The 72,089-nt window shown below is 38.1% G+C and overlaps 1 pseudogene; it reads right to left on the bottom strand.

Annotated features, from left to right (window-relative positions):
- Window positions 1-15,162: 15,162 nt before the first annotated feature.
- LOC125833046 (putative wall-associated receptor kinase-like 16) lies at window positions 15,163-36,714 on the bottom strand (annotated as a pseudogene).
- Between the last annotated feature and the right edge of the window lie 35,375 nt (window positions 36,715-72,089).

The raw sequence follows: 72,089 nt of genomic DNA, 5'->3' as shown, positions 1-72,089 counted from the left end.
TGTCGTGCCGCCTGACTCGAGGCCTCTATTCTGGGCATAATTCAGACAACCCTCACTGATGTTGTGACACCCTTGAGTGCTACCATTGATGCCCTTGCGGCTAGAGTAGTGGTGTGCGAGCTTGGCCAAGGGGCCACTGAGGAGGTGATAGATCTAAAGGCCGCTATTGTTGCGCTGAGGAGATATGTGGACGAGTTGAAGTCCACCAACATATCCATGATTTTCAGGATGGTGGAGATCTCTGATGTGTCAGTTGAGTGAGATATGCCTCCGGCTACCATCGGAGATGATGTTAGAGTTGAGGCGGCAGTATATCCCGAGTCTGAGGAGGAGACAAATTAGGTGATGCTTCGGGTTGACGAGGAGGTTTCATATGAGGGCCTTAGAGACCCTGAGGAGGCCATGATTGATGCAGCTGTACAAACTTCTTTGACAGATACACCCTTGGATGACCCTAGTGGACCCACTACTTCTGTTAATATGACTCCAGGCACTGATGCCCAAGTTCATAGTGATGCTACACCAGGCACTGATGCCTAGACAGATGGAGCAACTGCGTAGACAGGATTTCTCTTTACGTCCCTCTCTGTCTTCTTTTATTGACTTTTTGGATATTTTATTTCTTGCATTTGAGGTCAAATAGCTTTTGTTTGTGGTGGGGTGAGGCCCACCTTTTGTGACTATTGTTCTATCTATATATTTGGGTTTTTGAGCAATATATTGTGCTTTGATACTTCTTTTGTGGATGTTTGAGCTTGTGGCTCCTTGTTTTAATTGCAAATGATTTTTGACCCTTCCAAAAATTTTTGTTCTGTGTTTGAATGTGGCTGTTCTCTTGTAAATTTGAGTATTGGTCTTGATCAATACCGAGGACTTCAATAATGCTCATAATCAAACAAAAGTGAATGTGCGGCTACGATAAGACCAAATGAAGTTGAATAGGTAATATGTGAACTTTTTTCATCTCGTTGTGACTAGCCGGTTATCAAATTGAGTCTCTTGTGATGATCATTAGACACTAGCAAAAGTGTGGAGTGTTGTCTGATATTTGGTGCCAATGCCTTGTGTGATGAGCTTACCGTGAACCATGTGTGAGGACAACTAGAAATTGCCCCGTTGGTTTGGTTGACTAAGTGATGCAATCTGTTGAAATGATCATAGGCAACTCTGAAGAGTGTGAAACAATTTAACATTATACTTCTTTTGTGGCCAACCTTATGGGTGTGTGATCTTTGCTTGAACACCATTTGAGCCTTATTCTTTTCTTGGAAGAAACCTGATGTAAATGGTGACCTTTCTTTATGTTTATGGAGCCTTGGTACCATAGAGAAAGAAGTAGATAACTGCATTTAAGCCGGTTGACTATGTAGTTGTCCGGGCAAAGAAGGTCAAGTGTGATAGTGAGGCTATTAAAGCTGTCCTGGAATGTCCTGATGATATTGCTGATGATTGCCAACACATGATCCGAACAACTACATTAAAAAATATGAAGAAGTGGTTGGCCCCTCTCATATCAGACGATACCCGCAAATGGCTTGAGGTTGGAGCACCTACCGAGAAGAAGGCTCTAAACATAGTTGCTAGGTTCTGGTTTGGCTTCATCAGCAGTACTATTATGTCATCCCAGAATGAGTCGATTCTCCGCCATGCCAAAGCAACCTGTCTTGGTTGCGTCATTGATGAGACGAGGCTGAATCTGGGGATGATTATTGCACAAGAGATGGTCATGAGGGCCAAGTAGCGCCAGACATGCCTCCCTTTTTCGGTGTTAATCATCGAGCTGTACAGACGGGCTCTAGTTCCTGGAGATGAGAAGAAATATGTGGAAGTGATTCCCACATCATCTACTAATAATCGGAGAATCAAGGCGGAGTCTTTAAAAGATGACGCGGAGAAGAACAAGGTAGCCCCGGTGGACTATTCCCCGGTTGTGGGTACAGACACATTACCTGCAGAGGTACCTTTACCTACTCCAGCCCATGGGCCTTCAGGTACTCCTAGTGTTGTTCCTTTCGATACCCCAATTTCTATGTTGCTACAGTGCCTCCCAGATCTACGGTTGTTGTTTCCCGGCCCCTGCTCACTTAGGCTGCATTACTTCAGATGGGGAAGCTAGCCCATTCTACTGATCGTCGTGCCGCCTGACTCGAGGCCTCTATTCTAGGTATGATTCAGAAAACCCTCACTGATGTTGTGACACCCTTGAGTGCTACCATTGATGCCTTTGGGGCTAGAATAGCGGTGTGCGAACGTGGCCAAGGGGCCACTGAGGAGGTGACGGCTCTAAGGGCTGCTATTGCTGCGCTGAAGAGATATGTGGACCAGCTGAAGTCCACCAACATCTCCATGACTTTCGGGACGGTGGAGATCCCTGATGTGTCAGTTGAGCGAGATATGCCTCCGACTACCACCAGAGATGATGTTCGAGTTGAGGAGGCAACATATCCCGAGTCTGAGGCGGAGACAGATTAGGTGATGCTTGGGGTTGCTGAGGAGGTTTCATATGAGGGCCTTAGAGACCTTGAGGAGGCCATGATTGATGCAGCTGTGCATACTTCTTTGGCAGATACGCCCTTGGATGACCCTAGAGGACCCACTACATCTGTTGATGTGACTCCGGGCACAGATTCCCAAGTTCAGAGTGATGCTACACCGGACATTGATGCCTAGACATATGGAGCAACTATGTAGATAGGATTTCTCTTTATGTCCCTCTCTTTCTTCTTTTATTGACTTTTTGGATATTTTATTTCTTGCATTTGAGGTCAAATAGCTTTTTTTTGTGGTGGGGTGAGGCCCACCTTTTGTGACTATTGTTTTATGTATATATTTGGGTTTTTGAGCAATTTATTGTGCTTTAATACTGCTTTTGTGGATGTTTGAGCTTGTGGCTCCTTATTTTAATTGCAAATGATTTTTGACCCTTCCAAAAAATTTTGTGCCACCTCTTGATTGCGTTTGAATGTGGCTGTTCTCTTGTAAATTTGAGTACCGGTCTTGATCAATACCGATGGCTTGAATAATGCTCATAATCAAACAAAAGTGAATGTGCGGCTACGATAAGGCCAAATGAAGTTGAATAGGTAATATGTGAACTTTTTTCATCTCATTGTGACTAGCCGGTTATCAAATTGAGTCTCTTGTGATGATCATTGCACACTAGCGAAAGTATGGAGTGTTGTTTGATATTTGGTGCCAATTTCTTGTGTGATGATCTTACCGTGAACCATGTGTGATGACACCTAGAAATTGCCCCGTTGGTTTGGTTGACTAAGTGATGCAATCTGTTGAAATGATCTTACGCAACTTTGAAGCGTGTGAAATAATTTAACATTATACCTCTTTTGTGGCCAACCTTGTGAGTGTGTGATCCTTGCTTGAACACCATTTGAGCCTTATCCTTTTCTTAGAAGAAACCTGATGTAAATGGTGACCTTTCTTTATGCTTATGGAGCCTTGGTACCATTGAGAAAGAATCAGATAACTGCATTCAAGCCGGTTGACTATGTAGTTGTCCATGGAAAGAAGGTCAAGTGTGATAGTGAGGCTATTAATGCTGCCATGGAATGTCCTGATGATATTGATGACGATTGCCAACACATGATCCGGACAACTACATTAAAAAATAAGAAGTGGTTGGCCCCTCTCATATCAGATGATACCCCCAAATGGCTTGAGGTTGGAGCAACTATCGAGAAAAAGGATCTAAACATAGCTTCCAGGTTCTGATTTGGCTTCATCAGCAGTACCATTATGCCATCCTAGAATGAGTCGATTCTCCGCCATGCCAAAGCAGCCTGTCTTGGTTGCATCATTGATGAGACGAGGCTGAATCTGTGGATGATTATTTCACAAGAGATGGTCATAAGGGCCAAGTAGCACCATACTTCCCTCCCTTTTTCGGTGTTGATCACCAAGCTGTACAGACGGGCTTGGGTTCCTAGAGATGAGAAGAAAGATGTGGAAGTGATTCCCACATCTTCTACTAATAATCGGAGAATCGAGGCGGAGTATTTAAAAGATGAGGCGGAGAAGAAGAAGACAGCCCCGATGGACTGTTCCCCGTTTGTGAATACACACATTACCTGCAGAGGCACCTTTGCCTACTATAGCCCATGGGCCTTCAGGTACTCCTAGTGTTGTTCCTTTCGATACCCCGATTTCTCTGCTGCTACAGTGCTTCCGAGATCTACTGTGGTTGTTTCTCGGCCCCTGCTCACTCAGGCTGCATTACTTCAGATGGGGAAGCTAGCCCATTCTACTGATCGTCTTGCCGCCAGAGTCGAGACCTCCATTCTGGGCATGATTCAGACAACCCTCACTGATGTTGTTACACCCTTGAGTGCTACCATTGATGCCCTTGTGGCTAGAATAACGGTGTGCGAGCGTGGCCAAGGGGCCACTGAGGAGGTGACGACTCTAAAGGCCGCTATTGCTGCGCTGAGGAAATATGTGGACCAGCTGAAGTCCATCGACATGTCCATGATTTTTGGGACGGTGGAGATCCCTGATGTGTCAGTTAAGCGAGATATGCCTCCGGCTACCACCAAAGATGATGTTTGAGTTGAGGAGGTAGCATATCCCGAGTCTGAGGCAGAGACAGATTAGGTGATGCTTGGGGTTGCTGAGGAGGTTTCATATGAGGGCCTTAGAGACCCTGAGGAGGGCATGATTGATGCAGCTGTGCAGACTTCTTTGGCAGATACGCCCTTGGATTACCCTAGTGGACCCACTATTTCTGTTGATGTGACTCCGAGCACTGATGCCCAAGTTCAGAGTAATGCTACACCGGGCACTGATCACACTAGCATGCCTCTATACCTTTGGCAGGGTATATTCGGTCCTCTCGATGGGGCGTATACATCGGACTCCATATTTAGCTCATGTGGTTTTATGTCGGTTATTAGTAACCTCCTTACAGTTCAGTCAAATTCTATTTCATTGACCATGTTTTCAGTATAGTTCAGTATTCAGTCTCAGCATGTTATAAACTTGGTCATTGCATTCAGTTGAGAATTTGGGGATCATGGGTTCTTAAGGAATTCCTTTGAAAATTGTCTTAAAAACATTAATTCCACATCAATTCATCAATAGAATGATTTAAAAAATCGTTTGACAAGTAACCCTTGTTTAGATTGAAAATTGGGAATTTTGGTCTTTGAATCACTTTTGAAAATCTTTGATAGAACTCCTTGAATGAGAGGTTATTCAAGAATCAAGAGTCACCATACCTAATTATTGAAGACCCATGAAATTGAAGAAGAAATCAGTTGAAAACCCATCATCTAGCTTGAGCTTCATCAAGGTCTTCAATGGAGTTTTTGAGAGAATCTATTTTGAGAGGGAAGGGTCAATTTGAAGAATGGGGTGTAATTCTAGGTTTTTGGGGTTTTAACCAACTTAAAATACCCTAAAATAGGTAGAATAACCGTTTATAATAATTCCCCAAAGTACCCAAACTACCCCTCACTTAGTTGGACCTTTTAAATAAGTCAAACTTGAGTTTTATTTTTGCAGATTTCGTCGGGAAACAAGTTTGCGACGCGGAGGTGTTCCCACAAGTTTTCTGGAAATTAAATTTGAGACAGTAGAGTCTGCGTCATGTCTACGACTCGGACCAAACATTTGGCCCTTGGTGGAGCTAGTCCGCGACGGGGACATGCTCCCTCCAAGCACAACTTCAAGCTGCCTTGGCAGCTTGCTTGGCCAAAGTTGGGGTTCTCCTCGGGGACCCTTAGGGTGGCCCCCGGGGAGTCGTATCCGAACGGTTTGACCCTTAAAACATTTATTAAGACACTAGGGTCTACTCCACTTATTTTAGACTCCAAACAACACATAAAAACATGAACAACATACTAGAACACACTAACACGTAAAAGACTAGTTTCCGAACATCTTGGTCATCCCTTGACGTTTGAATTCCAAACTCTTTAAAACTGACTTAAAAGGCTATTCATCATTATTTTGAAAAGTTATTAATGCATAAAACCCATGTGAGGCTCTACTTTATCCTACTTTATTTTGAGGGTCGTTACACATAGATTATGCTTCTAGGCAACTTAAGGTCCATGAGAAGAACTACCTGACTCATGACCTCGAGCTTGCAGTCGTAGTATTTGTTATAATGATTTGGAGACACTACTTGTATGATGTTCATGTTGATGTGTTCACAGATCATAAGAGCCACTATATGTATCACCCACAAAGAATTGAATCTTTGTCAGAGGAGATGACTTGAATTCCTCAAAGACTATGACATGAATGTGCTCTACAATTCGGGTTATACCAATGTAGTAGCTGACACCCTCAGTAAACTATCAATGGGTAGTGTAGCACATGTTGAGGAAAAGTAGAAAAAATTAGCCAAAGATGTTCACCAACTTGCTCGCTTACGATTTTACCTTATGGACATGTCAGATGGTGGTATGATAGTTCAGAATGGGTCAGAATCTTCATTGGTAGCAGAGGTGAAGGAAAAATAGGATAGTGATCCTATATTACTTCAGTTGAAAGGTGCAGTTCATTAGTAGAGAGTAGAGGTTTTCTCCAAGGGGGAGATGGTGTACTTCATTTTATGTGTTCCTAATGTGGGTGTGTTGAGGAAGTAGATCCTTACAGAATCTCATAATTTGAGATATTCCATTCATCCAGTTGCCACTAAGATGTACCGTGATATATGAGATGTCTTTTGGTGAAACGACATGAAGAGAGACATCACAGGTTTTTCGGCTAAGTGTCCTAACTGTCAAGAAATTAAGGTAGAACATCAGAAACCAGAAGGTATGAGTCAAGAGATTAATATTTCTACATGGAAGTGGAACTGATAAACATGGACTTAATTACAAGTTTACCTCGTACTCATAGACAACATGACTCCATTTGGGTAATAGTGGACAAAGTCACTAATTCAACTCACTTCTTGGCCGTCAAGACTACAAATTTAGTGGAGGATTATGGTTGACCCTACATTAGAGAGATAGTTTGATTGCATGGGGTTCCCTTGTTTATCATCTCAGATAGAATAGAGGTCCTCAGTTTGCATCTCATTTCTAGAAATCGTTTCAGAAAGGTCTTGGTAGTCGGTAAAATCTTAGGACAACATTTTATCCGCAGAAGGATGGTTAGGCAGAGCGTACCATTCAAACCTTAGAGGAAATCTTGAGAGCTTGCGTGGTCGATTTCCAGGGTAGTTGGGATGAAGACCTACCTATCATAAAGTTCATCTACAATAACAACTTCCACTCTATTATTTAGATAGCCCCTTATGAGACACTGTATGGGCGTAGACACAAATCTTTTGTTGGTTGGTTTGAAGTAGGTGAAACAGCCTATATTGGGCCAGATTCGATTCATGAGGCTATGGAGAAAGTGCAACTCATCAGGGAGACTCAAGACAATTTATAGTCATCAGAAGTCCTATGCAGATGTAAGAAGAAGGGACTTAGAGTTCAAAATCGATTATAGGGTTGTCATGAAGATGTCACCTATGAAGGGGGTGATGAGATTTGGCAAGAAAGGGGAGCTCGGTCCCAAGCATGTAGGTCATTATAGAATTCTGAAAAGGGCCGGTAAGGTGGCTTATGAGTTAGAGTTGCCAGCAGAACTAACAACGATTCATCCAGTCTTTCACATTTCCTTGTTAGAGAAGTGTGTGGGTGATCCGACATCGATAGTACCTTTAGAGAGTGTGGCGGTGAAGGATAGCCTCATCTATGAGGAGATTCCAGTTGAGATTGTTGTCTGTCAGGTTCATAGTTTGAGAAATAAGGAAGTCGCTTCTGTGAATGTTTTGTGGAGGAGTCAGTTCGTAGATGAAGCTACTAGAGAAGCAAAAGCAGCCATGATGTCCAAGAACCTTCACCTCTTTCCTTCCGATTCAGTTCCTGCTTGAGGTAATAGTTCCTCTCCAGCCTTTCGGCTTACTCTTGAGTAATTCAGTCTCAGTATCTTGTTCCCTCAGTTATCATTGTATTCAAGCCTTTTGGCATGTTCATGGAACTCAATTTAGTGAGATATTAGTTTCTAGTATTTAGTTGGTAGGGATTTAAACTCTTTTATCTAAACTTGGCTTATTTAGTCTTCATTCAAGGATAAATGATCCCAAGGGGAATATATTGTAACACCTCAAAAATCTAACGAGGACTGTACATGAGGAAAAAAGAGGTGAACCATGGAGGTGTCCACGGGCACTGTACATGACCACGACCAGTCACCCCATCGTGGTTCATACTTGGCAAAATGTGGAGGACCATATACCCTTTCATGGGCAGTCGAAATCCACATGAGCCATCAGGTTGCCCATCAAAGTGACTACGAGCCACCCAAGGCATTTGTGAGGAACAACAGACCACTAAATAGTCTGTGGAACCCACACGGGCAGCTAAGTGGCCCATAGAAGTCACCCAAAAACCACCCTAGTTCCTCTGAGGAACCACAGTCATCTATATGGCCTGTGGTGCTTCACACGATCTGTGAATTGGACCATGGAGGGAACATGTTAGCCTTCAAGTTTTGGGTCAACTTTAAATGGTCATATCTTTTAGCACAAAATGAATTATGTAACCCATTACCTATCAAATTAACAAGACTTGAGTTCTCTTTCCTATGCCATCGAGTTTGCTAAAATCCAAGCTCAGAGTAAAAGGTTATGCTCATTTTAGTAGAGCCCTATTGGGTAGGGCCACAAACCATGACCTAGTTGATGGTAAGTGGTTCAAATGACGGCCCATCAGTCCTATCGTGAAGGGTCTTCATAAACTTTTAAGTCAAGGTCATTTTGGGACTGATGGGCCGTCATTTGAACCACTACCCGTCAATTGGGTCATGGTTTGTAGCCCTACACAAAAGGGCTCTATTAAAATAAGCATAACTTTTTACTCAGAGCTTGGATTTTAGCGAAGTCGGTGGCATTGGAAAGATAACTCAATTGTTATTAATTTAATAGGTCATGGGCCACCTAATTCATTTTGTGCTAAAATATATGAGTGTTTAAAGTTGACCCAAAACTTGAAGGCTAACATCTTCCCTCCACGGTCCACTTCACAGACCGTGTGAAGCACCACGGGCCGTATAAATGACTGTGGTTCCTCAAAAGAACTATGGTGATTCTGGGGTGACTTCTACTGTACACTTAACGACCCATGTGGTATTCCACAGACCATTTAGTGGTCTGTGGTTCCTCACAATGGCCTTGGATGGCTCCTAGTCACTTTGACGGGCAACCTGGCGGCTCATGTAGAGTTCGACGACCCATGAAGGGTCTGTGTTCCTTCACATTTTTGCCAAGTCTGAACCACGATGGGGATGATGGGTCGTGGTCCTGTACACGGCTTATCTGATAACTTCCTCTATAGTTAGGCCTTTTGTAAGTGGATCCGACACATTATCCTTTGACTTTACATAGTCAATCATGATAATTCCTCTAGAGAGTAGTCATCAAATAGAGTTGTGTCTTCATCATATGTGATGAGACTCTCCGTTATACATAACACTTCCAGCTCTTCCTATTGCAGCTTGAATATTACAATGTCTGCATATATGGGCCATTGATTTAGGCCAAAATGGAAAATCTTCTAAGAAACTCTTGAGCCATTCAACTTCTTCACCTTTTTTGTTTAAGGTGATGAATTCAAACTCCATTGTAGAGCGAGCTATACAGGTTTGTTTGGATGATTTCCAAGATATTGCTTCTCCACCAATAGTGAAAACATATCCACTCGTTGATTTAGTTTCTGTTGACCTAGTAATCCAATTTGCATCACTATATCCTTCAACAACTGCTGGATATTTGTTGTAATGCAAAGTATAGATTTAACTGTCATCTAAGTACCACAAAACTATATTCATTGCCATCAAATGATTCTGATTGGGATTACTTGTGTATCGACTCAGTTTACTTGCCATCACTATTGTGGTCATGTACAGTTCATGACGTATATCAAACTTCTCAATACTCTGGCATACTCCAATTGAGTTTAACTTTCACCTTTATTCTTAGAAAGATCAAGGTTTACATCAATTGGTGTCTTTGCCCTTTTGAAATTCGAGTAACTGAACTTTTTCAATACGTTTTGAATATAACGAGATTGAGACAATGCTAGACCTTGACCAGTTTTATGAATCCTAATTTCGAATATCAAATTGGCAACTCCTAGATCTTTCATATCAAACTTAGTAGCAAACATACTCTTCGTAGGTTTTACATTAGCAATGTCCTTGCTCATTATCAGCATGTCATCCACATATAGGCATACAATGACCTCTTGATTTGGAACCTCTTTAATGTAAACACATTTATCACATTCATTGGTCTTAAATCCATTTGCCAACATGGTTTGATCAAACTTTGCATGTCATTATTTCAGTGCTTGTTTTATTCCATATATTGACTTAACAAGTTTGCACACTTTATTTTCCTACCAGGAACTACGAAGCACTCAAGTTATTCCATGTAAATCTCTTCCTCCAACTCTCCATTTAAGAAGATGGTTTTCACATCCATTTGATGGATTTCAAGACCATATACTACAACTAGGTCAATTAGCATCCAAATTGATGTATTCCTAATCACTAGCGAGTATGTGTCAAAATAATCAAAAGACCTTCTTTCTATCTAAAGCCTTTGACAACAAGTCTTGCTTTGCATATTTCAATAGTTCCATTATCTTTCATCTTCCTTTTGAAAAACCATTTCGAACCTAAAGGTTAGTTTCCTAGAGGAAGATCAACTAACTCCCAAGTATGATTGCTTAAGATTAACTTAATCTCACTATTGATAGCCTCCTTCCAAAAGGTTTGAGCTTGTAGACAACATACCTTCCTTGAATGTTTGAGGCTCACTTTTAAGAAAGAAAGTTGCAAAATCAGATCCAAATGAAGTAGTTTTCCTTTGACGTTTACTGTGCCTTGGACTCTCTTCATTAGGTACATTATCTTTAGGTTCTTCTCGAGGTCATTTAGACCTTCCACTAGATAACTCAAGTCTAGTTTTATATGGATAGATATGTTTAAAACATTCAACATTATCTGATTCAATTACCGTATTGTCATGAATATCCAAATGCTAGAACTTATGAACTAAAAATCGACACACCTTACTGTTTGTGGCATATCCTATGAATACACAATCCACATTCTTATGTCCTATTTTTACCCTCTTAGGTACAAGAACTTGGACTTTGGCTAGACACCCCCACACTTTGAAATATCTCAAGTTGGTTTTTCCGCCTTTCCATTTCTCATATGGAATAACATGTGTCTTGCTGTGAGGCACTATATCTAGTATTCAGTTTGCTGTAAGGATAACTTCCCCCCACAACTATTGTGGTAAACCTGAACTTATAAGTAAGGCATTCATCATTTCCTTTAAAGTTTGATTTTTCCTTTCCGCAATTCCATTAGATTGAGGAGAGTAAGGAGCAGTAGTTTGATGGTTGATTCCATTTTCCCAACATATTTGTGCAAATGGAGATTAATATTCTCCACCTCTATCAATTCTGATCATTTTGATCTTTTTATCCAACTGATTTTCAACTTCAGTTTTATATTGCCTAAATGCATCTATTGCTTCATCTTTACCATTTAACAAATAGACATAACATTATCTAGTGCAATCATCAATAAAAGTTATGAAATACTTTTTCCTACCAAGTGATGGTGTTGAATTCATGTCACAAATGTTAGTGTGAATCAGTTCTAAGGGGTATAAATTTCTCTTAACATATTTATAAGGATGGTTAGCATACTTAGATTCAACGTAGACTTGACAATTTGATTTATTGCACTCAAAGTTAGGCAAAACATTTAAGTTAATCAGTTTTTGCAGGGTTTTGTTATTGGTATGTCCCTAACGTTCATGCCATAAATTTTTTGACTCAAGCAAGTAAGAAGAAGCGGAATCCTTATTCATATAGACTACAAATACATTGAGTTTGAAGAGGCCCTTAGTAAGGTAACCTTTTCCTACATACATCTTATTCTTTCTTACTACAACTTTATCTTAAACAAATAAACATTTGTATCCGTTCTTGGTATAAACTGTTATAGACACTAAGTTCTTTCGCAGTTCCGGAACATACAAGACCCTATTCAAAGTCACCACCTTGCCTGAGATCATCTTTAAGTAGATCTTGCATGTTCCTTTAACCTTTGCAGTAGCATAGTTCACCATAAACAACTTCTCGTCTACTGGGGCAGGAGTATATGATGCAAATATTCTTTGTTGGCACACACATGACACGAGGCACCAAAATCTATTAACCATTATCTTGGGTATACAACCAAGTTGCATTCTGAAAGCATTGCAAATAGATCGTCCATCTTTTCTTTGGATTCAGCCAAATTTGCTTGATCGTTCTTCTTGTCTTTCTTAGGACCCTGCCGTTCAGTAGCCCTATAACCACGTTTTCCACAATTGAAGTAGTTTCCATTGAACTTCTTCTTAGGAAGATTTCTCTTCGGTCCAGATGCTTTCTTTCTTTTCCTTGATTTTATGGGATCTTCTTCAACAATATTTACTCCAGATATTGCTGAATTATCACGTGACCTCTTTTCTGCGGTCTTGTTATCCTCTTTGATTCTTAGCCTTACCATGAGATCTTCAACATTCATCTCATTGCATTTATGTTTCAAGTAGTTTTTGAATTCCTTCCACAATGGAGGTAACTTCTCAATAATGGCCGCCACTTGAAAAACATCATTCACAATCAATCTTAAATTAATGATTATGTGAGTATTAAGAATAAACTTAATATTTTAAATATAGGTATTATATAAACTTATACCTTCGGCAAGGACGCCATGGATTATGACCTGCAGCTCTTGAAATTATGTGATAACAGTCTTAGTGTCTACAATCTTATCGTCGAAAAACTTTGCCACGATGAACTTCTTTATTATGGCATCCTCTGTTTCGTACTTGTTTTCCAAAGCTTCCCACAGTCCTTTTGAGATCTTCAAATTACTATATACATTGTACATATCATCTTGTTGGCCACTCAGAATATAGTTTTTACACAAAAAAATCTGAATGCTTCCATGCTTATATTACCAAGATTCATTCTTCTTCAGGAGTTTCATCTGACAAAAAAAGATCGTTCTCACTAATGAACCTCTGTAGACTCAACGTAGTCAAATAAAAGAAAATCTTCTGTTGCCATCTCTTGAAGTCGACTCCAGAAAACTTTTGCATGTTTTTCAGCCAGTGCAAGGGCAGCACGCTTACAATAAAGAAGAAATCTTTGTACAACATGTTTCTAATTTAAGATGAAGTTTTTATGTTCTTCTAATCGTTAATCGAACAAATTTTAAAATTCAAATAGAGTAGTAAACCAGAAGGGTTTTAATCTCGAGAAACCTCAAATACAGAAACAAATATTAAAATTTTTAAGTTTTTTATCTCCTGTATTAATGTTAGTAAGAAGAGAAACAAAAAGATGAAATTGATAGAAAATAAATAATCTGAGTCCATAGAACCCACTGTGTATCCTTAATAAATTTAATCTCCTCTAGTACCTGAGGTTGTAGATTAATTCCTCCCAAGGTAAAACAGATTAACTATTAAAGAAGTTAGTGGTACCTTAAACTTTAATAATTTCAGAGAACTCAAAAAACAACAACGAGAGAGCACACAGACTCAGTCAATCGACAATTTGATTTGTAAGAAATTGTATGCAGAAGAGAGAAATTGTTTAGTGTTTGAAAAATGAGAGATATCTCTCTATTTATAGCCAACTGCAGCAAGAAATGCGTTCATTCGGACAAGGGTGTGAATTCATCTATTCAGACATGTCTTTCCTGAACCTTTGTGTCTTTTGGGAGAACAAGTGTTTGTTCAGAAGGAACAAGTCCCTTTTGAGAGACTTTGCTGTTACGCAAATTTTTAAACAATTCCGTTACACAAAATTAATTAATTATCATTCTGAATTAACTTTAAAGAAAAAAGAAATTACTAAATGATATTGATTAAATAAATTTGCTTAAAAAATTATCAATCAATCACATCTTTTGTCAAAGCCAACACCAAAGCCGAAGCCGAGGCCGAGCGATGATGACGGCGTGAGGGGGCACCTTCTTCTTAACTCTTTAAGAGCTAAAGGAAGTGTTTCCTAATATAAGGACAACCTTTTTCCTTTCTTCTACCAATATGGGAGAAATAACTTCTCATTTTCAAAGACTTTTTATTTTTCTTCCAAATTGGTTCCCCACATTTCCCAATTTCTCATTTATTCTTATTTCCTATTCACATCTTTATAAAATCCAACATAAAGTATTGACCGTGACTATAAAAATTCCATCTAGGGGCATTTACATCTTCATTTAGATCTATGTCATATAGCTCTTCAATTTTCCCCATGAGATATTTTTTTCACCATCGCGAGTCATAGATCGTCAATGATTAAGTTAAATCTAAATACAACACAGGGAAATTAAGAAACATCGAAACATCGAAACACATGTAAAACACATAAATGACATAACATGTAGCCATAAGAATATTTCGATAATTAGTTTGAGGGGAAGTGTAGAAACCCTTTCCATAGGTATCCCCTTTGTATCCTATGTAGAAGGAGGCTGAAGAGTGAGTGATTCAAATTAATGTCTTTACAAGATCTTATAAGTAGAGTAAAATTTTCCTTAATAAATATCATATTTTATTTTATTAATGTGGTAAATGGTTATCCTATTCCCGATGCTCTTTGATTTCAACCGGCGCATTTATCATTCTTGAATCCATATACGTAATAATTTTGGATTTTATTGAGAGTAGAACATGGTGACAGTTGAGCTGGTGAAGCATGGTGAATCCGTGCATGATCCCATATATATAACCAGTGTGTTAGATAACTAGTTCTTTTGTTGTTAGATAGATAAAGAAATCTAGTTTTACCAACTTTTTGAACTAAATTAAGTATAAACCAATTTATCTAAAATATACTGAAATAGTCTAAAAAAAAACATCTCACATAAAATGAGAAAAAAATACATTAAAAAAGGTAACATAAGATTGAATTTGACTCAAATGTAAATAAAAATTCACTGAGGAAAGTACGAATTAGAAGGAAGAAAATTACATAAAAAATTCAAAGAGGTTAATCAAATAGCCCATCTATTTTGAATGAATGGGCTATTTGTGTTAGAAGTACTGCCCAAACTATATTGTCCTTAAAAGTTGCTGCTATTTGTATTGGAATTTGAACTATATTGTCCAAAGATATTGTCGATGCCTGTATTATAGTTAATTAAAATTGTATAGAGATCTGATAATTCATCTTTGTTCTCTTCATGTCCATTAGCCCAAGAGTTATTTTTTGTTAGCTTTCTCAAATTTCCATGTTCCATTGCTACTTCTTTAATCTAGGCCTATCATCACCATGCAAACTAAGGCAACTCTTCACTAGTTTAGCCCCTTTTTTGGAGTTGCTCAAGTCTTCCTCTCTTACCACTATGCGCTTAAGAATTTGAAACAGTTGATTCTTTCTCATGGATAAAATAAAATACTTTGCCAAATTCTTGTCCATGTCATTTCTGTCCCTCAAATAGGTTTCATACCTATCAAAAGTTTTGCAAGAACTACTCCAAAACTACAAACATTACTTTTCTCTGTCAATTGACTTGTGCAATAATATTTAGGATCTAGGTATCCTTGTGTCCCTTGAATCATTGTAGCAAGATGTGTTTGATCAATAGGTATTTGTAACATCCGACAATTTAAAATGAATATGAAGAAGCTTGAAATTGGAAGTAGTCATATTTGGAAAAAAATTCAGAATCTGGAAATTCGGCCAAGTGTGGAAATCAGTGAGTTTTTGGCCAACTTTGAGCAGTCATAACTCCTAGCTCAGGATGATCCAGGAGTTGATCCAGTTATGTTTGGAAAGCCCTTGGAACGATCTTTCCAACGCCACCAAGTTTGCTCGATTCCGAGTTTGTATAAGCGAGTTATGCCCTTTGAAAGTTGGGCAGTTGGCAGGGAGTCCGTCCGGAAATTTAAGGGCATTTTGGTCTTTTCACAAATCATTTCTTTTGAGGTTATATTGTTGTGTTAGTCTGATTGTGGATCATTTTTGTTCCATTTTAAAAGAGTAAGAGTTAGGGTTCTTGAGTGAAGAAGAGAAGAAGAGAGAAAGAAGAGAGAAGAAGAAGAAGAAGTGGGAGCTAGGGTTGTGGATGCAAGACGTTTTCTTCATCAAATTTCTTGGGGAATCTTAGTAAAGGTATGGGAGTTCTTTATCTAGGGCAAGCTATCACCCTAGAGCCAATTTCAAATGGTTTTCAACTTTTCCAAAGTTTGTGAAAAAGCCTAATTTCTACTCAAACTCATGGGTTCTTGCATGAAACGATTTCAAATGATAAGTTATGATATTATTGATGTTTATTTGATGTTTTAAGATGAAAAACTCCATGAATCCTTGTATTCTACAAAACCCCAAAATGTGTTTATGAAGTGGGTCTATTTCTATAAATTCAAAGTTGATGGAATTATGTGTAAAGTGAATTGTATTGATATCTCTTGTGTTGTTTAATGTTTATTCATGATTAATTGTTGATAATGGGTGAATTAAGGGTGGTAAGCCTTATGAGTGAAGTATTGGTGATTGCTTGGATTTTTGGTGATTTTGGCTATGACTTTGAATTATGGTAAGAAAGCTTGAACTTTCTTTATTGAATTAATTGTTGTTGGTAGGTTGAATCCACCTTTGGTGGAAGTGTATATCTTGTTCTTGTGTGGTATTATTGTGAATTGTAGCCATGAAGGCATTGGGGAAGTTGTTGCATAATGTTGGAATATTGTATTATTGTGAATTGAGGCCATGAAGGGCATTATATGAGTGTTATTGTATTGTTATATTATTATATATGAATGAGGCTATATGTAAAGTCCTATGTGAAGCTATATGTGAAGGTATGATGTGAATGAGTTTTATGTGAAGCTATATGTGAAGGTATGATGTGAATGAGTTTTATGTGAAGCTATATGTGAAGGTATGATGTGAATGAGTTTTATGTGATCTTGTGATGATCCTATGTAAAGTGGATAGCATTGTGAGTTAAAGTATGATTTCTCATGATGTATATATGAAATGATGTTGGATTATGAAGTATCCTTAAATGAAAATGTTGTGACTTGGTTGGTAGACTAAAGTGTCCCTCCTTGTTACTTAAAGTCTTGAATGCATGAATGTGTGAAATGGGCAGAACTAAGAAATGGTGCCCTTTCTATAAATGCTAAAAGAGGAATTCTAGGCCAAGACTTGAATCGGCAAAACTAAGAAATGGTGCCCTTTCATAAGTCTAGCTTTCCTAAGTAAATGTAAAACCATGAAATCGGTAGACCTAATGGTGGTAGCCCTTCTCATGTGTGAAATGATGAACCTTGGATCGGCAGGCTTAAGGCACCCTTAATGAAAAATCGGTAGGCCTAAGGCACCCTTCCAGGGGGATTTAATGAGCTAGCCTTATGAACCTTGATTGGCCATGACTAAGAAATGGGGCCTTTCTTGGGAAGAGGTACTATGAGTTGGTTGAACTAGAAAATGAACCTTCTCTAAGTACATATGTGATTGAATACTCTATGGGAAACAAGGCTAGCACCGAGTGGATGTGGTTAGGAAGGTGGCCTAGTTGAGTATGAGATTAGACACAATGAACTTCCTTGGACATCCCCTAAACCATGTGCCTACATGGGTTGCTTACTAGTTCTACCTTTGGCAAGTAGAACAACCTCCACGGAGTAGGATAGACTCTGGATTCCATACCTAGCTAGTATGGTCTATGTCGGTTATGCCTATTCCCATCATGTGGGATGTGCACTCTAGTTATTGGATAGGTTCTACAACGTGTAGGTAGTAGTATGGGATGCTATCTACACATGGCACGAGTAGGCTTTGAAGATACTAAAGTGAGTTCCCTAAGTCTAACGACTATTATGTGAAAGTCCCCTTATGTGCTTGAATGTCTCCAAAAATGGTTTCTTAGAGAATGTTGGTCTATTGATGTTATGTTGTAAAGGAAATGTCCTTATCTAAGGTAATCTTGAGGAACACTTAAGCGTGCTTGAAGAGGTTGTATGGGCGGTCACTTCTTGTCTTACTCAAGTGTGTCTTAAGGTTATATTAGGTAGAGGTCCTATGGTAATGAAATGGCATGTGTTCCTTTAAAGTTAAGCATGGGTTGTATATGAATATATGTTGAGTATGTATACGGTTGACTATGGTTTTATATGTGAACATTGACTTAGTATGTTATATTGTAATGGTAAATTTCCTTATCTATGGTAACCCTTAGGAACACTTAGGTGTATATGAAGAGATTGTATGGGCGGTCACTTCATGTTTCACTTAAGTGTGACTTTGGGTAACTTGAGATAGAGGTCAAGAAATGATGAAAAGGCTTACTTGTCAATTATGTTCATGTGTTGTACATTGGTACTAGTTGTGCATGATGGCTTATGATATAAAGCATGATAAGTGGTAAGTTCACATTTGGTGGCCTTAGGATGATGCTTTAGTGTGGATGGTGGTATGGGACGCTATCCATACATTGCACAAAGTGTTGTCGAAGGGTTATTTGAGGTGGATGGTTTAAGGTGAAGGAATGGGTTATGTGTGGCGTATGTGCTAAAATGGTTAATGACTTGTATGTTGGTTATGGTTGGATATTGTGACTCTTATACTTGTATTTTTTTCATGAAGTTTTACCAAACGGCATAAAAGCATGTTTCTCCAATAAACATCCCTTTTAGCATGTTTTTGCATGGCTTCCATACTTAGTACTTAATTGTGCTAATCCCTTTCTTTCCCTTTTTGACTAAAGTGTAGGGATTTGGAGATGGTGATATGTCATGGCTATTTGATAGGTTTCTAAGTGTTGAAGATGAAGACTTGGTGAGTCCTCATATATTCGAGGACAATACCCCATATGTTCTTTTATGTCTTTTTAGTATTGTTTAAGTTGTGTATGGGATTGGTCCCGAATTTTGTACTCTAAAGTATTAGATGGTTTTGAGACATCATGTATAAAGTCTAGAAAGTCTTCCTCTTGCTATTGTTTTTTTTTAATGAAATGTTTTCTTGGTAAAAAAAGTTTTTAATTCCTTATGGCTTCGAGGTCTATGCGATGAATGAATGCTAAGAGACTTGTATTAGACCTCTTCGAGGTCGAGTACGCCGGTTACGACTAGGGGGTGATCCCGGGTCGTGACAGTATTAACCTTGAAGCTCCAAACTCTGCCATTGTCGTGGTGTAAACATAATATAAAAAAAATATTGAAAGACATGACATCTTTGTGAATTATAGGAATTTAAGCAGAAGAATGAAAGTAAGCAAGTGCACATGTTGTCTCACTAGCAACTCTTAGCCGATTTTGCTAAGGTAACCAAGGTGCTCTATATTAATTTTGGATATGCTCATAAAGAGTTCTGTGAGAAATGTATTCATAGACAAGTAAAGGAACTTTGGATTCCAATCGATATCAAAAGAGTTTCAACACGTTTCTATTGTTAGCTCGAGTAAGAATAAATACCTCATTGATGAACTGTCCAATATGTTCCTTGTCCATAAGCGTAGATTTCTTAATACAAACTATGCGGTTATCAGGTAGAATACCTTCGTAAAAAATTCCATTTCAACTACGACTAAGGATTCTTTCACTAGCACACTTCTTTGAAGCCTTCTTATCTCCACGACTGTAAAAAAATTTGTTGCTTCCACACTACCCTCATTAGAAGAAATTCCTTGTTTCAATAGCAAACCACCATTTTGTTGGAAGAATTTCTCGCGAAGTTTAATTACTTTTCTTTTCATGATACTAAATAGAGCCATGTTGTCCCAACCACTAGAGATACAAAACGAACACTCGTAGTTGTGTTTATTGAACAAATTTTGTGGGAATTGAAAATCTAATAAATCGAATGAACATGATTGTAATTTTATTTTTCACTTCAAGAAATGTATTCAAGATTTATTATTAGCATGTATAAGCCATGACTTTTTAATATAAAGTATGCATGAAATTTATCCATATGTGAGAAGAGAAAAATTCAAGTTTAAATTATAAGAAACTTACCAATAAAAATATCGATCCATGGGAACTCAGAGTTTGAGTTTGGTGCAATACTGCCACGGCCATTCTCTCTGCGATCACCAATATCCTTTTGGACAGGAACAATTATAACTCCCTGGTGTGTTTGTGCAATTTTGTTCACATGTATTGGTATTTTGATATGAAAATTCATCAATATCTTGCATTCAAAACAGAGAAATTAATACTACAATATAATAAAAATAACTTTTAGCGGTATTAAATATGAACATTAACAAAGAGTGTTAAAATCTTTACCGATATTAGTTAATTGTTATTTGATCCAACATCACTGAAGGCTTTAGGGGACATGTACAAAGAGTGCTAATTGCCTATAAAAGAACATATTAATTAAGCTATTTTCAGTAATAAATTGTCGCTAAAGATCATTTTTGGTATAGTACCTGATGCTTTTCATGTTACATTTAATATATGTCTAATGTATGAAAATGAAATAATCCCCCCGTCCCATATTTGTTGATCGTTTTCCTTTCTACACGTATATTAATATATTATAAATAAGTAATTTTACTAATTCACCCCTTAAAAAACTTTTTGGAATTTTGCAAATAAATATGAACACTTTCAAAAAGAATTAATTGCAAGGGTAATATAAAATTTAGGAATGTGGACAACTAACATGGGAAAACTAGTTTTAGTAAGATGATCAACCAATATAGGACGAAGGGAGTAGTGTTAAGCATGTCATGTTAAAAGTTTGAATTAAAATATTTTTTTTTGAAATGAAGAGAGAGAAGTGCTATATACCTCCTGGACTTGTAACTCTTTATTCAGCGAACACCTTAAATATATCAAGGTTAAATACTCCCCTCCCTTGAACTTGATTTTTAATATACGACTGCACCCTTACCGTCCAAAGACATCAATCGTGTATACACACGCTATCCACCATCGAAGCATGGCCTACTTGATGTCCATGTAGATAAATATTTACCTGACCCTTTTTAATATCAAAATCCAAATAGATATTTACTCGACCCTATATCTATAAAAGCCCTTATTCAATGAAGTCAAATCATCTGTATATTTCGAACGTTTCTTGTTGAAGCTTGGGTAAAGATTTGGGTGAAGATTTTCAATTTCTCTTCTCGAAGCTTTGTGTGAATTCTTCTAACTTTTCTCTTTTCCTAAAATATCTGCGTAATAAAGTCAAACCTCAAAGCTTTTGGTGAAGTAGTGAAGCTTTTGCTCTGATCATAACTGTAATAGTGAGTTTTCTTCGATGAAGGATGAAATTCTTTCCAAGTAATTGATTATATTCTAAGAAATCTATTTTTTGTTCTTTCTCTTGTTTATATAGTATTTTTTTTGTTTTCTAGATAGGGTTTTATCATGTATTTCTTTTACGATTCTGTTTAAGGTTTTGCTTTGGGGTATAGTTATCACACTAATGATTATGTTTCACTTATTGACTGTATTATTTTGAAATTATTCATCTTATTAATGCATTAATATTAAGGTTTATTGTAATTGTTTTGAAAAAATTATGATTTTTAATAAAATCCTTATTTTGTGGTTTTAATTATACAATAATTTTTTGCTTGTTGATGGGATTCTTATAAATTGCAGTAAATGAAGCATCAAAGTAGTCTTAACCGTCTATAGTAGCTTGCTAACCCGACAAAACTGTGAACTATAGTGAGAGAAGTAGCCCTAGCCCAACTATGAATTGCCTCAATCTTCGTCGAATCCACCATAATGCAATTCTTGGACACTACGTTCCCAAAGAACTCTACCGACTCACGACAATACTCACATTTAGTGAATTTGGTATAAAGATGTTCCTCTCTTAAGGTCTGGAGTACAATCCTTATATTTTGATCATGCTACTCCGTACTCCATAAGTTGACCAAGATGTCGTTGATAAAAACAGTTTGAAATGAGTCTAAATAAGGTCCGAACATGTTGTTCATCAACTCCATAAATGTTGTTGGGGAATCAGTCAACCCAAAAGACATGATTAAGAACTCGTAGTTAGCAAACCGAGTCATAAAGGCAGTTTTAGGGATGTCCTCCACCCTAATCCTCAACTAGTGGTAGCCCAATCCCAAGTCAATATTAGAAAACACCACTGCACCTTGAAGCTAGTCAAATAAATCATCAACCCATGGCAAAAGATACTTGTTCTTGATGTTCACCTTATTCAACTGCTTGTTGTTAATGCACAATCGCAAGGTGCCATCCTTCTTCTTCACCAATAGGACAAGAGAACCACAAAGAGATATACTTGGTCGGATGAACCCCTTTCCCAAGAGGTCCTAGAGCTACTCCTTATGCTTCCTCAACTATGTTGTGGCCATTCGACAAGGTGTAATAGAAACTGGCTATGTACCCAGCTCAACATCAATTCCAAAATCAATATCATGGTCAGGATGAAGACCAGGTAGATCGGAAGGAATACCATAAGAAAAATCTCTAACTAGTGGAACAGACTAAAGGGGAAGAGTATCGACATTAGTATCACAGACATAATCAATATCATGGATAGAAAGGAGATCTGTAACACCCTGGAAACTAGTAGGCTAAACTAGAGCTTGATGTGAGGGATTGAGTCAAACATATAACTTCCTGTACTTAAAATGAAGGGTTTTGGGTTAGAACGTCAAGGTACGACTCCTCAAGGACCAACCAAGGGTCCTTGAAGAGGATCCTAGAATCTGCCCCAAAAACACTCCAGCTACAAAGGGAATCACGCCCCGTGGTTGAGGGGTCGTGGGTCAGGATCCTAGAATAGTGTCTCACAACCCAAGAGTACCCCCTAGATGTGATACGACGTACAAAACTCCGAAAAGCCTCATATCATATTATAACATATGATAATATAAAATGGTACGAAAAATTAAAATCGTTTATCCATACAATCGAAGTCTTTTATAAAAGCAAACGGAAATCTAACATGTCTCGATTAGCCATCTAATACAATCTTTGAATCAACAATAGGGTCACAACCCTTCAATATAATTTGAAACATTAAATGACTAAGAAAGAAACTACTAATGACTCATACGTCCTCGAATGTTGAGGAATTACCACAAGCTAGGAGAATAGTCGATCCAAGCTTGAATCCAAAAGAAGATCACCTTAAGAACCGGAACCTACACTTTGTGAAAAATGTAGAAAATATGGGTTAGTACAAAAATGCACTAAGTATGATAGCCATGCACAAAATCCTTGAAAACATGCTAAAAGCGACATTTTTGTTGAAAAGTATGCATTTACCAAGTTTGTGAATCATCATGTACTTTTTGTGTAAAACACAAGTCATAAGAATGTTCATCAACTACGACCCAGGGGTACCCCCTAGACGTAACATGACATACAAGACTCCAAAAAGACTCATACAAGACTCATAGCTTATCATGACCATAAGATAATAGAAAAGTACGGAAAATTTAAACACTTTTAACCATATAATCGAAGTCATTTTCATAAAAATAAGCGGAAGTATTTACTACTCTTTGTCTCAAACCATCTAATACAACTTTAGAATAAAACTCTTGGGATACAACCCATACAACAGTCTCAACATGAAAATAAAAGACATAAAAAAACTAGTGGATTTTGTCCTCGAAGCTATGAGGACTCACCAAAATCCTCAACTCCTTGCAACTTCTAGAAACCTATCTCTATGAGTAGAACTCAATCTCCAAACCCTACATTTGATTAGAATGTAGGCAAAGTATGCATTAGTACAAAATGTACTAAATATGTTAGCTACCATAATCATAAGAGCATAAGACAAGGGTTAGTCAATATAAGACAGAATCCAAAATCATATGAAATACTTCATGAAACATAAACTATAAGCATAAGAGACAATATCATAATAATAGGCAAAGTCTCCAACATAAGCATCATATAAGCATTATTTGACTCTTAGTCATCTATACCGTAATAGAGCTACTCTCAAGTAACCTAAAAACATACATGCGCAATGCATGAATAGCATCCCATAATACCACCTAAGCCAAGTATCCCTTTTTGGTCATCTTAATGATAGTCTATATACATGGTCAAGTCTTAAGCTTCTCTACCTTAAGGGCACCATACTCCTAAGTAACCTCAAAGTACACCAATGCATTGACGGCATTCCATACTACCCTTCACACTAAGCATAATCTTGAAGTCATCCTAGTCATATTTACCCTCCTTTTGTCTCATTATTAGCTTACTTCATATAGACAAGGGAGTCTCTCACCTTTAGTCACTACTAACAAGGAAGACAACTATAACACAATCCTATCTCAAGATACATCACTCACACGAACACATTCTTGAATGACCTTAAGTCATACTTGTGCAATGCATGGATAGCATCCCATAATACTATTCATGCTAAGTACCACTTTTAGGTCCACATACTAATGCTTCTTGGTTTGGAACCTAGTTCCTCTCTTAAGCTTTAGAACACTATGAGGTACTCTCTTAAGCACATCTTAGTTCATTATTAGGTTGAACCCTATGAAATACTTCTTTTAGAATGTCTAGGTTCATTATTAACATGGACTCTATGAGATACTACCCTTAAGCATGTCTAAGTCCATTTAAACTCTTGAACACTATGAGGTACTTCATTAAGTAAGTCTTAGCTTAATTATGCTTTAGAACACTATGAGATGCTTCTTCAAGCATGTCTTAGTTCATTGGATATGGAGATTGCTACTAGAAACCTTAACTCAACTATGTGAAGGCTTCCATCTCATGAGACCTAACTTTAGGAAAACCCACACTCTACTACGTAAGAGTTCCCCCTTTAACTTGGATAGTCCTCACATCAACTAGGTGTGGTTCTCCTCTCTACTTGGAGCTCGGACCCTATCTTTTGTGACACTCTATCTCATTGTCAATATCCACTTGGAGCCAAGCATACACCCCCAAGATTTACTATTAAGCCTTGCTTAATAATCAAGTCTCATGGAAGGATGTCCTTGACTATCAATCCATGTTCAAGTAATTCTATCACTTTATACTTTCAAGCATTTATAAGGTAGGTTCGGTGAGTATAGGCCTTTCACCACAATTCTACTTATTAGACTTCTAATCCTCACCTTAGCTTTACTCTGAAAGCCCTAGTGATTCTACATTCTTGACTACAAGCCTTACTCTCAAAGCTCAAAACCATCAATTACCCCTAGATTCTAAGGCATTCTAATCACATTCTTTATTATTAAGTGATTCTAGTCATGATTCATCATAAGGTTCAACTTCTATGTTCTACAAGTCAAGATCCATCATACATAATAAGGTCTAGTTCAATTCATCATTGTATGTTCCTAACCTTGAAAAATTACTACACATGACATTGATTTTAGAAGATCAATTATAATTCTTCAATTTCACCTTTCATGGCATAAACCCACAACATATCAAATTCATCACATAAACTAGGGTTAACCATAGAAATCACATAAATTCATCATAATATCATAATTCAATGCTAATTCATTCATAATTAGGTGTCCACTAGATTAGAATCATACCTAAACACTACCCACAATGTAGGAAGACACTCTAACTAGAATTGGGTTTTGACATCACAATTGGTGGAAAACCTAGGGGGCTCTATGGGTGGAAGAACCCATAGATAATTAAGCTAACATACCTTGATTCAAAGCCTAGAAAAAGCTTGAAAAGATGGAGGAATTTCGACCTAGGTTGCTGCCCTTCTTCTTTTTCTTCTTCTTCACTTCTAGAGAGAATTATTTGGGTTCTTTGAAGAATGAATTAATTGACTTAGTTTAGGGGTCTATTAGGCTTATATAGGTGGTTTAATAACTAACTAACCGACCTCCCTTATCCCCTAACTAATTACTAATTAACCCCCAAACCCCAAACTTAAAACTAAAAACTAAAATTTCTGCCCCATTTGTGAGACCCCCCACCCACAGAACGTGGGTGGGTCCACGAACCGTACTGCAGCTTCGTATGTTAGGTACCGTGGCTAAAATTTGCAGGCCAACTCTACCTTGACCCAAGACCCCAACCCACGGGCACTGGGTCCATCTACGTCCAGTAGATGACTTTGTAGGTGGCCTGTTTTTTTGACAGCTTTTGGGGTTATTTTGAGGTCCTCCTCAAGGACCCCTTGGGTGGTCCTTGCGGGGTCGTACCTTGATGCCCTAACCCTAAAACCCTCATTCTAAGTACGGGAATAATTTTTATGATTTAAACCCTCTCATCAAAATTTAAAACTCTTACGAAAAGCTCTAGAACTCTCTAGTTTAGTTCACTAGTTTTCAGGGCGTAACAATATCTCCCCCTTGGGATCATTCGTCCTCGATTAACAATTCTAAACACTTCTTAAGGTCACCACTCTAAACTAGCACCCCATCATGCATGCAACATATCTAAATGCACACAACCAAGCAAGAAAACTTCAATTCAAAACTAAACATATTCAATGCAACACAAGGGAATAGGAACTACATCTACCAACCCAAATGCATGAAATTCTATAAATACTCATTTTCAAGGAAGAATTCAAATCTCCTAACTAAAACATGCTCAATACACACTCATGGAGCTTAAATGCAATTTACTCTCAAAAAGCATTTATTCAAGGAGGAATCTTTCAACTCCAAACTAAGGCATGCTAATTAATTCATCTCATGAAGTATATATGCAATTCTACTCAAATGCACTACAACATGAGGCAAAACCATGCATATAGGTCATTTCTATCAAGGCCTAAGCATTTTCATGAACATGCACATAAGGAAATCATGGCAACACAACCAGACATGACTCCAACACATAACACAATGAAGAAGAACTAATCATCTCAAGCTAGAATAGGAATAAAAGGAAAAGGATGAGGACATCGGGACATCTCATTCGCACTTGGCCTCTCAAGTAGCACTCTTAACCAAATTCCCTACTAAAGAACACTCCTTACCACTTCATGGAACAACTTCCTTGTTCTTCTATTTCTTAACTTGCCGGTCTAAGATCCCCACCAGTATTTCTAACTTAGAGAGGTTCTCATTAAGCACTCTAGCTCACAAGACACCTTAATCACACCATTCAAGATCTCATATGAGCCTACAACACCGGGACTAAACTTCCCAAACTCAGTACACCTCTCAAGGCGAGAATATCAAGCCAACCTAAATCATGAATATCAAGAACATTCAATGACCTTGCTATCTGAGCACACCATCTCCCCCTTGGGAGTAAGCCTATACGAACTCTTCTAAGAATCACTTCTTTCAATTCTAAGGTCGGAACAAGTCATCACTAAGATTTTACATCCATCACACAAGATGATTCTAAACCATGGTAAATTACACTTTTACCCTTCTTAGAGTAGTCTACTCACTCAACCCATCTAGGAATTACTTAAACACCCTATTCAACCAATCTATCAACATACCTTATAACTCATCATGACTAAGTCGGGTTCTATCATCTACTAAACGTTTCCATAATGCAACCTATTCATACTAAAGACAACATCACAATCTATCATCTCAAATCTATCAAGTCACAAAGCCATAATTGGCATCACAACTAACCTTTACTCCCTCGCTCTTTGTAGCATAAGCCCTTCGAGTAGCCATATCCTAAAGACCATTAGATAAGGAATATGAGAGAGACCTTATAAAGTTAAACTCTATGGCACAACTTAGAGAATGAAGAAGTGAGATTTCCTAAGCATTCAATAGCCTCCTATTCATAAATGTGGTGAGCTTCACATTTATGAACAAGACTCTACTAGACGTGGTTTGAGACACCCTAAGAGCATCCCAAAACCTTGTGCTCTGATACCATGTTTGTTACGACCCAGGGGTACCCCCTAGACGTAACACGACGTACAAGACTCTGAAAAGCCTCATACAAGCCTCATAGCATATCATGAACATAAGATAATAGAAAAGTAAGGAAAATTTACAAACTTTTAACCATACAATCGAAGTCATATTCGTAAAAACAAGTGGAAGTCTTTACTAGTCTTTGTCTCAAACCATCTAATACAACTTAAGAATAAAACTCTTAGGATACAGCCCATACAATAGCCTCAACATGAAAATAAAAGACATAAAGGAACTAGTGGATTTTGTCCTCAAAGATATGAGGACTCACCAACATCTTCAACTCCTTGCAGCTTCTATAAGCCTATCTCCAAGAGTAAAACTCAATCTCCAAACCCTACATTTGATTAGAATGTAGGCAAAGTATGTGTTAGTACAAAATGTACTAAATATGTTATCTAGCATAATCTTAAGAGCATAAGACAAGGGTTAGTCATAATAAGACATAATCCAAAATCATGTGAAATACTTCATGAAACATAAACTATAAGCATAAGAGACAATATCATAATAATAAGCAAAGTCTCCAACATAAGCATCATATAAGCATTATTTTACTCTTAGTCATATATATCGTAATAGAGCTACTCTCAAGTAACCTAAAAGCATACATGTACAATGCATGAATAACATCCCATAATACCACCCAAGCCAAGTATCCCTTTTTGGTCATCTTAATCATAGTCTATATACATGGTCAAGTCTTAAGATTCTCGACCATAAGGGCATCATACTCCTAAGTAACCTCAAAGCACACTTGTGCAATGCATGAAAGGCATCCCATATGTCATGACCAAAGGGTATACCCTAGGTGTAACATGGCCTGCTTGACCCCGAAGGGGTCTCATAGAAGCCCTTAGCACATCATAACATAAGATAATAGAAAAGTATGGAAATTTTAAAAACTTTTATCCATATAATCAAAACATTTTCATAAAGCAAGGGGAAGTCTTTACTACACTTTTGTCTCAAACCATATATTAAACTCTTGAATAAAACTCTGGGGACGCAGCCCATAGAAAAAGTCTAAAATATAAAGAAATGACATAAAGGAAATAATATGTTTGTCCTCGAAGCTATGAGGACACACCAAATCTTCAACTCTTCTTTCTCCTTAGAAACCTAGCATCCAAAGGAACTCAATCTCTGAAACCCTACATTTGATTAGAATGAAGGCAAAGTATGCGTTAGTATAAAATGTACCAAGTATGATAGCTAGCATAACATCAGAAAAGCATCTCAAAATGGTTAGTCAACATTGTACAAAAGCATAAGAGATAATAACATAGTCATAGCATAACCTCCAACATAATAATCATATAATCACAAGTCAACATAATACATAGTTAATGAACATAGGAGAACAATCATGTTCATAGCATAGTCTTTACTTAGACCTTCATACTAACATTATTCAACCCTTAGTCAATCATATTATAAGAGAACTACTTCACAATCCACCTCAAAGCATACTTGGGTAATGCATGAATGACATCCCAAAATACCATCCAAACTAGGTACCCCTTTTGGTCATTCTTCGGCATAGTCCACATTCATAGTCAAGACTTAGGTTTTTATATCATAAGAGAACTATACTCCCAAGTGACCTCAAAGCACCCTTGTGCAATGCATGAAAGGCATCCCATAATACCATTCACATTAAGCATAATCTTGAAGTCAACATAGTCATACTTACCTCATTTGGTCTCATTCTGTAGCTTACTTCATATAAATAAGGGAACTACCATCCTTAGTCAGTCATATCATGAAAGGCAACTATAGCACAATCCTTTCTCAAGATACTTCACTCAAAAGAACTCTTTCTTGAATGACCGTAAGTCATACTTGTGCAATGCATGAATAGTATCCCATAATACTATTCATGCTAAGTACTACTTTTAGGTCCTCATACTAATACTTCTTGTTTTGGAACCTAGTTCCTCTCTTTAACTTTAGAACACTATGAGGTACTCTCTTAAGTAGGTCTTAGTTTATTATTATATTGAACCCTATGAGATACTACTTTTAGCATGTCTAGGTTCATCACTAACATGGACCTATGAGATACTACCTTAAGCATGCTTAAGTCCATTTATATTCTTGAACACTATGAGGTACTTCATTAAGTAAGTCTTAGTTCAATTATGCTTTAGAACACTATGAGATGCTTCTTTAAGCATGTCTTAGTTCATTGGATATGGAGATTGCTACTAGAAACCTTAACTCAACTATGTGAAGGCTTCCATCTCATGAGACCTAAATTTGGGAAAACCCACACTCTACTATGTAAGAGTTCCCCCTTTAACTTGGATAGTCCTCACATCAACTAGGTGTGGTTTTCCTTTCAACTTAGAGCGCGGAACCTCTCTTGTGTGAAACTCCATCTCATTGTCAATATCCACTGGGGGTCAAGCATACACCCCAACATTTCACTATTAACCCTTTCTTAACATTCATGTCTCATGGAAAGATGTCTTTGACAACCAATCCACATTCAAGTGATTCTATCACTTTATACTTTCAAGCATTCATAAGGTAGGTTAGGTGAGTATAGGCCTTTCACCATAATTCTACCTATTAAACTTCTATGCATCACATTGGCTCTACTCTCAAAGCCCTAGTGATTCAACATTCATGACTACAAACCTTACTCTTAAAGCTTTAATTCATTCTATCCTTATTCATATCTAGATTACAAGACGATCAAGTCATAAGCTTCATCTTAAGAAATTCTCATCACATTCCTCATTATCAAGAGATTCTAGTCATAAGTCATCATGTAAGTTCAATCTCATGCATTACCAAGCAAGACCCATCACATTTACATTATTCTAAATTAATTCATGTATATAGATATCTAGTCTTAGAAAATAACTAGTCAAAGTATTATTTATAGAAGATCACCTTGACCTTCAATTTCACCTTCCATGGCAATAACCCACATAATTCAACTTAATCAATTAGACTAGGGTAATCATCGAAATCACATAAATTCATCATAATATCATGAATCAACACTAAATTAATCATAAATAAGTATTATCCAACCAATTGGAATCATACCCAATTAAACCCACACATTGGAAGAAACCCCAACTTAGATTGGGGTTCTTCTTCACAAATTCTAGGAAATTCTAGGGGAATCTATGGGTGGAAGAACCCATATATGAATAACCTAAACATACCTTAATTTAAATCCCTACACAAGATTCCAACAGTGGAGTCTTTGTTCTTTACCTTAGCTTCAAGCTCTACATTCTTCTTCAAGACTTGGGTTTTCTAGAGAGAGAAATATTTGAGTGGAGAGTATTTTGGGGTTTTGATTTGGGTCATGTGATGAAGTAAGTTAAATGGGTGCTTAAAAGGTTAAAATATCTTATATAGGGGTTTTAAGACTAGGTAAAATAACCCCACCCAAAAACTTACACCTTTGGAATTTCTCATTAACTCCCCCACTTGTCAGCCTACTACCTAAGCCTCACGAGAGGCACCACAGGTCGTGGTCCTCACCACAGACCGTGGTCCTGCTCGTGGTCTTGGGAAAATTAGCTAGGACACTTGGCTTGGCCCCTGAACATTCCATGGCATGACCACGAGACTTCCCACGAGCCGTGGTCAAGACTACTAACCATGAAGTGGCTCATTGTTCATGGTCCAATGACTTGTCCTCAAAGAATTGCCTCCAAACGCCTAAGGGACCTTCACGAAGCCTCCCATGAACCATGGTCAAGACCACTGGTCGTGATGATGGCCGTGAAAATTGGGGCTGTGCTTGACTTAAAGTGCCTTACATTCCCTCTTTGTAAGGCATCTTCATGAGCCTTCCCACGAACCGTGGTCAAGACCACTGGTTGTGAAGTGGCTCGTGAAGCTAAGCCACTTTGAGGCAGACCTTAGGGAGCTACTGACTTGGCCTCACGAACCACACCACGAGCGGTGGTCCACACCACTGGCCGTGGTGGTGGTCGTGGACTTGAGGTAGTGTGCACCAAGCTTGGGGCAGCTTTGGCCCTTGGATTAGGCTTTGCCCCTTTGCTTTGGCACTTGCCCTTGCACCCTCAATAGAAACTTAAATGGTCTTCTAAACTACGGTGTGTAACACGTGCCTTGACGTTTAACCCCTAAACCCCTCATTCTTAAGTATGGGAAGTCTCATCTACGACTCTAATCCACATACATCACACTCTAGAACCCTAGCTTGAGGCTCTAGTCTGGTCTACTAGTTTCCGGGGTATTACAATATCTCCCCCTTGGGAACATTCATCCTCTAATGACATTTCTAAAAACTTCTTAAGGAAATGGACTCTAGACTAGCTTGCCATCATGCATGAAACATATCTAATGCACATAAACACAGAGGAAAACTTCAACTCCCACTACACATACTCAATGCAACACAAGGAAGTAGGAGCTTCATCAAACAACCCATTTTTGCCCCAAATCTAATAAATTATCATATTCATAGGAGGAACTACCTTTTCCGAACAAAATTATGCTCAACATACACTCTTGGAGCTCATATGCAATTTACTCTCAAAAAGCACTCATTTAAGGAGGAATCTCTCAACTTCAAACTAAGGCATGCTCATATAATCGTCTCATGAAGTCTATATGAAACTTATGCAAAGCACTACAACATGAGGTAAAACAATGCATATAAGTCATTTCTATCCAGATCTAAGCTTTTTCATGAACATGCATATAAGGAAATCATGGAAACACATAGACAAACAATGACCTTACTAGCTAGGCACACTATTTCCCCCTTGGGAGTAAGCCAATACCAAATTCTTCTAAACATCCTCTACCACATGAAAGCAACTATGAGGCTTATACATACTAAAGACAACATAAAGGTCTATCATATCAAAAAGTCATAGAAGACAAGCAACACCGGAATCTAGATAAAGCATGAAGCACATACCGGTAGTAACATAAGGAGATCACTCTTGATCATTCTTAGCTTGGAGGTTATAGAACCTATTCTTCTTTTGAGCACTCTTATCCGGACCACTAGATGCAACTTTCTTATCCTCCCTTCCCTTAGCCTTAAGAATCGAGCAATCTCTCATTTTGTGCCCATCTTTTCAACACCCATAGCAACCATCCATGCCGGCTAGACACTTACCATAATGACTCCTCCCACACTTGGAGCAAGTAGACTTGGGAAATGGAGACCCACTACCCTTTTCTTGGTCAAACCTAGGGGTGTTAGAAGAATCTTGACCGGAATACCTTTGTTTAGTCCTAGGCCTACTTTGTCCAATGGACTTAGCATTAGAAAAGTTCCCACCATCGGTTCTAGCTCTCTTTACCTCCCTATTCATTTTCTTGAGCTTTTTATCCTCAATTTGTTCGGCATGAACCATAAGACTTGAAATGTTCATACTAGGGAAAAGCATTGCCGGATGACACTTATTCTCTACCAAGTCGGACACTCACATCACAAATTTATTCATTATAGCCCTTGAGTCCGCCACTAGAGTTGCAGCATACTTGGATAGTTGGGTGAACTTAAAAGCATACTCCTTCACACTCATACCTCCTTGACGAAGGTTAATGAATTCTTGCATCATTCGTTCCCTCAATTCTAGGGAAAAGAACCTATCTAGGAATGCTTCTTTGAACCCTTCCCACTCTATTGGGCTTGCTTCTACCGGCCTATTATCTTTCCATTGTTCATACCATATTTGTGCTATATCTCTCAATTGATAAGCGCCTAGCTCCACTTTCTCTACCGAAGTCAATCCCATGATAGCAAGTACCTTATACACCTCATCTATAAAACCTTGAGGATCTTCCTCCACCTTGGAGCCATAAAACTCTGGAGGGTTCATCCTAATAAACTCTCTCGCCCTCAAAGCAACCATCCCCTTACTGGGTTTGCCGGAGCTACCACCTCCCTATTGGCTTGGGCCGTCATGGCTTGGGCTAACATTATAAAGGTCGACCTAATCTCCTTATTAGACATATTCGGAGGATCAATTGGAGCTTGAGGAGGAGCTTGATGTGGCACTTGGAGAGGAACCCCTTGCTCCTCATTGCCTTCTTCTTCTCTCCTAGCTTTTGCCCTTGTATTAGCCATACCCTGAAAATCAATGGGCACGGATTAGAAAAAAGGGCCTATTAAACCAAGCTCTATGGCACGACTTAGAGAATGAAGAAGTGAGATTTCCTAAACATCCAATAGCCTCCTATTCATAAATGTGGCGCGCTTCACATTTATAAACAAGACTCTACTAGATGTGGTTTGAGACAATCTTAGAACCATTCTAAACCTTGTACTCTGATACCAAGTTTGTCACGACCCATGGGTATACCATAGGTGTAGCATGGTGTACTTAACTCCGAAGGGTTCTCATACAAGCTCTTAGCACATCATAACATAAGATAATAGAAAAGTACAGAAATTTTAAAAAACTTTTATCCATACAATCGAAACATTTTCATAAACCAAGCAGAAGTCTTTACTACACTTTTGTCTCAAACCATCTATTAAAGTCTTGAATATAACTCTTGGGACGCAGCCCATACAAAAAGTCTAAAACATAAAGAAATGACAAAAAAGAAATAATAGGTTTGTCCTCGAAGCTATGAGGACACACCAAATCTTCAACTCTTCTTTCTCCTTACAAACCTAACCTCCAAAGGAACTGAATCTCCAAAACCCTACATTTGATTAGAATGTAGGTAAAGTATGCACTAGTACAAAATGTACCAAGTATGATAGCTAGCACAACATCATAAGAGAATCTCAAAATGGTTAGTCAACATAGGACAAAAGTATAAGAGATAATAACTTAGTCATAGAATAACCTCCAACATAAGCATCATATAATCACAAGTAAACATAATACATAGTTAATGAGCATAGGAGATAAATCATGTTCATAGCATATTGTTTACTTAGACCTTCATACTAACATTCTTCAACCCTTAGCCTATCATATTATAAGAGAACTACTTCACAAGCCACCTCAAAGCATACTTGTGCAATGCATGAACGGCATCCCATAATACCATCCAAACTAAGTACCCCTTTTGGTCATTCTTGGGCATAGTCCACATTTATAGTCGAGACTTAGGTTTTTATATCTTAAGAGCACTATACTCCCAAGTAACCTCAAAGCACACTTGTGCAATGCATGAAAGGCATCCCATAATACCATTTAATAAACCAATAATAACCGTCCATTAATTCAACTGACTATTTAAAGAATTTACCAAACCACCCTCAACTTGGCAGAGACTTTGACAACAAACAGGTGCCATCCACGAAACTCTTACCTACGAATCGTGGGTGGGGTCACGCCCCGTACTATCACTTCTTGGTTTGTGACTGAAACATGGTTTTGGGGAACTTGACCTATGGAGGCCGTCCACGGAGCGTGGATGGACCTATGGGGTGTAGGTCCCCATCTGTGGGTCATCTCAAAATTACAGCTTTTTGGTTTCTTGGGGTCTTGGGGGTTAGGCTTTAGGGTCCTCCTCAAGGACCCCTAGGGTGGTCCTTGAGTAGTATTACTTTGACGTTTAAATCCTAAACCACTCAACATAAGCTCAGGATATCATTCTACCACATGAAACCCCATTACAACTCAAACACACAATTGTTAGGATCTGGTTTCACCTATTCATTTTACGGGTCATTACATTATCCCCCACTTGGGTACATTCATCCTCGAATGACACTGTAAACACATTAAGGGATTAACGACTCCAGAATAGCAGCCCATCATGCATGCAATATTATAAACAATGCACAAAACTAGAAGGAAACATCAACTCCACATCAATAAGCTCAATGCAAAACAAGAAAGTAGGAACTACATCTACAAACTCATTATGCATCATAACTTCAACATTTCTCATTTCATTGGAGGAATTACCTTCTCCAACTCAAATCATGCTCATCATAACATCATTAAGCACATTATGCAATTACTCCTAAAAGCACATTTCGGCATGTTCAATAATCAACCTCTTGAAGCATGTAGACAACTCATACTAGATGCACATCAACATGAGGAACATAAATCATAAAAACACATTTTCTTTTTTAAGCATAAATTCATCAAGAACATGCATAACATAAGGAGATCATGGAAACACATAATCATACATGACCCCAAACTATGAAACAAGCTACAAGGAACTCTTGGTCTCAAGCTTGAATAAGAATAAAAGGAAAGAGATAAGGGTATTGGAACTCTCAACAACCTTACTATTCAAAATACTATCCCCCACTTAGGAGTAAGCCCAACTAAGGCTGACATGAAAAAAACACAAGAACCTTAACAAGACATTCGCAACTATAAGGAACTATCACATACCAGTGCCTTCATCCGGATGAGCTCCTTTGTCCTTGTTAGCTTGAAGCACATAGAAACGATAAGTCTTCGGAGCATTAAGATCCGGGTCATCAAGAGAAGCTTTCTTAGAATCTCTTCTTTTTGCTGAGAGTGTTGGGAAATCTCTCATCTTATGACCTTTCTTTCCACATCCAAAGTACCCATCTGTGTCGGCAAGACACTTACCCAAATGTTGCTTCCCACACTTGGCACATATAGATCTTTCAAAAGAAGAACCACTTCCTTTTCCTCCTTGGGAATTAGGGTTAGACACCCTATCATTGTTTACCATTGGGGAATCTTGGTTGTAGAACCTCTTTTTGGACCTTAGTTGATCTTGTTCATTGGGCCTAGCTATTTTTGCCTCCTTATTCATTTTCTTAAGTTTCGTCTCCTTAATTTGTTGAGCATATACAATGAGCCTTGATATATCCATGTCGTGATGGAGCATTGCCGTACATAGTTATTCCTCAACCAAACCAGACACTCCCATCACAAACTTATTCATTCTAGCCCTCGAGTTTGACACTAAGGTTGGAGCATATTTTGATAGTTGGGTGAACTTAAGAGAATACTCCTTCACACTCATACCCTCTTGACGAAGGTTCATGAACTCTACCAAAAAAATTTCCCTCAACTGTAAGGGGAAAAACCTATCAAGAAATGCTTCTTTGAACACCTCCCAATTTATAGGACCCGCTCCCCTTGGCCTCTCACCCTTCTATTGTTCATACCAAATTTGAGCTATATCTTTTAGTTGTTAGGCGGCTAGCTCCGCCTTCTGCTCCGAAGACACCCCCATATCACTAAGTATCTTGCAAACCTCATCAACAAACCTTTGGGGATCCTCTTCCACTTTGGAACCTAGAAACTCAGGGGGGTTCATCTTAGAAATATCCCTCAATATCGAAGCCATAGTACTCTCATTAGTATTCACTCGAGGCCCCACATCCCTATTAATTTGGGCCGTCATAGCTTGGGCTAAGGTTCGAAAAGCCGACCTAATTTCTTCATTGGTCATGGCCGGGGTATCCACCGAAACTTGATTGCCTTGAGGGACTTGGTTACCTTGAGGACCTTGGGGAGGAAATCCCTCATTCACATTCTCCTCTTCCATCCTCCTTGGGTTAGTTCTTGTATTCATCTCCTATAAACACAAGATAAGGGTTAGTAAAAGGACACTTATAGATCTAAACTCTATGGAACGACTTCAAGAATAATGAAAGAGGTGTGGCTTCCTAATGTCCTATAACGTCTCACTCATAGACGTGTTACGATTCACACCAATGAACAAGACTCTTCTAGACGTGGCTTGTGAGACATCAATCCAAAAAATGATTCCTAAAACCTTATGCTCTGATACCATGTTTGTCATGACCCGAGCCTATACCCCGAAAGTGACATGGTCATATAAACCTCATAGCATTAAAGGAAAATGGTTCGGAATTAAAACTTTTCTTTAAATCCATAAAATCCAAAACGTCATTTAAAACAAGCGGAAGTCTACTAGTCTCACATGGCCATTTAAAAACAATATCCAAAACAAAAGTAGGGACACGACCCTTTACAATTGAAAGTCTAACAAATGTCTATTACAAGAAAGAAATGAAACATCAAAGTACTTCTCCTCGAATCCATGAGGACATACCAATAGTCTTGGAAGAACTCAATCGAAGCTTCAACTAGAGAGAATCAACTCAAATGCCGGACCCTACACTTGTAGTAAAATAGAAGAAATATGGGTTAGCACAATTAAGTACTAAGTATGATAGCAATGCAAAAACAGGCTTAAAACAAACATTTTATTTGGAAGTCATGCATTTATGCCAATTTGAGAAAACTTCACGAACATAAATATAAGAGGAATAATATACACACATAACCAACATACAAGTCATTTATTCACATTAGAGTATTATCGGCACATAAGCCATTTCATCACATTAAACTTTTGCCTCAAGCAACCCCAAGCTATACTATGTGCAATGTATGAATATCGTCCCATACAACCATCCATACTAAGTACGACAACAAGGACACCAAAAGTGAACTTACCATTTATCCTTTCCACCTTTACAAAATTCTCATACAAAAGAGACATAAACATTTCATAAGTCATGGCAAGGAAGTAACTCATAATAAAATCCAAGTAAAGCATGCATCATTACATTAAGTATCGAAATCATTATTCTTCAGTAGCTTCATTAAGAGGATATTCATTCTTGGCCATTAAGACATTATAGGAACACACCATAGCCCCTCTCAAAGCCTACTTGTGCAATGCATGGATGGCATCCCATACTACCACCTACACTATGTAGTGCATTCTTGAGAAGCCATAGTTCATTAACATTCTTTGTGGGGGTAAGCCTTAACCGACATAGACCATGAGAGTAATTCATGGAATCCCGGTGTCACCCTCAATGGATAAAGGATTCCTACTTTCCTAAGGTAGGACCATTACATTTTAGCTTAGATGGATCCACTAGCTAAACCTATGTGGGCACATAGTTATGGGATAGAGAGATTGCTACTAGATACCCCACCTCAACTCACGGATGAGCATCCATCTCAAGAGATTGTTACTAGATACCCCACCTTAACTCCCGGATGAGCATCCATCTCAATTCATATCCACTCGGTGCTTAGCATTATTCCCCATGGAGTACTTAACATTCATTACTTTAGTCATCATTATGGGATAAGTGATTGTTACTAGATACCCCGCCTCAACTCCTGGATGAGCATCCATCTCAAACACAACATTCATTCATTAGATAGCTCATAGATTCAAAGATTAGAATAACCTTTCAACTAAGAATCCCATATTGTGAGAAAGTCCTTTCACAACATGTCATTATCATTTATTAGTATACAATTGAGCATAGCCTTTCAATTAACACAACATTATTAACATAATCTTAGAAACCTTATTCATTCTTCATTCATGAGTGTGTGTATGTGAGAATAACCTTTCACATATATCATCATCATTCATAAGTGTTAGGTTGAGAAATAGCTTTCAATACTAACACAATTTCATTCTAAACATGATCATAATACTATCATTGAAATAACACACATATTATTCACATCATGATCCTTAGTATATCCTTCATGAAATTGCCTTCCAAGGCTATACATCAATCACAACCCAAGCATCTAAGATACTACAATAAATAAGGGAATAAAAATGATTCAAATACTAATGCAATATAAACATAAACAATTCAACATACTTTCATGATCAACCAATTCCCAATTACAATTCACAACTTAAGAATTTGGGGGAAACATGGGTTCATAGGGTAAAATCCTCTTAATTCACCATTAAAACATCAATAAACCATGATTCATCACTTACATGCCCTTTGAAACTTTTGGAAATGAACCCATGCATAGGTTGAAAACTACGGTTTTTGGGGAAACTTTGGAGACTTGAAATCATCTATGAAATTGTCTCCTTGAATGAAAATAAATCAAGGATGAAGACTACCATACCTTTAGGGAAGAAATCCACACGAATTGAAGAAAGCTGCTCCTTGACCCCTAGACTTGACCTTGAACTTGCTCTTCAATGGAGTTTCTAAAGAGATAATTTTTGGAGAGGTAGGTTTCTATTTTGAGAGTAGGGAAATAATGAAGTATAAAAAGGATTTTAATACTTTTAAAACCCTTAAAATATCTTAATAAACCTGTAATAACTGTCCATTAAACCAACTAACTATTTAAAGAATTTACCAAACCACCCTCAACTTGGCAGAGACTTTGACAGCAAATAGGTGCCATCCGTGAAACCCCCACCCACGGACCGTGGGTGGGGTCATCCCCCATATTTTCACTTCGTGGCTTGTGACTGAAACATGGTTTTGGGGGCCTTTACCTATGGAGGCCATCCACGGAGCGTGGATAGACCTACGAGGCGTAGGTCCCCATCTGTAGGTTATCCCAAAATTACAGTTTTTTGGTTTCTTGAGGGTTAGGCTTTAGGGTCCTCCTCAAGGACCCCTAGGGTAGTCCTTGGGGAGTCGTACCTTTATATTTAACCCCTAAACCCCTCAACTTAAGCTCGAGACATCATTCTACCACATGAAACCCCATTACAACTCAAACACACAATTGTTAGGCTCTAGTTTCACCTAATCATTTTACGGGTCGTTACATTACTACATTAGACATGGATAACAAAATGATTCAAATAGTTCATCTACTTCAAGCACATTCTCATGATATTCATCTTTCTATAATTCACCCATATCACAAGTTCATAAATTGGGGACATGGGTATTTCATGGTTTCTTGGGGGAAATTCAACATAATAACCATAGGGATTCCTCAATTAATACATAATTCTAGTAATAAATCCATAACATTCATAATTTGATAACCTTCTACTCACATCAATCAACACCCACACTTTAAGATTCAATTTGGAAGAATTGGGGGAATTCATGGATTTTTGAGGAATTTAGATTAAAAACAGTAAATAATCATCAATTTGATCATAATATAAAGCAATTAAACCATTAGAAACATTTTTGAAGTGAATCCATGAGTTGGAGTAAAATCCTAGCTTTTTTTGGGTAAAGTTGCAAGTTTAATATTGAGTTTGGAAGGACTCCGTGTATGAAAACTATCCATGGATCAAAGACTACCATACCTTAGGTGAAGAAGTCCAATAAAATCGTGTGAAAAAGCCTCCTTCTTCAAGCCCTAACTAGATCTTCTTCTTCTTCTTCTTTATTATCTTCTTCTTCTTCTTCTTGATTATGATTAAAAGCAGTAAATAATCATCAATTTGATAATAATATAAAGCAATTAAACCATTAGAAACACTTTTGAAGTGAATCCATGGGTTGGAGTAAAATCCTAGCTTTTTTTGAGTAAAGTTGCAAGTTTAATATTGAGTTTTGAAGGACTCCATGTATGAAAACTATCCATGGATCAAAGACTACCATTTGATCATAATATAAAGCAATTAAACCATTAGAAACATTTTTGAAGTGAATCCATGAGTTGGACTAAAATCTTAGCTTTTTTTGGGTAAAGTTGCAAGTTTAATATTGAGTTTGGAAGGACTCAATGTATGAAAACTATCCATGGATCAAAGACTACAATACCTTAGGTGAAGAAATCCAACAAAATCACGTGAAAGGCCTCCTTCTTCAAGCCCTAACTTGATCTTCTTCTTCTTCTTGATTGTGATTAAAAACAGTAAATAACCATTAATTTGATCATAATATAAAACAATTAAACCATTAGAAACATTTTTGAAGTGAATCCATGAGTTGGAGTAAAATCCTAGCTTTTTTGGGTAAATTTGCAAGTCTAATATTGAGTTTTGAAGGACTCCATGTATGAAAACTATCCATGGATCAAAGACTACCATACCTTAGGTGAAGAAATCCAACAAAATCGTGTGAAAAAGCCTCCTTCTTCAAGCCCTAACTTGATCTTCTTCTTCTTTTTCCTCCTCGTCTTCCTCCTCTTCTTCCTCTTCGTCTTCCTCCTCGTCTTCCTCCTCGTCTTCCTTCTCTTCTTCCTCCTCTTCTTCCTCCTCTTCTTCCTCCTCCTCTTCCTCCTCCTCTTCATCTTCCTCTTCCTCTTCCTCTTCGTCTTCCTCCTCTTCGTCTTCCTCCTCTTCTTCCTCCTCTTCTTCCTCCTCTGCTTCCTCCTCTGCTTCCTCCTCCTCCTCCTCTTCCTCTTCCTCTTCCTCTTCCTCTTCTTCTTCTTTTCCTTCTTCTTCTTTTTCTTCTTCTTCTTCTTCTTCTTCTTCCTGTTCTTCTTCTTCCTCCTCCTCCTCCTCCTCTTCTTCTTCTTCTTCTTCTTCTTCTTCTTCTTCTTCTTCTTCTTCTTCTTCTTCTTCTCCGAAGACACCCCCATATCACTAAGTATCTTGCAAACCTCATCAACAAACCTTTGGGGATCCTCTTCCACTTTGGAACCTAGAAACTCAGGGGGGTTCATCTTAGAAATATCCCTCAATATCGAAGCCATAGTACTCTCATTAGTATTCACTCGAGGCCCCACATCCCTATTAATTTGGGCCGTCATAGCTTGGGCTAAGGTTCGAAAAGCCGACCTAATTTCTTCATTGGTCATGGCCGGGGTATCCACCGAAACTTGATTGCCTTGAGGGACTTGGTTACCTTGAGGACCTTGGGGAGGAAATCCCTCATTCACATTCTCCTCTTCCATCCTCCTTGGGTTAGTTCTTGTATTCATCTCCTATAAACACAAGATAAGGGTTAGTAAAAGGACACTTATAGATCTAAACTCTATGGAACGACTTCAAGAATAATGAAAGAGGTGTGGCTTCCTAATGTCCTATAACGTCTCACTCATAGACGTGTTACGATTCACACCAATGAACAAGACTCTTCTAGACGTGGCTTGTGAGACATCAATCCAAAAAATGATTCCTAAAACCTTATGCTCTGATACCATGTTTGTCATGACCCGAGCCTATACCCCGAAAGTGACATGGTCATATAAACCTCATAGTATTAAAGGAAAATGGTTCGGAATTAAAACTTTTCTTTAAATCCATAAAATCCAAAACGTCATTTAAAACAAGCGGAAGTCTACTAGTCTCACATGGCCATTTAAAAACAATATCCAAAACAAAAGTAGGGACACGACCCTTTACAATTGAAAGTCTAACAAATGTCTATTACAAGAAAGAAATGAAACATCAAAGTACTTCTCCTCGAATCCATGAGGACATACCAATAGTCTTGGAAGAACTCAATCGAAGCTTCAACTAGAGAGAATCAACTCAAATGCCGGACCCTACACTTGTAGTAAAATAGAAGAAATATGGGTTAGCACAATTAAGTACTAAGTATGATAGCAATGCAAAAACAGGCTTAAAACAAACATTTTATTTGGAAGTCATGCATTTATGCCAATTTGAGAAAACTTCACGAACATAAATATAAGAGGAATAATATACACACATAACCAACATACAAGTCATTTATTCACATTAGAGTATTATCGGCACATAAGCCATTTCATCACATTAAACTTTTGCCTCAAGCAACCCCAAGCTATACTATGTGCAATGTATGAATATCGTCCCATACAACCATCCATACTAAGTACGACAACAAGGACACCAAAAGTGAACTTACCATTTATCCTTTCCACCTTTACAAAATTCTCATACAAAAGAGACATAAACATTTCATAAGTCATGGCAAGGAAGTAACTCATAATAAAATCCAAGTAAAGCATGCATCATTACATTAAGTATCGAAATCATTATTCTTCAGTAGCTTCATTAAGAGGATATTCATTCTTGGCCATTAAGACATTATAGGAACACACCATAGCCCCTCTCAAAGCCTACTTGTGCAATGCATGGATGGCATCCCATACTACCACCTACACTATGTAGTGCATTCTTGAGAAGCCATAGTTCATTAACATTCTTTGTGGGGGTAAGCCTTAACCGACATAGACCATGAGAGTAATTCATGGAATCCCGGTGTCACCCTCAATGGATAAAGGATTCCTACTTTCCTAAGGTAGGACCATTACATTTTAGCTTAGATGGATCCACTAGCTAAACCTATGTGGGCACATAGTTATGGGATAGAGAGATTGCTACTAGATACCCCACCTCAACTCACGGATGAGCATCCATCTCAAGAGATTGTTACTAGATACCCCACCTTAACTCCCGGATGAGCATCCATCTCAATTCATATCCACTCGGTGCTTAGCATTATTCCCCATGGAGTACTTAACATTCATTACTTTAGTCATCATTATGGGATAAGTGATTGTTACTAGATACCCCGCCTCAACTCCTGGATGAGCATCCATCTCAAACACAACATTCATTCATTAGATAGCTCATAGATTCAAAGATTAGAATAACCTTTCAACTAAGAATCCCATATTGTGAGAAAGTCCTTTCACAACATGTCATTATCATTTATTAGTATACAATTGAGCATAGCCTTTCAATTAACACAACATTATTAACATAATCTTAGAAACCTTATTCATTCTTCATTCATGAGTGTGTGTATGTGAGAATAACCTTTCACATATATCATCATCATTCATAAGTGTTAGGTTGAGAAATAGCTTTCAATACTAACACAATTTCATTCTAAACATGATCATAATACTATCATTGAAATAACACACATATTATTCACATCATGATCCTTAGTATATCCTTCATGAAATTGCCTTCCAAGGCTATACATCAATCACAACCCAAGCATCTAAGATACTACAATAAATAAGGGAATAAAAATGATTCAAATACTAATGCAATATAAACATAAACAATTCAACATACTTTCATGATCAACCAATTCCCAATTACAATTCACAACTTAAGAATTTGGGGGAAACATGGGTTCATAGGGTAAAATCCTCTTAATTCACCATTAAAACATCAATAAACCATGATTCATCACTTACATGCCCTTTGAAACTTTTGGAAATGAACCCATGCATAGGTTGAAAACTACGGTTTTTGGGGAAACTTTGGAGACTTGAAATCATCTATGAAATTGTCTCCTTGAATGAAAATAAATCAAGGATGAAGACTACCATACCTTTAGGGAAGAAATCCACACGAATTGAAGAAAGCTGCTCCTTGACCCCTAGACTTGACCTTGAACTTGCTCTTCAATGGAGTTTCTAAAGAGATAATTTTTGGAGAGGTAGGTTTCTATTTTGAGAGTAGGGAAATAATGAAGTATAAAAAGGATTTTAATACTTTTAAAACCCTTAAAATATCTTAATAAACCTGTAATAACTGTCCATTAAACCAACTAACTATTTAAAGAATTTACCAAACCACCCTCAACTTGGCAGAGACTTTGACAGCAAATAGGTGCCATCCGTGAAACCCCCACCCACGGACCGTGGGTGGGGTCATCCCCCATATTTTCACTTCGTGGCTTGTGACTGAAACATGGTTTTGGGGGCCTTTACCTATGGAGGCCATCCACGGAGCGTGGATAGACCTACGAGGCGTAGGTCCCCATCTGTAGGTTATCCCAAAATTACAGTTTTTTGGTTTCTTGAGGGTTAGGCTTTAGGGTCCTCCTCAAGGACCCCTAGGGTAGTCCTTGGGGAGTCGTACCTTTATATTTAACCCCTAAACCCCTCAACTTAAGCTCGAGACATCATTCTACCACATGAAACCCCATTACAACTCAAACACACAATTGTTAGGCTCTAGTTTCACCTAATCATTTTACGGGTCGTTACATTACTACATTAGACATGGATAACAAAATGATTCAAATAGTTCATCTACTTCAAGCACATTCTCATGATATTCATCTTTCTATAATTCACCCATATCACAAGTTCATAAATTGGGGACATGGGTATTTCATGGTTTCTTGGGGGAAATTCAACATAATAACCATAGGGATTCCTCAATTAATACATAATTCTAGTAATAAATCCATAACATTCATAATTTGATAACCTTCTACTCACATCAATCAACACCCACACTTTAAGATTCAATTTGGAAGAATTGGGGGAATTCATGGATTTTTGAGGAATTTAGATTAAAAACAGTAAATAATCATCAATTTGATCATAATATAAAGCAATTAAACCATTAGAAACATTTTTGAAGTGAATCCATGAGTTGGAGTAAAATCCTAGCTTTTTTTGGGTAAAGTTGCAAGTTTAATATTGAGTTTGGAAGGACTCCGTGTATGAAAACTATCCATGGATCAAAGACTACCATACCTTAGGTGAAGAAGTCCAATAAAATCGTGTGAAAAAGCCTCCTTCTTCAAGCCCTAACTAGATCTTCTTCTTCTTCTTCTTTATTATCTTCTTCTTCTTCTTCTTGATTATGATTAAAAGCAGTAAATAATCATCAATTTGATAATAATATAAAGCAATTAAACCATTAGAAACACTTTTGAAGTGAATCCATGGGTTGGAGTAAAATCCTAGCTTTTTTTGAGTAAAGTTGCAAGTTTAATATTGAGTTTTGAAGGACTCCATGTATGAAAACTATCCATGGATCAAAGACTACCATTTGATCATAATATAAAGCAATTAAACCATTAGAAACATTTTTGAAGTGAATCCATGAGTTGGACTAAAATCTTAGCTTTTTTTGGGTAAAGTTGCAAGTTTAATATTGAGTTTGGAAGGACTCAATGTATGAAAACTATCCATGGATCAAAGACTACAATACCTTAGGTGAAGAAATCCAACAAAATCACGTGAAAGGCCTCCTTCTTCAAGCCCTAACTTGATCTTCTTCTTCTTCTTGATTGTGATTAAAAACAGTAAATAACCATTAATTTGATCATAATATAAAACAATTAAACCATTAGAAACATTTTTGAAGTGAATCCATGAGTTGGAGTAAAATCCTAGCTTTTTTGGGTAAATTTGCAAGTCTAATATTGAGTTTTGAAGGACTCCATGTATGAAAACTATCCATGGATCAAAGACTACCATACCTTAGGTGAAGAAATCCAACAAAATCGTGTGAAAAAGCCTCCTTCTTCAAGCCCTAACTTGATCTTCTTCTTCTTTTTCCTCCTCGTCTTCCTCCTCTTCTTCCTCTTCGTCTTCCTCCTCGTCTTCCTCCTCGTCTTCCTTCTCTTCTTCCTCCTCTTCTTCCTCCTCTTCTTCCTCCTCCTCTTCCTCCTCCTCTTCATCTTCCTCTTCCTCTTCCTCTTCGTCTTCCTCCTCTTCGTCTTCCTCCTCTTCTTCCTCCTCTTCTTCCTCCTCTGCTTCCTCCTCTGCTTCCTCCTCCTCCTCCTCTTCCTCTTCCTCTTCCTCTTCCTCTTCTTCTTCTTTTCCTTCTTCTTCTTTTTCTTCTTCTTCTTCTTCTTCTTCCTGTTCTTCTTCTTCCTCCTCCTCCTCCTCCTCTTCTTCTTCTTCTTCTTCTTCTTCTTCTTCTTCTTCTTCTTCTTCTTCTTCTTCTTCTTCTTCTATGGAGTTTTAGAGAGAAGATTTTGGAAAGGTTTAAGTTGATTATGCTTTTGGGTTTGGGATTTATGAAGTATATGAGGTGGTTAAAGGCTTAACCAGTCTTATGTAGGTCTAATAAAATAATATAAAATGACTTCACACTTAACTAAATTAATTAGGAATTACCTAAACTACCTCTTACCTTGGCCGAGACATGGGCAGTGTTGCAGTCATGACCTACGCATGGCACCTACGATCCGTATATGGATCTACTTGCTGTCCTGCAGGTCCGTAGGACATGGCCTGCAGCTCCCCAATTTGGCTCTCGACCCACGACACCCATTTATGGGGCGTGGGTCCACCTAATGGCCATAGGTGCCATCCATAGGTGGCCCTTTTTGGGCAGTTTTGGGGCAGCTTTGGGGTTAGGCTTTAGGGTCCTCCTCAAGGACCCTTGTTTGGTCCTTGGGGAGTCTTACCTTGACTTTGAATCCCTAAATCCCTCATCCTAAGTATGAGAAGCTATTTTACAACATGAATCGACACATCAAACTCTAAAACTCTCACGTAAGGCTCTAGTTTCACCTTCTAGTTTTCCAGGTATTACACACTGTTGTAGACCACCACCCACACTTGACTAGCACTCCCTGTGGGTCCACTCATGGCCCCTGGGCATGGCCTCTAGGGTGAGGTAGTGTTGGTCTTAGACGGTTAAGTGAAAACTTAGTGCAACTTTTCAAAATTAATTAGGGGTTAAGTGGTGTTGATTTAACCTTACTTAGACCACCTATATAAAGAATTTAGACCCCTAAATTCATTGATCCTAGTCATTATTTCAACTCACCAAAAAGAACCCAATTTCTTCTAAAAAATTTCTCTCTAGAAAACTCAAAGAAGAAGAAGAGGGTCAAGCTAGGTCAAATTTCTCAAATCTTCCAAGATTTGTGAGGGATTTGTATCCAAGGTATAATAAATTATTCATCCATGGATTCTTCCATCCATGAAGCCCCCTAGAATTCCCATTATGATGAAGAATTCCCCAATTCAAGTTAGGGTTTCTTCAATATTGTGGGTTATGATGTATGTTGATCCATTGAGTGCATATTGATTATTTATGAATGAAATAGTACTGAATCATGTTATTATGAAGAATTTACATGTTTTCCATGTCTAACCCTAGTCTAATTGATGAAATTGAAGTAAATGGGTTTTATGCCTTAAGGAGGGAAATTGAGGATTTAGAGATAATCTTCAACGATTGATGATATGCGTAGTAAATTTCTTGAGATTAGGGAACATGGATATGAATTGAATGAGGTTAAAGAATACATGTTGAATTATGATGAGTAATTATTGGCTTTAAGCCTATATGAAGATATATGATTGGAATTGGTTAATAATGAAGCATGTAGGTGGAATACTTTGACACTCAGGTCTATGAGATGCTAATGAGAAGTATTGCTTGAGAGTAAAGCTTGTAGTTATGAATGTTGACTTCTAGGGCTTTGAAAGTAAGGCTGATGTTTTTAATTATGAATGTCAAGGCTTTGAGAGTGAAGCTTATATGATAATGGTAGACTATTAGATAGAATTGTTGTGGAAGGACTTTACCCACCTAATCTAACTTATGAATAATTGAATGTATGAAGTGACGGAATAACTTGAGTTATGATGATATCCATGTCTAATGCATAAGTTCTAGATGTGTTGTTTGGAAGTAAGATGTAAACCTCAAAGAGGTGAAGTGTGAGATTTATGCATGTTTCTAAGAAATCTATGTATATGCTTTAATAACACTTTGAGAGTAAAGTGTCTATGATCATGATATGTTGTTGTGTTGTTGAAAACATATTCTCATATTCACACCTAGGCATGAATATGATATGAATGTTAAAGGTTTTCTCACATAGAATTATTCTAGATTGGAAGGCTTGCTAACCTAAAAAGAATCAAGCATGTTAGACTAGGATAGCTTGAGGTTTTGACATAAGATCCCATCATGAATAGCTTGACTTGGTAAGACAAGACCATTCTTGGTAGCTTGAGTTATCTCATGGTAGCCTCTGATTGAGCAATTGTACCTTTCCAATGTAGCTTGAACTAGCATCATAAAGTGCTTGCATGGTCGCATGACTTGGTTAGGCAAAACCATTTCATTGGTAGCTTGGATTGAGAAATCGTACCCTTTCTTGAATAGCTTGGACTTGCATGATAGTATGCTTTCCATGGTTGCCTGGTCTAGCCTAGTATGGTTCTATTCCTTGGTAGCCTAGTAATGATAAAATGTAATCATTTATGTACGATGGCGTAAAGTGGTACTTAGTATGGGTGAGATTATGGGGTTTTATCAACGCATTGCATAAGTATGACTTGAAGCTACTTATGAGGTGTTTCTCTTGTATGATGTTAGCTTAGCTTTGATTGTTGCTATAGTTGCCTTCCTTGATATGTTTGACTAAAGGTGGAGGTTCCATTGTCTATGAGAATTAAGCTAAGGATGAGATCCAAAGATGGTAAGTATGATTATGATGGCCTAAAAGTGGTACTTTGTATGGGTGAGATTATGGGGTCTTATCCATGCATTGCACAAGTATGCTTTGAGGTTACCTGAGAAATAGTCTAAGTATTGACTATGCTTATGAATATGATGTATCTCTTATGTTTATGGACCATGACTTTGAGTACGCCTTGTTACATCTAGGGGGTACCCCTGGGTTGTGACAAGATCACTCCCTTTGGTATATAAATATCAGAACCAGTCTATACATGATAAGGAATACTAGGAATGCACAAAGTAACAATCTTGGAGAAATAGTCCAAAACCCCATTATAGGCAGACAACCAATCCATGCCTAGAATTACATCAAAATCCACCATATCTAACATAATAAGGTCTACCCATGCATCGTACCCCAAGATTGTCACCACAAAAGCTCTATATACTCGATCCACTACCAAAGAATCACCTACAGAGGTAGAATAATGTATAGGCACAAAGATAGGCTCACAAGACAAATCCAACCGCATAGCGTAATAAGAAGACACATATGAAATGGCAAACCCAGGATCAAATAAAGTATAAGTAGGCTGATGGGAAATAAAGATCTTACTTGTGATAATAACATCTGATGTATCTTCCTCTGGCCTCCCCAGAAAATCATACATAAGTCCACACCATCTCAACCACCCAATCTTCCTTATTAAGGACGACCTCAGTACCCTATCGACCACCCCTAGTACCCTGAACCAGAGCTCTGGGGCCTGGCCTTACTGACAAGGCTGACCCTGCCTCCTGTGATGACCGATCATAGGATAGTTTCAAGCGAAGTGACCCACTACCCACACTAATAGTAACCTTTACAAGGACTATCACTTTATGATTACTTGGTTCAACTTGATTGGCCACCACATCCCGAATACCCTAAATGTGCAACCCGAGAAGTCTGAACCATCAGACCACTAACATCTTTCATGACACCATTTGTAATATGTAGAGCAACGTGAACCAGTCTACAAGGCTGATACTTTTGTGGATACCCTTGTCCCTTAAATCCTCAACTACGAGACTAAGACCCATTGAGACAATCCTAACGATAGGGTCTCTTGTCGTTGCCTCTATAGGCCTCACAACGGATCCCTTCGATGGTGCGTGCATCTATTTGTTGAAAAGAACAACCCAATGCCATCATCTTCTCTATCGCCAATATTAGTTAAAATTAGAGCCCTCTAAAAAACCTGTGAACTCTCTCCTGCCCTATCAGCATAAGTATAGCCGCATGTCTCACCAACTCATGGAACCGTGCCTCATACTCTGCAACTAAAAGCTATACTTGACTTAGATATGAGAACTCATCATGCAACTTCTTCCTCAGGCTACAAGGTACACAATTCTCTAAAAAAATCCTTGGAGAACTGTGACCAAGTCATCAAAGGAGACCCGGCTGGTCGAAAATCTTAATAGGATCTCCACTATTGCTTCACTAGCCCCTCAAAGAGGTAAGCAACGCGATCAACTCCATGGAACTCTACTAACCTGAGGTTAATCATCCTCATTTGCCAATTAATTAGAAATTCGTGGGCATCCTTGCCCACAGAACCGGTGAATATATAGGTTGACCCAATTTGTTAAACCGCCCCAACGTCTTCTGCTCCTTAGGGGTCATAACTTTCCTAAAAGCCAAAGGTGTTGATACAATCAGAACCGACTAAACTACCATTCAAGGAGCAGTAGCAACATCATGCACATGTGGAGCTTGAACACCCTATACCCGTACCTGAGCTGATGTTTATGCCTCATCTCTAACATGTCATCCAACTGAAGTGTTAGGCATGCTACCTACCTTAGACATACTCTCTATGAGGTCAAGGAATATATCCTTAAGTATTGGTGTGGCCATGAATTATGGTAGAGGCTGGGCTGGTCCCACACCCTCCAGGTGATGCTGAACATGCTCAACCGCTCTTGGGCTCTAGAGTTGGTGCTCGGTCTCAACCTTTTGGTCGACCTCTAACTTTACCCTTAGCTACGGCTTCTCTGGGAGGTGTAATAGGTTCATACCCACCCACAGTCGATCTCTTCCTATCCATCTGTGACGGAATGAACAAGTGAGTTTTATATATTTTTGCAACCATCAATGCATGATAAGAACTACTTGTCTCCAATCTTCCATAGAAACTTGGTATGTGTTACTCAAGATTGCTTGAAAGTATACCTCGTTCGTTGATGATGTTTATGGTGACGGTGCGGTAATTCAATCATTGGAATTTCGTGGTTAAAATCCGCTCTTGATCAAAGATTTCCTCCCCTAAAAAAATTTGTCAATATGTTTCTTGACTTGGTTGACATTGTTGGCCATGATTTTGAAAAATATAGTACCTATATAATATGCAAACATGTAAAACAAATGCAAAGGTACATAAATAAATGTATTATAAAGCAATTAGGCTAAAGAATTGAGTGAAAGAAATTGATGGAGCAAGGGCAAGGCTACTATTTTTGGTAGAAAATTCTGCCTGGCAGACGACTCATCGAGATCGCGAGCTAGAACCTCGCGATCTTATGCCTAAATTTTTAAAGTCATTATGAGAGCAGCAATTTAATATTTTTCATGTTGCAATCATGGGATTAGACATCACGATTGCGTAAAAATCATTCTGCCCAGAAACTATGTTCTTTCAGGCATTTCAACGAACATATTGTAGGCAACATGCTATCATGCCATTTTCGATGGATTTCGAACCTCTAAATCACCTCTCAATATGTTAACACCCATAACACAACATTAACAAAACAAAAACTCCACAAATTTATGTTTATCAACCCCAATAATGATCAAAACTTGGGGGTGAAACTCAACCCTTTGGAAAATACTTACCAATTCCAAACATAAATAAAAAAAGGAAGGGAGAAATCATTCCTTGAGTGAAGAAGAAAGTGGAGATATTTTTCTTTCCACAAATGACAAAAGAACTAAATTTTTAAAGAGGGGGAATTTTAGGGGAGGGTCTTAGGAGTTTATGGGTCACTTAGCCATTTTAAGACTTGCTTCCCTTTTAAATTAATGTAATTATTTGCAATCGCAACAACATGACACTTGATCGTGCCCTTGGACTTGTTTACCTTTCATGAACGTGAAACTAGTCACTCACGATCGCGACCCTAAGGTTTAAACGCATTACGATCTTGACAAAAGGCTCTTAGGATTGCAATGAGCAACTCGGTGCCGGACTTGCAGAGGCTACTGTCTATTTGGGAGATGGCAATACAAAAAGGGTGATCTGCCCAAATTATTTAGGCATACCTAGGCATCCAAAATTCTGCCCAACTTCTAATTTTGAAGGTTTTTACACCCCAAACATCAATCAAACTCAATGATCCATTGCAACCCAACACATGTTCATTCAATCATAGATATTCTAGATTATCATAAATCAACCCTATTCTCCTTTTGGTCTTAAAAAGTTATATTATGATATCTCCTTTCGATCTCAATTGTGTCAACAACAAAGTAATCCAAGAACTTAATGTAAAACTCTATTTTTAGGACATTTATCATTCAACAATGTAGATAAAAAATTATCTCCTTTCAGTCTCAAATTTAGGACTCAAAGCTAAATATGATTATTAACCTTATTCTCCACTTCATGAATTCTCTGTTGAGCAACCCACAATGATCAGAATCTAGACTCATACGTTCACTCTCAAGTCATAGATTAAAACATGAAGACTAGGTTAAATCCATTTCATAAATTGAAGCATGGAATCAAGGAATTACAAAAGCAATAAAGCAATAGAGCAACAAATCAAATACTTAAATAGTTTTATCTATTTCTACAACAAAAGCCTCAACTTCATACACACAATTACACCCATAATTCTCACAAAGAAAAGTAAGGAAATGAAGAAAGGCAAAGAGATTTTACTATGTCAAACACAATCTTCAAATCCAAAAGTAAATTATGAGCAAATTTGCATTCAATTTCTTAACCAGAAATTAAAAACAATATGAAATCTACTCTTAGCTAAGAATATAAGTTTTTCTCTCGACAAATATTACCTAATTTTATGGATTTATTTATTGAACAGTGGCTGTTGGTAAGTGTAAAAAGGGGTTTTAGGATTAATTTGGTGAATTTCCCAATCTGTTCAGGTACCATGCATTTCGCTCTTTGCGGTCACGACAACTAGCTCATGTGATCGTGATGAGTAGTGTCACTGGGTCATAAAATCGCAAACATGGACTACACGACTGCAACCATGGACCACACGATAGCAGGATATAACTTTCTTGGGCATCAAAATCGTGAACCCTTCTTCAAGCGGTCACGATGAGTAAATTTCAATCAGGTCTACTTTCTTCTTGTTAAGCTCTTATTTCTTCAATTCTATTTGGTTTATTCAATTTCTTAAAAGCACCACTTCTAAACTAATGAGTGTAAATATATCACTCATCGAATTCGTGATCGCGTTGGCCAAGAATTTCAGACTTCACGATCACGTGGTTTTTTTGTTCGCGATTGTTTGATCCTGTGAAATTACTTCTGGTGATTTTGTGAGTATGTTATCCCGACCAGGAAAAAGTAATTGATCCCCAAAAATCTTTATGCACTCACCAACACTCATTGTTCAGATAATCCAACAATTCATAGAATAACGAGTACTTCCTCTTTTAGCTTGTCTAAGGAAGAACTCTAATTGGTATATTTCACGTTTTAGGTTGAGACTTTGAAGGTAAGTTGCCTCACAATTCACATATGTGTTTTAAGATTGTGTGCTTAGTAGTAAAATCTCTCATTCCCTTCTTCTTTCCTTGATTTACATTGCTAGAATTGTGGGTGTAATTATGTATATGAAATTAGGGCTTTGTGCTTGAAATATACAAAGCAAATAGGGTATTTGATTTATCATTCTATTTATTTTGTGATTTCTTGATTCCATGCCTTAATTTATGAAATTGGTTTAATCATTTACATGTTTGAGTTTAAGATTTGAGAGTTCACACTTATATCTAGATTCTGATTTTTATTGGTCTTTCCTAAGAGAATTCCTGAAGTGTAAAATTATATTAAAAATCATATTTTGATTTGAGTTTTAAATTTGAGACCGAAAGGAAATAATTTGGATCTACTATTTTGAATGCTAAACTTGCTATCAATATGTGATTAGATTAAGGTATTGAATTAATTTGTTGTTGAAAATGATTGAGACCAAAAGGAGATTTCGGGATAAAACACTTTGAGACTAAAAGGGTATTAGTGTTGAATAACAATGATCTACCCTATCTATTATTGATTTAGTATGTGTTGAACTACAGTGGATCGTTGATTGTGGATTGAAATTTCAAATTTCACAATTTCCATATATCCCTTGCTTGATTACGTCTTGGCCCAAATCCATCATTTTGTTACTAAAAATCACTCATTATTTGATAATATTTTATGTTGTATGTTTATATTCAAACATGTAACTATTCATGCTTTATCTTTCCAATTGCCCACTAATTATTCTATGTGAGATTCAACCCCGACTCTTAGTAGGGTATTGTTATTGACGACGACCACTTACTCTTTTAACATTTATTGAGGGTAATTTTAGCATTATTAAAAATGGTGTCGCCGTCGGGGAACAATTATGCTTATTGAATTTATTTAAGAACTATAGTTTACATATTTCTATCAATATTGTGATAAAGAAATGCTTGCGGGTTCTAGCCCTATGTTGATAACTTGTGGCCTTGCTTGGAAGAAATGGGTGTGGTGAGTGAATCTAAGATCATGAGCTTGGCCTAAATGCTTGAATATTATGAAAAGCTCCTACACCTAATTTCCCAAATGTGGGATGAGTTTCACAATTGGCGCCTAACTCTGTCTTTTGAGATGATCCCACTTGGGTATGTAATTTATACTTTGGAGGCCGATATAGAAACAATAATTTGGGTAGGTGATACTCCTTGTAAAATGGCCAATAAAGGTGAAATAGAGTTTCTCAAGAAGAAGGGATTAAAATAGACATAGATGGAATGTTGGGTTTATGTAACCGAGACAAGCTAATAAAATTCCAAGATTCCGAGATAAAAAAATGATACTAGAATTTCAAAAGAGCCAAAAAGATCATATTTTGAAATTCTAGTAATTTGAAAGTGAGAGTATCACTCACTTGAAGGCCAAAGATTATGAAGCTCGATTCTCGAATGGCCTAGTGATCCTTTTACGCTTTCCTAATGCTCCTCCACAAAAAATTATGTGAAGATGGAAGAGAAATTAAAATCTTTAAAGTGTAGAGCTTGAGTTATATTCTTGATGCTCTCTTCCTCTCCCAATGCTCTTCGAAGTGAAATTGATCTAAATTTGGGAGAAGGCTCATTGCATTGAATTGCAAACACAAAGGGTGATGTTACCGGCGTCGCACCACGACAATTAATTGCACGTTTGATTGGAGGCAAACCATCAGTATCCAAATAAATTTTATTTGTAGTTTAATTTTGAGTTTTTTATTTTTTGAATAACTTAGCATTTTTGTTTTAAATAATCTTCATAATTCAAAAGTTTGTGGTGGCTATTTGAGCATGTTTGGATGCATAAATTTGATTGGTAGTGAAGTTTGGGGTTAAAACACCTTTAAAATGTGTTCAACATAATTGGATGCTCAGGTGCGCCTAAAAGGATTGGGCGGATCGCCCGTTTTACTGTAACATAGCCAAAATAGATAGTAGCTTAAGTAGGTCTGTCATCAATTTACTCATTGCAATCACGAGAGCCTCAGGCAATGATAATGATGTATTGAATCCTGAGAGTTGTAAATTTGCGAGTCTAGTGCCGCATTTGAAAAGGGTAAACTAAACGTGATGTCGTGATCACATACACCGGGTAACAACTACGATGAATCACGTGAAATTTAAATACACAACTATTCAAAAAAGACTTCAAATTGCCTAAGTGAAAACTCAACATTAAAAGTTCATCTTAAACTCAAAAATCCCTACTTTATATGATCTTTTGTGGCAAGAACGTCTCCTTTCTATTGACATCTTCCCTAAAGGTATGATCTTTCCTCCATTTCTTGATCAATATTTGAAATTGGTAAGTTAATTGCAAAAGGGTTGATTCTCACCCAAAAGTGTACTTATGAAATGCGTTGAAAAACTGATATTTTTAGATTTGTGTTTTTGCTTGTTGTTGTATAGTGGGTGTTAACTGAATAGTGTAAATTATGGGCCTAAATTATTGGGTAAAGGAATGAGAATAGGTTGCTCAGAACTTTTTTGATGAAATGCCAAAGTGGAAATTATTTTTTGGGGTGAAATACTCTTCAAGATTGCAATGTCTAATGCCGTGATCCTCATGTGTTAAAATCTGACATTCCTCGATCATGATGTCTAATCCCATGATTGCAAAGAAATGAAAGGTGGAAACTCATGATCGCAATGAGTCTCCTGCTTGGTAGTGAAAACTGCCAAAAACACAAGTTTCACCCATGTTTCCATGATTCTTTTTTCGCTCATCTTTCACCTAATTTATTAATTGTTAGATGCTTAATGTACATTTACATTCATTTGACTTATTCACATCTTGTATAGGTACCCTTTTTTCAAAGATTGGCAAACAATGTCAATCAAGTTGAGGCACAATTGGAAGAAAATATCCTTTGAGATTTATGATCCAGAGCATTTGTGTCCGACAAATGCAACCAATTGCATGATTGTCTCCTTAAAAAAATGACAAAGGAGAGGGGTCTTCTCTTGACAAACCTTCAAGAGTCCATGTCAGACTATTATGGGCGTTTGGAGGCTAGCGGATGGATGTGTTTTGCGGATGAGCTATCAAAGCTAACTACACGGTGGTTCAACAATTTAATGCTAACGCCATCGAAAGTAAATTCTATGGTGACTTGTTAGTCTTAATCGGGGGAAAACAAGTACATTTTGACCCCACGAGGATCAATACTTATAATTTCCGTCCCGATGCCGATAATGAATTTCATAAGGCAAGGGAAAGGGAAGTAGGTCAAGATTGGTTTGTCGCACACTTTCATGGTTTCCATAGGCCTAAATGGATTGAGGAAAACCACTGGATTGACTCCTTATAGTACACAACTTAATCCAAGAGTTGGCTTTCCATCATTTTTAGTAGAGTGATTCCATCGATGAATGAAACCCATGTGTCTCTTGATAAGTCACTTTTGATTTGTGCTATCATGGAAATGATCCCTATTAATGTTGGGCATATCATCGTGTAACACATTCAGGAGGTCTTCTTGGAAGGTAAAAAGAGTCTTTGTTTGCCTCTTGATTTTTTATTTATGCTTGACAAATGAGATGGACCACAATAAGGGAGATAGTGATGAGTGGTAGATATACACTTATTTGAGGCCTTTTTAGTTTAACAATTGGTGTCCTCATTGCCAAAATATGTACTATTCTAATGATATTCTGATGATTTGAACCTATGAAGCGAAATGATAAGGCAAGGATGGACATATAAAGATGTTCAAAGCAGGACAACAATCTAAAAAGTGAAATGGCGACAAGGCCGAACAAGATGACAATCGCCGATGGTGACAAGACTTAGATGAAAAATGAAGGCTTAAAAGGTGAATATAGGTTGTAATTGATGATCCACCGAATGTGAAAGAAAGACTCGATTGAGTTCACAAATAGAGGTTCAAACACGTGAATCCTGAAGTAGAGAAAGGCGCGCTAAGGAACAAATGACGATCTACCAATCTTGTTTGGCGAGCCAAACTAATGTTGCCGAGTTGGTCACACAGTGAATTTTGAGCCAAAGTTTAGGAAGCTATAAAAAGCCCAATTAAGAGATAAAATAGAGAGCTTTTGGAAGAGAGTTTTTGGAATTAGGGATTTTTGTAGCTTTTGTAATAGAGAGTTTTGTATGAGACTTCTTACCTTGTGAAAAAATCTTTAGTTTTGGGGTTTTATATTTTACTCTTGAAATTGTCAATTTACAGTTTAAATCAAAGTGGGTGTTGATTATAATATCTTAATTTTATCACATCCATAGCTGCTATAATGATATGTATAATTTCTCTACTTTTATTGACGTCTGGCTAAAACCCCAATTCAAGGGCTGAAATTATGGGGATGTAATGGATATTGTGTTTTGCTTTGTTTTATTGTTGTACATTCATGAATTTAGCCTAATTAACATGGGGTTAAGGTTGCAAACTTAATCGTATTCTCGATCTCCGATTGATGATCAAAAGAGTTAAGCTGGAGTGGGTAATTAGTTTAATGCATGAAGTTTATGTTTGATTTCTATGGTTTGCTTAAAAAGAGGTTAGAGTTCAGATCTATTTGCCTAAAGCCACTCGTAAGAGAGATTTCGTTAGGTAATGTGTGGATTTGTAATTCACTTAGATGAGACCAAAATGGGATTCTACGAATTGGTACTATGAGATCTAAAAAAGATTAGTTTCCTTAAAGATGACCCAACATATCCCTAATTTTTTAGCACTATTGAGAAACACAACTACCTTGATGTGATATCAATTCCAATCCAGCACCCTTGGATTACTTTTTAATTGCTTGAATTTCTGAATTTTAGTTTAATTGTGACACTTGATACTTCTATTTTAGTAAATTTTGCGGAATCATCTACCCACTTGCTCTAAAGTACTACAATGAAAAGGTCCTCATTCTTAATTTCCTAGTTGAATTCTTACCACTAACTCATTCTTAGTGAGATTCAACCCCGTGGAGAGATATATACTTGATCGAAGAAAACACTTATCAAACAAATCTTTAAATTGCTCATTTAATTCCTTAAGTTCTGTCAGAGCCATAAGGTAAGGAGGAATAAAGATAGGTTGCGTATTTGGGAGAAGGTAATACCAAAGTCTATTTCTATTTTGGGAGGAACACTGGATAGATCATCAGGAATCACTTCCAGAAAAACTAATTTACCACGAGCACCAACTCAAGAATAGGGGTTTTGGAATCCGTATCCCTAACCCTAATAAGATTGTATGTGTAACCCTTAGAAATCATTTTTCTAGCTTTGAGATAAGAAACAAACTAACCCTTAGGCATATAATTTCAACCTTTCCATTCTAGGATGGCTCATTTTAAAAATGAAGAATAACCACTCATGTTCTACAATCAATAAAAACATAAAAAGAATGGAACAAATGCATACAAAGAATAACATCAAAATCCAATCTATCAAGCTCTACAATATCAACATTTGTGACTCTATGAGATAAGGAGAAGGGACAATTTATGTAGACTCTCTTCCCAACAATAGATTCACCAATAGGAAAAGAAACACAAAAAGGGTCTAACAACACATCTGTAGAAACATAAAATCTCATAGCCATAAATGGCGTCCCAAAAGAAAAAGTAGTGTCAGAATCAACAAAAGCACAAACATCAGGATGGAAGACTTTCAACATTCAAGTAACCACATCACAAGAACTCCCTTGATCATGTCGACTTTTATGTGCATAGAATCTATTTTTGCTTGGTGATTTAACGTTTCAAGCACACCTCATCCAATTCTAGGTATTCAACGATCGTAAATCAGTATAAATCCCAACTAAATGAGTTGGGGTGGAATCCCACAGGGAACGGTACATGTCTTAAATTCAATTAGGAACTATGAATGAAGTCTAATCAGCCATAGGAATATAAATTATTGATTAAAGACATAATAAAGTAAAAGGGGTGACACGAATGTCAAATGGGGGTTTTGGTTTTGATTATCAACTAAAGGCAGTCACAAATACTATGACTTAACAATGATGAGACGGATTCTTGGGATGTAATCTATTATAGGCAAATATAGACATATGGGTAATTGCAACTATTAGTAAATAGCTAAATATTAGTGAGTAGGCTAGACTATAAGGGAAGTAATTTTATCTCGAACAATTACCCAGAATCAGGTGATTTCTTTCGAACATCAACAAGCATGCAAATTAAAAGCAACTCACACCTTAATCCATCCACTCTCTCAAGATAAATGTGTGGGATTGGGTTTAGGATTTAATCTCTCGAGATATACCCAGATCAACCCAACACCCACAAACCATCAATCAAAAACCTTAGTTCTGAAACCTCTCTCTCTCGCAAGCCAAGAGTACAAATATAGATCAGCATATGCAACTACAATTCTTAAATGAAACCACAATTAATGATTAAACTCACTTTTAAATAGCATTTAAAGTAACAATTAGCAATACCCATAAATTAAATCCGCCCATAATCACAAAATCACACCCCAAGAATTGGGGTTTTAGCTAGACATTATAAAAAGGTAAAAAAAGTTACCAAATTGATTATCCATCAACTGGGTAAGAGTGATTTCGACTTTACAATGCTCCAATTTGATGAATCTCAAAACCAACTTCCAATTTCTCAAAAGTGAATTTCTTCAATCCTTTAAAGCTAAGGAAAAACTCTAGAGAAAGCTGTCTCAAGATGTAAAAGATAATTTTTCCTAAAAGATTGATAAGATACTAAACTAAATGTTCAAAAATGTATTTATAGTCGCCAAAAAAATGTGCTACGAATAGACATTCAACAAAGTAAGTCGGGCTCGCCGATCCACTCGGCGAGCCACCCTTTGATCTCATCCATCGCCTTTTCGGCTTGTCATTCAGCATCCTTGGGTTCTCTAACTTTAGGTAATCTATCACTGGATCACAAAACTACTAGGAGATGCGCCAACTTCTCCTTCTTGTCGCTGATTTGGTTTCTTCCCTCAAGGCTGGCACACTGAACTTTAGGCAGTGGTACTAGCCTTTGGCGATTCGCCAAACACTCTTGGCGATCACCAGGCTTGCCTTTCTTCAATTCTTCAGTTTGTTTTGTTCTTTTTGCATGTTAGTGTCCTTTCTTTGTTCCTCAAATCATGCACCTGAAAATCAAGGATTTTTCATCAGTTTATGGCATAATTTAAGCATTTGAGGACATTAAATCTATACAAACAAAGCCCTAAATGAGTCCGAATCTCGGACTCATCAATCCCAACTTAAACTTTTGCTTGTCCTAAAGCAAAACTCAAGTTCAACAGTTCAAAAATGATGTCTCAAACAGTGCTACAAAAGAGTCAACATGAATGCACACAATAAGACTCAATTACTCATGCAATGATCAATTGTGCACTCAAAGATTCAAGTTGTGACTTCACCATTACCAAAGATGTTCAAGCTCACAATACTTACTTCAAATGCAAGTTCAAGCTTAATAAAGGTACACAAATGCCCTCACAACAAAGATGATTCCATACTTACACACAATTTCTCAAGAAATTATAGTTCCGGAATCACATACGACTCTGACATTCACAAAGATGAACACATACATGACATCACCCATAGGTTTACCCTTACTTTCCAATGAACATTCGTTTCAGCACACTCAAGATCAATAAGGTCTTTTTAAGGCTTGTAATGGGGCTGAGTGTAAAGGTATGGTCATTTAGGCTCAGTGGCTGCTACCCTCATGAAATGTGTTCTGAACATCACTTTCTTCCTTTTCTTCAACATATTAATCATGCTCAAAATTTGCCCCATTATTCAACTTCTAATGGACTACCGGACACCCCATTTCTTTTGCAACTTATACAACTTTATTTCACAACCTTTTCATTCTTTTTCTTTTGCTTTCTTTTTCTCTTTTTTTTTATATGGAGGGGTTCCATCTTTTTCAAGACCATGGCTCAAAGGGGGATTTTTCACACTTCTTGATTTACCTTCTCTTTTCACCACACCCCCAACATAGGCTTTTGGCCTAAGTTGGCTATTCAAATAAACCACACTTCATGAGAGTTATGGGAGAATGGATAAAGAGCGGTGATAATTGTTCAAGTTTCTTCCAAGAAAAGGATAAAGCTCAAAGAGGTTCAAGCAAGGTTCACACATCTCACAAGGTGGGCTACAAAAAAAGGTATATTGTCAAATCGTTTCACTCATCAAAATCATTGCCTAAGATCATTTCAAAAGCTTGCATCACTTTGTAAACCGGACAAACGGGGAAAATTCTAGGTGTCACCACACATAATGTTCAAGGTAAGTTCATCACACAAGGCATTGGCACCAATATCTAACGACACTCATTCGAGCTAGTGTGCAACGTTCATCATAAGAGACTCTATTCGATAATTGACTAGTCACAACGATATGCAAAAAGTCCATATATTGTCTATGCAACTTCACTTGGCCTTATCGTAGCCGCATTTTCATTTTGTTCTATTAGGAGCACTATTTAAGTCACCGGTATTGATCATAACCGATACTCAAATTTACACAAAAATAGCCACAATTACACACAAAAGAGGTGGCACTAAATTTTAAAAATTGGTCAAAAACCATTTCCATTCAAACCAAGGAGCCACAAGCTCAAATATCCACAAGATAGAATCAACACAGTTTAAAACACAAAATCCAATATATATACACAAAATGTAATAACAAGAGGTAGGTATGGAAATACTCCACCCCACCCACAAAAGAAAAGAAGTTGTCCTCAAATGCAACTAAAAAAATAAAAATCACAAAAAGCAACAAAGAGGGACGTAAAGAATGGCCCTGTCTACTCAGTTGCTCCATCTGTCGGGGCATCAATGCCCGGTGTCAAACTCTGGTCTTGTGCATCAGTTCCCAAGGTAATAGTAATATTAGCTCCATTAGAGCCTTACATGGACGTATATGTCAGCGATGTATGAATGGGTAACTACACTATCATCTCCTCTAAATCAGCAGGTCCTCATAAATGGTCGCCTCCTAAGCCTCAAGCTACTCCTCATCTGTCTCTGCTTCTGACTCAGCTGCAACCTTATCATCCATAGGCTCATTTATGGTGGTAGCTGGAAGCACATAAAAACTAGCCAGGACACCTTGAGCCTCAGCTGACTCAAATAGTGAAGTGAAGTCTGTGGACTTCAGATAGTCCACATCCTTCCAAATATCAGACACCTTGACTTTCAAAGCCGTCACCTCGAAAGTAACCCCATGTCCTCTCTCACAATTCTCTACTCTCATCGTGGGAGCATCAATTGACGTTCGGAGGGGTGTCAACATAGATGAAATAGCCTGCTCAATCATCCAGGGAACCTTGGCCTCTAATCAGAAAGCCCGCACATCGGTAGAATGGGCTAGGTGCCCCATCTTTAGGATCATAGACTGAGTGATTGTAGAAGGCTGGGAAGCAGCAACAGAACATGGGATCTGGGAAGGAGTGGTAGTGGATGTACCGAAAGGCTCGAGGGCCGGAGTAGGTAAAAATGCCTCTCTAGGTATGGACTCAACATCAACCTCCGGGTATGTATCCATCGGAGATGCTCTCCTCCTATGCAACACATCCTGTGTGTACTCGGCCTCTATGCGCCGGATATTGGTGGAGGATGTGGGTGTGACTTCACTGTCCCTCTTCTCATCCCAAGGAACTCCAGCCCGCCGACATAACTCTGTGATCAGCACTGGGAAAGGAAGGGAAGTCTGGCACTGTTTTGATCTCATGGCCATCTCCTGCTCTATGATCAACCCCAAATTTACCCTCTTCCTTGCTATGATCGACCCAAGACAAGCCTCCTTTGGGTGGCAGAGGATGAACTCATTCTTTGAAGGCATGATTGAGCTCCTAATGAACCTGAACCAATATCGAGCAGCGATGTTCAAGTCCTTCTTCTTAATGGGAGCTCTTGCCTAAATCCACCTCGGGGTGGTGTCAGAGATGAGTGGAGCTAGCCAGCCCTTTAGGTCATCTAGGGTATGTGCTATAGTCAAGCCCTCATACTCATGCTCGAATCATTTAGCTCTGTCAAGTGCATCATTGATATCATCGCTGTTGCATCTCACTGTTCTCCCCCGTACCACTACAGATGCCACTGGTTTGAAGGTGCTAGCCTTTTTCTTTCCCTGGTGCACTAAATCACCATAAGCGGTGTAGAACTCTTTGAACTATGTCCCTGTATGGGCCTTGGGGCATTGTGAAAATGTCAAATCTGTGGAACCGGAGTGTGTCCCCCACTACAGAGTACTTGTCCATCACCCCATTTATGGATAGTCGCTTTTCCTCTAGAATGGTCCTCAATCCTTCGGCTTTAAATCTGTTGAGTAGCCAGGGAGGAGGACCCTGAACTGGTTGTGTAGGAACTACCGTCTGTGTCGGAGCTAGCATTGTCTCAGCTGTAGCAGGGGTAGACTCCAGGATCCTAAACGGATATTGACGAACTCTAGCATGGATCTCAGCTCGCCGGGTCTGTAGTGGCTGGTCATCCTCAGGCTCAGAGAATGAGGCCTGAGAGTGGACATACTCCCTATCACTGCCGGAGTTGTGCTCCGATCTCTTTGTTGTGGGTGCTTTTCCCTTGCCATTGCTTCCCTTCAGATGTGCTTTCTTTCGCTTTTTAAAAGGAACAACTGCTCTGTCATTAATTACGATGCCATGTGCTCATTTGTGGGGCGGCATTCCACTCTCATCCTAGTTGGTCCTAGCCATATCTGCAAAACACATCGGAAAAAGCTAGAAATAATTCAAGAAAAATCTCAAAATTTAGTTGCAGAAAGACTCACCGAACTAATTGGTGAGTCACTGAGTCACTTCGGCCAGGCAGATCGAGCTCGTCGAAAGGAATAGATTGAAAATTTTCCAGAAAAATGACCACTCAACGATGCACAGGGTCCTTCGGTGAATCGTCGACATCACTCGGCGAGCTTAGACTAGCCCGTCGAATTTTATGGCATGTTTGTAGGGGTTAGGGGCGCAAAAAGGGGGATCAAGGCACCTCTAGGCTAGTCTCCAAGTGAACTCGGTGAGCTCTGGCTTCCCGCCAAAAGTTACAAACTCAAACTCAGCACAATTATGAAATTAAAGGTGATTAAGGGGGATGTTGGAGAACCACCAATCGGTTCAGCGAGTTCGACCAAGTTTGCCAAACTGCCCAACATGCAAAATTTCAACCCCATTTTTCAAATTCAAGCCCGCATCCCCCTAAATCAAAATCAAACTACACAGTCATGCAATTAAGCTCAAACCTATTCGACCCATGCATCCGGGGCAGTCTAACTTCCCCCGGTTTTGCAAAAATTGGTCATTTGACGACTTTTGCCCTTAAGAATGATGTAAAATGCTCCATCATTGGGAAAAGTACGTCATTTAGCACAATTGGGGGTTACTCAGACTTCACCCAACTAGACCTAATAAAATTTTACTACAACCCAATAACTTATGATCAATTTTAACACACAAAACTCGAGAAATTGTATTTAAAGCAATTTAGGCACAATTACGAAACTAAGACGAGAAAATTAACACATCAACTACGATTTCAATACAGGCCCAACACACAACAATAAGATTTACCAAATGCATTCGAGTTCAACTACTACTCAATAGTTCGAGGTTCGGAAACCCAACCTTTTATCCTAATGATGAATTTGAAATGCTAGGCGTCAATGTAATCCAAATCCGAGCATGAGATCAACACACAAAAAGCGATAACATGGGAAAATATTGAAAAATCTAGAGTGAGGGTGAGTGAGTATGAGGTTAGAAATAGGAGAATGCAAAACATTTAGAAAGTTTAAACCTTGTGGCTTTTCCAAACCTTTCAGTTCACGGCCCTTTCGGCGGTATTAGTCAGCCTTGCCGAACCACTAGGCGATCCGCCGAGTGGTGACTTACCTCGCTGAGTTTTACAGGACCTTCAAATAATTTGGGGTCCAAACGGTAGACAAAATTGGGCTCGCCGACCTGTTCGGTGAGTCATTGATTCGTTCATAAACCCATCGAGTATTACAAACTCTCACTTTCTATTTTTATGAGTCCAATTGCGGTCCAGGTCGGGCTCGCCGACTTCTTCGATGAGTCACCGACTGGACTTTGGCTCGCCAACCTGCAATTTTCAAAGACATTCCACACTTCAATCTGCACATTTAACACCCACTATTTCAAAAATAAACACAAAGTATTAAAAACTTGGGTTGCCTCCCAAGAAGCACCTTTGTTAACGTCGTGGGACGATGCAAGTACCCATTCAAGCTTCATTTTTGGGGTTTGCCATGGTATCACTAGGCCATCCCTCTTTGTGTATTGGGTTGAGATGAGACAAAAGTTGACCCATTTAGGTCTCCAATTGCTTATTAGAGATGGAATGGGAGGTCACCATCTGATTTAGAGTTGAGACATTCTCTTTTATCTCACTCTGGCATATCCTTCGACTTTGTTGAGAATACGTAAGAGTATATCTTCTATTTGACCACCCTCATAATCCTTGCATTTTTGGCGCTCATGGGAAGGAACGTACCTATCCTCCTTCCTCCCTCTATTCCATCCTTGGTTACCACCTGGACTTGAGTAATTTGCACATTGACTTCCTCCTTGATTTTCTAGGATGTTTACTTCGTTTTTGTACAACACTTCAAATTCCTTGATATTTTTGGCCAAGATATCCACCTAGGTCATCATTTTGGCTATGTTCTAGCCCTTATCTGGATCGTTTTTTATCTTGTTCATGCGATCGAGGAGTTAGGATGCTATTGCATAGGGTTGTCGCATTATACCACCCAGAAAAAAATGGTCAGCCACTCATCTGTTCATAGAATCACGACCTCTATAGAAACATTTCAACAACATCTTATCTCAACCACATCTCATGGATTGGCTCACCTTTCAAGCGCTTTAAAACTAGGATGTTATCCCTAAGAATCATCATCTTCGAAGGCGGGTGGTCCACTTGGCGTCAATTTCTACCACTTACTCTCATTTCCTCTGTTCAACAATCAATCACATAAACCAAAAACAAAATTAAGTAGATTCAACTATAACTAAGAAGAACACAATTCAACTTTGCCAAAATAATTTCAAACAACGCCACTCCCTGGCAGTGGCACCATTATGATTTAATGTTTCAAGCACACCTCATCTAATTCTAAGTGTTCAACGGTCGTAAATCAGTATAAAACCCAACTAAATGAGTTGGGGTCGAATCCCACAGGGAGCGGTACGTGTCTTAAATTCAATTAGGAAGTATGAAAAGCTCGGTGATAAAAATGGTAATTTGGTGTATCGCCAAAATGCTCGGTGATGACGATTTAGCCCGACTAGAGTTACAAAGTAATGGGTGAAAAGACAAGCCAACAAGGCAAGAAGGGGAGAACTTGGCTCATCATCGAAAAGGTTGGTGAACCCGACCTCAATCACCTAAAGTTACAACAAAGAAAGGGTAAAAATCCAAGCCAAGAAGGCGATGGAAAGGAGCACTCGGTGCATCACTGACCTGGTCGGCGAAGCCCAACTTATTTTGCCGAGTGGTTCCAAAGTGAAATTCTAGGAATGTATAAATGCAATATTCTAAAGAAAAAAAGGAGTTCTAGAGATTTTGAGAGTTCCTGCATTGTCCAGTTCTGGGTTTTTTGATCTCTAACATTCTAAACATTGTTCTTTAACTTTTTGAGTAGATATTTAGGGTTTATTAATTTTTAATTCAATTTGAACATTCTTGAAGACTTGTGGATTATTGTCCAAGATGATGGAAAACATAGTTGGTAACAATTTCTTCCACTTTATTATGTGTGGCTAAAACCCCCATTCTAGGGGGTGTGATTATGTGATTGAATGCTTCAATTAGCTTATGGTTATTTGATTTACTGATTTGATTGTTGAATTGAAGTGGTTTAATTAATAATTGAGTTTTAATTGATGAATTGTAGTTGCAAATACAATTCTAATCTAGCATTCTAAGTTTGCTTAAGAAAGAACTTTTAGAGTTAAAACTATTAATTGATGATTGTAGTGATTGGGTTATTGTGGATTTAGCTTGAGAAAGTGGGTCTAAATTCAATCCTACTATCTAGCTTGAAAAAGAAGATTGATTGAGGTATTGGGTTTTTTATATCTATTATTCTTGTCGATGTTTGAGAGAACTCGCTTGATTCGTGATAGTTAATTGAGAAATGGCTATTGCACCTAAAGCCTAGCCTACCCACTAAGATTCAACTATTTCTAGTAAATAATAATCACCCATTTAGCGAAAATGGCATTCAATTGATCACACTCCCAAGGATCCCTCTCTACTTGTTTATTCTCGGCTGTTCGTAGTTGTTAATTGTTCACTCAAACCCCCCCACCCATTTGACATTAATTGCAAACCCCTTGCCATTTACATTATTGTCTCGAAAATGTCTACACCAACGACCGATTAGAACATCATTTCATTTTGTAATTGAATTCTTTACTGTATCACTCCCTGTGGGATCGACCCTAACTCTTACTTAGGTTTATACTTGATTGCAACCGCCTACACTTAGAATTGGATGAAGTGTAGTTGAGCGTTATCAAAAATGGCACCGCTACTAGGGAGTGGTGTTTAGAATTCTTTTGGTGAAGTTTAGTTGTGAACTAATTTTGTTGTAGTTGAATTAACTTATTTGTGTGCTTTGTTGGCTTATCTTAAACATGTGAAGAGATAAGTGTTAACGGGAGCAATACTAGCCAACTTGGGCACAATGATGACATTGGTAACTTGCACGATGTCAATGAAGATCCTTTGGGAAGTGTGAATGCTATTACATTTCCTTCGGTTGTAGGCAATGCAGTGTTTCATGTGACTAGCACTATGTTGCAGTTGCTGCAAATGAAGGGTCTATTTAGAGGTCTAGCTACTAAGGATCCTAATGACCACATCCGAAACTTTGTGGATGTGTGTGAGCCATTTTCTTTCAAGGACATCACTCAGGAATCGACCAGGCCTCATTTATTTCCCTTTTCTCTATTGGGGGAGGCAACGAAGTGGTTGGTTTATTTACCAATGGATTGAATCACTACTTGGGAGGAGCTCACTTATGCATTTTATGAAAGGTTTTTCCCTTCCTCGCACATGGTGAAGTTGAGAGATAATATTCAGAACTTTCAACGAGTGGATAGTGAACCAATTCATGAGACATGGTTGAGGTTTAGGAAGTTATTGCTCCTATTTCTACCGGAGCCTCGACTCAGTCAACAAAAGTTTGGATGGCCAGCTTGTTCGAGGAGGAATCACGCAACAAATGTTTGATATAACATCTACTCTTCTTGATAAGATGACAAAAATCAATCATGCTTGGTACACTAGACAAGATCAAGTGTCCCTGTTAAACTTTGGGATGACAAAAGAGCAAGTGGAGAAGAACCAAGAACTAGATGAAAATATGGCCAAAATGATGTCTCAGAAGGAGTTATTAACACAACAGGTCATGTGGGGTATTCATGACAACAAAGAGGCGTAAAAGGCATCAAGACTAGAGGAGGGTTCTTGCCTGTGCTTTTAAAAGCGGGCGGGAATCAAGGTTGGAACAAATTTAGTGAGGCTGGGTGGATAATCTACAATCGAGATTGAGCTGACAAAAATAACTTTTGGAGGAGAGAAGACGACTATGATGCTTACTACATGCACATGGTTTATAGCCCAGGAACTAGGGACAGTTCTGGAAGCATTATGGTGGATGATTTGTTATCCCGCATTCTAGACAAGGTGGAAGGAGCCGACGAAATGCTGAAAGAAATGAAGGCGACTTCTCATCCTTGAATAATAAAGTAAACTCGCACTCAGATTCTATCAAGCAACTTGAATATCAAATGAGTCAACTTTTAGTCAAATTCGAATCTAAGCCACAAGAGAAGTATGCAGCTAATATGATGATGAATTCAAAGGTTAATCATGATAAATTATCGGTTGTCTTGACTTGGAGTGGGAAATCATTAGGAGGCAATGTGAAAGTTAATGGTGAGGCAACCACTAGTAAAAAAGGAGATGAGGTCGTTGGTTTAGAGGAATCTAACCATGCACCGGAAAATGACATACCCAAAGAGGTTGAGGAAAGTCCGAAACAACTCACCACCGAGGACTTGAAAACATCTCATGTTGAGGTTGTGTCATCTTCAAAGTTGATTAAACCGTTGCCCAAAGTTAGTCCGCCATTCCCTCAAAGACTCAAAATGCAGGATGAAAATGCAAAGTTCCAAAAAATTCTCTCTGTATTTAAGACTATGTCTATCAATCTTCCCTTAGTGGTAGCGTTGATGGAAATGCCAAGCTATGCGAAGTTCATGAAAGAGTTAATCACCAAGAAAAGGAGTATGGATTTTGAAATGGTGGAGCTGTCGCATAGTTGTAGTCCCATCATGACAAGCAATGTGATTATCAAGAAAGCCGACCTGGGGGCATTTACTATCCCTGTACTATTGGGATGCTTCAGTTTGCCAAACCTTTGTTTGACTTGAGGGCAAGTATTAACTTGATGTCGTATTGCATTTTCAAACAACTTGGGTTAGAAAAACCTAAATCCATAACAATGCGTATTCTCATGGCTGATTGATCTATTAAGCATCCCATTGATATACTTCATGATATCTTGGTGAAAGTGGATAGGTTCATTTTTCCAGCTGACTTTGTTATTTTGGATTATGAGATTGATGTTGAGGTGCCTATTATATAAGGTAGACCATTTTTGGCTACCGAAAGAGCCCTTATGGATGTTGAAAGTGGTGAATTGAAATTTTGGGTAAATGTTGAGGAGGTTACTTTCAATGTGTGCAACTCGATGAAGCAACCGAGTGACATTAAAGTAGTTTCAACCTTTATGTGATTAATGAGGTAGTGGCTAGTGTAAGTGATGTGTTTTGTATGGGGGAACCTCTCACCTCCGTCTTTTCAAATTATGACGACGAGAAAGTTCAAGGTTATGATGAAGTTGTGGCTTCTCTATCGGGTTTAGGTTCTTACTCTAATAATACAATGAAGCTTGACATTGATCTTAAAAAATCAAGAAATTCCCTCTGCCAAACCATCCATCGAAGAGCCATCAAAGCTTGAGTTCAAAGTGCTCCAATCCCACCTTCGGTATGTAATTTTGGAGGCAAGTAACACCTTGCCTGTCATCATTGCTGCAGATTTGCTTGAGTGGCAAGTAAAATTACTTATCGATGTATTGAAACGATACATTAAATCTATTAGATGGAAAATTGCTGATATTATGGGGATTTCCCCCAGAATTTACACTCATAAAAGACAATTTGATTGTGAATGTAAACCAAGCCCATAGATGCAAGAAGTGGTGAAGAAGGAAATCATCAAGTGGCTCGATGCAGGTGTGGTATACCTCATTGAAAATAGCAAATGGGTGAGTCCTGTGCAATGTGTGCCAAAGAAAGGAGGAATTTCGGTAGTTCCAAATGGAAAAGGGGAACTTGTGCCTATAAGACCGGTCACTAGGTGGCATGTATGCACAGACTACCGAAAATTGAATGCATGGACTGAGAAAGACCATTTTTCTATGCCATTTATGGACCAAATGATTGATAGGCTTGCGGAGCGTGGATGTTATTGCTTTTTAGGTGGTTATCTTTGGTACAACCAGATTTCCATTGCGCCGAAAGATTTAGAGAATACTACTTTTACATG

This window comes from Solanum verrucosum, unplaced genomic scaffold (assembly GCF_900185275.1).
Source record: "Solanum verrucosum unplaced genomic scaffold, falcon-dt-bn FXZP01000202.1, whole genome shotgun sequence".
NCBI lineage: Eukaryota > Viridiplantae > Streptophyta > Magnoliopsida > Solanales > Solanaceae > Solanum > Solanum verrucosum.
Note: the sequence above shows the minus strand (reverse complement) of the source record. Positions and strands in the feature narration are given on the sequence as shown.